The sequence below is a fragment of the Fundulus heteroclitus genome, chromosome 20 (assembly GCF_011125445.2).
Source record: "Fundulus heteroclitus isolate FHET01 chromosome 20, MU-UCD_Fhet_4.1, whole genome shotgun sequence".
Lineage (NCBI taxonomy): Eukaryota > Metazoa > Chordata > Actinopteri > Cyprinodontiformes > Fundulidae > Fundulus > Fundulus heteroclitus.
This window is the reverse complement of record NC_046380.1, coordinates 36,868,864-36,939,405: the sequence shown is the minus strand read 5'-3', so window position 1 is coordinate 36,939,405 and position 70,542 is coordinate 36,868,864. Positions and strand designations below refer to the sequence as shown.

At 41.1% G+C, this 70,542-nt stretch overlaps 5 protein-coding genes across 10 annotated transcripts in view; 3 read left to right on the top strand and 2 right to left on the bottom strand.

Moving 5' to 3' along the window:
- Positions 1-5,309, bottom strand: part of LOC105926002 — a 10,509-nt gene extending 5,200 nt beyond the window's left edge. Inside the window, exon 1 of the mRNA XM_012862138.3 lies at positions 4,900-5,309. The gene's annotated coding sequence lies outside the window, so the exon portion shown is untranslated. The remainder of the gene's footprint in view (positions 1-4,899) is intronic.
- A 6,168-nt stretch (positions 5,310-11,477) lies between these two features.
- On the top strand, positions 11,478-32,388 carry LOC105926042 (dysbindin). The gene is made up of 4 exons (XM_012862206.3): positions 11,478-11,773; positions 31,403-31,555; positions 31,625-31,768; positions 31,855-32,388. Exons 1-4 carry the CDS (start codon positions 11,731-11,733, stop codon positions 32,121-32,123), a joined length of 609 nt encoding a protein of 202 aa, XP_012717660.2. The 5' UTR covers positions 11,478-11,730; the 3' UTR covers positions 32,124-32,388.
- A 959-nt stretch (positions 32,389-33,347) lies between these two features.
- On the top strand, positions 33,348-46,576 carry cdh27 (cadherin 27). The gene is made up of 16 exons (XM_021316211.2): positions 33,348-33,646; positions 33,957-34,079; positions 34,797-34,946; positions 37,250-37,394; positions 37,471-37,634; positions 38,009-38,140; positions 39,567-39,749; positions 39,906-40,219; positions 41,857-41,999; positions 42,090-42,314; positions 42,417-42,635; positions 42,710-42,834; positions 42,911-43,078; positions 43,154-43,237; positions 46,157-46,231; positions 46,317-46,576. Exons 1-16 carry the CDS (start codon positions 33,626-33,628, stop codon positions 46,545-46,547), a joined length of 2,502 nt encoding a protein of 833 aa, XP_021171886.2. The 5' UTR covers positions 33,348-33,625; the 3' UTR covers positions 46,548-46,576.
- A 107-nt stretch (positions 46,577-46,683) lies between these two features.
- Positions 46,684-49,842, bottom strand: lsm14b (LSM family member 14B). 2 transcript variants are annotated; one of them, XM_021316212.2, is made up of 8 exons: positions 49,611-49,842; positions 49,359-49,522; positions 48,754-48,880; positions 48,473-48,667; positions 48,182-48,250; positions 47,324-47,464; positions 47,124-47,250; positions 46,684-47,043 (listed from the first exon to the last, which is right to left on the bottom strand). In XM_021316212.2, the coding sequence occupies exons 1-8, from the start codon at positions 49,735-49,737 to the stop codon at positions 46,887-46,889; spliced, it is 1,107 nt and encodes a 368-aa protein (XP_021171887.2). In that variant the 5' UTR covers positions 49,738-49,842; the 3' UTR covers positions 46,684-46,886. The 2 variants fall into 2 exon arrangements, with proteins under 2 accessions (XP_021171887.2, XP_012717658.2); XM_012862204.3 differs by having other exon boundaries at positions 47,124-47,247.
- A 1,993-nt stretch (positions 49,843-51,835) lies between these two features.
- LOC105926037 (transcription initiation factor TFIID subunit 4) lies at positions 51,836-68,285 on the top strand. 5 transcript variants are annotated; one of them, XM_036151969.1, is made up of 15 exons: positions 51,836-53,041; positions 53,304-53,437; positions 53,647-53,766; positions 54,642-54,731; positions 54,869-54,964; positions 55,327-55,416; positions 55,529-55,738; positions 57,348-57,477; positions 57,564-57,666; positions 59,259-59,431; positions 59,522-59,652; positions 59,745-59,873; positions 63,473-63,529; positions 63,620-63,742; positions 67,664-68,285. In XM_036151969.1, the coding sequence occupies exons 1-15, from the start codon at positions 52,291-52,293 to the stop codon at positions 67,826-67,828; spliced, it is 2,502 nt and encodes an 833-aa protein (XP_036007862.1). In that variant the 5' UTR covers positions 51,836-52,290; the 3' UTR covers positions 67,829-68,285. The 5 variants fall into 5 exon arrangements, with proteins under 5 accessions (XP_036007862.1, XP_012717650.2, XP_012717648.2 ...); XM_012862196.3 differs by having other exon boundaries at positions 54,869-54,991; positions 59,262-59,431; positions 59,748-59,873; XM_012862194.3 differs by having other exon boundaries at positions 54,869-54,991; positions 59,262-59,431.
- The last annotated feature ends 2,257 nt before the right edge of the window (positions 68,286-70,542 follow it).

Genomic DNA, 70,542 nt, shown 5'->3' with positions numbered 1-70,542 from the left:
CTAGCCCATTAACCTGTTTGTCATTCAACAAGAAAACAATTTTAGAACCATCAGCAATTCCCTCAAATTGAATATAATGCTGTAGTGGCTATTTGAGAGTGTTATGCATAAACAGAGAGTGACAAATCTCAGGAAATGGAAGTAATGGTGAGACATGTCTGCACAAGATGCACTTACTTTGGATTATTCTTCTAAATGTGTTTATAACAGTCTTTAAATCATTGGGTATATTTTTTTCAGTGCAGCTTCTGTATTTTGGCTTCATTTTAGTTAAGTAAATATTGCCAGTTTAAAATTGGCATTTGCTCACTTCCTTTTGATAAAGACCATTCAGCTTTATATAATCTCATCGCACGTCAAAATTTGCAGCTGAATGAGGACGTTCTTTTTTTCTTTTCTTCCTCTTGTTAAGATTGAGAAAACTTTTTTTTTTCCTCCCAACTAAAACTGCTCTGTGGTTAGATCGCTGCCTGTAAATATCCCCTTGACGTGTGAACAATAACTTCGCCATCAGCTTCAAATTACAGCTTTCCAACCACAATTTGCTGTTCTGAAAGTTGTTTTTTTGATGGACATCTACTGACTCCTTTACAAAGAAAGAAAAACTGAAGTTACTATGGTTACAAAGTGCTCCGCAGCGTGGTTGACGAAGGAACGAGTGCGGCGAGAACAAGGCAGAGTAAAATGTGGGTAGTGGGTGTGAAGCTAGAGGTCAGATTTGAATTTTTTTCATACCCCTTGAGGTTGCTGAAGTAACAATTTCCATTAGAAAAGTGGAAAAAAATGACCATTTAAATGTATTGTGTTAAACACAACCAACCCAGGCTGCACGTGAAAACTCCTATAGAAACCCTTTCATCTACCTCATGTGCGTGCACAGTGAGTCAATTCACTTTAGTGGGATGAATATAAGCACCTTGTGGCCAGTAACATGGTTAAAAACTATGCGTGGACTGTTTTTCTTTACACTTTTGCAAGAGGTTGATAGCTGCAGGCGGCTTTTACAGCCTGTCAATGCAAAGCTCGTCTCATTAAGCAATCATCGCAGCAGATCCACGGCTCTCTGAACCTCTGATCTTTTTCACTACCAGGGCAGGCCTGGTGGTGCGCTAACCTATACACGCCTCTTCACACAAGCGTCAATGTGCAAAAACCTCTTAGGATTTCAGGTGACATAATAGCATAACGTTGTGCATAATGGGGAAATGAATGAAAACGATTTACGGTTTTCTTAATATTTTATCAATTAAGACCTGAAAGCGTGCATTTCTGTTTAAGTCCCTTTATTCTGATACACATCAATAAAATCCCGTTCAGCCAGCTGCCTTCAGACATCATCTAACTAGTAAATGGAGCCAAACTGGAGCCTACCGGGTGAATTTCAATCTCTAGCTAAAAGCTAGCTGATCTGCTTGGGAACATTATTGAATAAACTGTGTCATGAGGAACGAGGAATAAAGCGATCAGGTCTGGAAGACGTTTAAAGCAGAGTTAGGTTACAAAACATTACCCAGAGCTTTGAATATCTCACAGAGCTCTGTTCAGTACCTTATCCGAAAAATGGAAAGAGTATGGCACAATTGCAAGCATACGAAGATATGGACATCCACCTAAACTGGCAAGGAAAGAGCATTAATCAGAAAAGAGACAGAATGGACTGCGGTAACTCTGGAGGAGCTGCAGCTCTGGTGGGAGAATCCGTCGACATGACAGTGTTGGGAAATCAGCCAAGAGAGAACGTAAAAATATCCGACTGTTGGCTGAAAGCCACAGGAAATGTGAGACTGTTTTGTTTCTGAGAACGCTTCCACATTCTCTGTGACTGCTCCAAACGTCACCATCAGCGGACGCTCTCCGTCGTACACGGTCAAACTACAGAACAAGTCTAATTTTCTGCTCCGTTCCGGTCCATCTGGCTCTGGCCGGGTCGAGCTCCACAATTGCAATCGCAGCAAACAGGAAAAAGGAACGTCAACAAGCTCCGGTTTGTCAAAGTTAAATGGTGTAAATAGACATCATTAAACCCAAATCGAATACATTTTTTAATATTCAACATAAAATTAACTGTTTTATTTAAATATCGGATGCAAACCACTCTTTTTGCACCAAATAAGGAAGCAGATTTGTCTTTTCAACATTTAATGTAATCTCCTCCAAATAGATTTGCATTCTGGTTGTAATGACGACGATCGCACCTGCTCTCCTCGGGCTCCATGAAACTTTGGAGCGGGAGTAGAAAGAGTAACCACGGATGTAGTAGGTTTGCTTTTCATGGACTCACGGAGGTGTCTGGAACGGAGCGGAGGATGTGGAAATACGGGGTTAAGAAACAGCCCCTCACAGCAGGATGCCTACTGCTATAAAGCCATGCTCCCGCTTCCATCTCTCTCTTTTCCGTTGGCCTTGTGAGGAGAAGGTCTGCACCGGAGAGATGAAGCGACCGGGATGAAGAAGCCACTTAAAATGGTTCACTTTTAATGTGTTTTCAAGGTTTGACTGAGGTTAAGACCTGGAGCTAACAGGCTAACAGTGACCTGCTAGCAAACTTTGAAACAAAGCTATGCTGATGTGTTTTGGGTGTGTTTTATGGTTATGACAAACTTTAACTCCATAAGGGTTTTTGGTACTGATGGGATATTAATGTTTGTGTTTTCTGGTCTGCTAATTATACCAAATATAGCGTAAAAGTACTTTTGAACGAGCTTGGAATGTCCACTAGCATTAGCCTCCCTTAAAAACGTACTATTAACCCTAGTAAACGTAACTTGTTTAAACGTAATGCCTGTTTTCGTTTTTCTTCACCATTGTCCAATAGTGCTATGAGCGTTAGTACAGCATTATCAGGGACATTGGTCTCGACTTAGTGGTGCTTTGTGTAACTTAAACTAGCAAATGGCAACATGGCCTGGATGTGCCCTGACTCTAGCTTCTTAAGTTACTAATTTGAGTCTTACTTATTTTCTGGAGAAATAACTACATTAATAAAAATCAAGTGTCCTATAGGTTATTGATTTTTAATTAGCAGATCATTCTTTAAAATGTTATTTCCTCAAATAACATTTTGTCTTACTTGGAGTAGCATTGTGAATGGGTTGAAACACATTTTCTAAATTAGTTAAGCTAATTTATCCTCATTCCATATTGTTTAAGATGAACTTTGGTTCTCCAACTCAGATCTTCAGTGAACTCTAAATTCACTGAATCATTCTTATGATGACGGTTTTCAACTTTTGTTATTTTTCCTTTTGTTCTTTTGTGTGTACATAGTTCCTTAGTTTCTTTAATCTTTAATTTTGCTTAATAGTTTAGTTAAGTTTCACTAGCCTAGCAGAGAGGATTTGTTCATTCAAACATGTGGTTAATTCAGGTAAACAACATTCTATAGTAATGTTTTCTGGGTGTTTATTTATTTCTGTTAATAAGTTCTTATACGTGCAGATAAGTTGTCAGTCATTTATTTTACATGTGTGCAGAGTTTGCCGTTAAATAACGCCAGTGCTCGAATAACCCTTTTAGCTATTGTCCTAATATCAGCTGATTGAGCCGATATTCACCGGACAATGCCTAACAGACAGAGAATTATTTAATAAATGTTAAATAACTTAAAAATGTGTGTAATTACACAACACCTATCAGCCATGAGCTCCACAAATCTGACCTTTATGGAAGAGCAGCAAGCCACGAGGGGACACAACAAAACATGTGGAAGAAGATGCTCTGGTCAAAAGAGACCAAAATAGGACTTTATGGCAAAAATTAACATTATAACATTGCACAACACTCTGGAAACATCATCTAATTCCATTCAATTTCAGTTCATTTATACAGTTCATTCATACGACACCAGTTCACAACACTATGTCTTCTCATGGGACTTCACAAATAAAAAAAGTAACTTTAATCCAATCCCAAGATTCCCTGTCAAAATGGTGTTTGCATCTGATCTGGCTGTACTTTAGCTATTTTGCACAGGAGAGTGGGCAAAATTTCTGTCCCTGCAAGCACAAAGCGGGCAGAGAGACCCCAACAGACCTGCTACTGTAATTTCAGTAAAAAAGTGGTTTTAAAATGTACAGAAAGACCAATTAAGTCTAATTAAAAAACAAACAAACTAGAAAACAAGGTCTTATTTCTCACCCAGTACGCACTGCTTTGTGTTGGTCCACCACATAGAATGCCGATAAAATACACTTTTAACCAGTTTTTATTTGCAACATAACAAACAGGAAAAAAAGTTCCCTGTGTGTGCCTGCACTCACCAAAGCCCTGTATGTTTCTGCTATGAACCCTGTATGGTGCGTGAGTGTGTGTGTGTGGGATGAGACTGCATCCTCACACAGATGCGTCTGTGTGAGCAATCTGTCTGACACACCGGCACGCTTACCGTGACAAGTATTTGTCAGCTAAATGCCTGCAATTCGAATGTAAATTAATTCAAATAGCATTGCTGTATGCGGGCTCCGCGCTCTCGCAGTGACCTGCAAAGGTATGGTCCGATCATGTGGAAAAAAAAAGAAACAACGCCTGTGATGTAAGGCTTTTGCAGCCTCCTTGCATCCATAAGAGGAGACGTCGATCACTACAGGCTGCTTTATCTAAGGAAATGACATGTAAACACAGCAGTGTTTAGTGTGTTTGCTGCCTTCACGATGAAGATAATCGGGGCTGTGGACGAATTTATTTGCATATCAGTAGTGACAGTGTTGCTCTTGGTCACTTCGATGGCTCTTTCTGTAAAGCTGCAATGTGAGATAACCCCAGGCTCAACCTCTGGCTCTGACTGCCAGACACAAGTCGTCTATTCAGACACACATTACAATGTTCCCTTTTTAGTCAAGAAGATGCCTCCATAAAACGCTATTACATGCAGAAATGGAGAATTCAACTAGTTTTACTTACATGTTGCTTCCCGAACACTTCGGTGGCTCTAGTCTTTGTGCTGCATGTCCACCAGTCACTCCCCACACACCTGTGTGGCCGATGTTCTGCTCGCAGACTCCAGGTGAGAAAGCAGAATGAGCAGAGGCATCCAGACGAGCTCACCAGACACTCCTTCTCTCCTCTCTTCTCTCTCTCTCTCTCTGTCTCTCTCTTCCCTCCTACTCACTTTTACATTTTTGCACTCCCACTCTGCTCACTCACTCACTCACTCACTCACACACTCAGTCATGTTAACCTTTCTCAGACAGCTTCGCCATCTCTGGCTCTCTTTCTCTCACAGCCTCTCATGTCTGAACTTGTTCACCCTGGTCTCTGCTGCTGCTGCGGCGGCGGCTCTCGAGCCCCTCCGCCGTTCGCAATCAGCCCTTCTGTTCCTCGCCGTTGCTGCACGCTCCACGGCTCTCTGTCGTCGGGTGTATAATTAGAGATGAGAGTGTTGTGCAACTCCTCAGCTGACGGTAGGCGTATGATTGCCTGGTGGCATTGGCGTTGCGCCCAGCTCCGCGAGCTGTTTCAGACCAGGATGGACACTACTAAGCACCACTTTGCCACGAGAACTCCCTTAAATCCTCATGGCATGGATGCAACAGGGTGTTGGGAACATTGTTTTTGTATCTATGTTGTCATGAAAGCATCTCTGCGCATCCAGGATGCAAATCTCCTGCTCCACCACACAACAAAGGTTCTCTACTGGATAAAGATCTGGTGATGGCGGGAGGCCACGGATGTAGAGTTTGATGTGAGCTTTGCGTCCTGAATCATCGTCCTGTTTGGAAATTGAAAATGAAAGCTGGTCAGCAACAATACTCAGGTAGCCTGGGGTGTTTTAATGAGGTTGGGACCTAAGGGACAAGACTGTGCCAAGAAAATATACCTCAAACCGTTACACCACCTCCACCAGTCTGAACCAAATGAGCTCTTCAGGTTGCCTGTGCAAAATTCTCAGCTACCCGGATCATCGCGACAGCAAACAGGCTTACATCGGAGGCAACCGGACTTTCGTTCAGTTCTTTCCGAAAACGTTTTCGACACCTAAGACTCCTGGGTAGGCGTGAAGACGTTTTCAGAAAGAACTGAAGAAAAGTCCGGGGTTGCCTCCGATGTTTGCTGTTCTTCAGGTTGTTACACCAAACTCTGACCCTGTCGTCTGAATGTGAAAGCTGAAAGAGACCCATTGGACCACTCAACCTTTTTTTCCAGCAATCTCCTTTTGTCCATTTTTATTAAGCCCGTGTGAACCTTAGCCTCAGTTTCTTCATTTCAGCTGAAAGGAGTCAGAGTTTGCCGTGTTGTGCTTTCAGAGACGATTTTCTGCACACCTGGGAAGCAAACAATGGTAACTTGAGTCAGTGTCGCCCTTCGCTCATGTCGGACAGGTCTGCTCATTCTCCTCAGACCCCTGCCATCCTCAGGCTTTGTAAACCAGAGAGATGGCTTTGCATTACTGAAAAGTTCAGAGCACTGGCACAAAGACGCTTAACTCTCCTTCCCTCTACATTCTGATGTTCAGCTTAGACTACAGTGCCTTCCTAATTAAGTTGGTGCAGCATGATTGTTGTTTGTCTTTTTAAAGGCTCCCCTAATGAACTGGGTGCATGAGAGCGTTGACCTGCTGATAATTTTCCCCTGCTGTTTCTCACTTCCTGTTTTTCTCTCTTTGGACTTATGTGAATTAATATTGTTTCGTAAGTGAGCAATAAGCGAGAAAGTATTTCAAACTGCTTTTTTTTTTGTCGAGCTTATTGAAAGGTCAGCGTCAACTAAAGATACCAAACGCGCAGCAAAAAAAAAAAAAAAAAGCGGGCCTCTCGCGGATCTTGCCGTTTGTTTCATCTCGTAGAAGAAAGAGGACATGCCTTTTGCTCCGGCAGCTTCTGTCTCAGCTATTGATTTTGCAGGGCCACAGCAGGTGAACCCCCAGTCATGAGAAAGCCCACGCACGATTTATTATGTGGTGAGGAGGATTTCTCACTTTGACTCACACCGTGCTTCCTCTGCCCACTCTCTCTTTCTGTCTCTCTCTTCAATTCTCTGTTTTTTTTTGTGTCTGCTGATAAACACACACTTGCTTGGCGGCGGTACATGGCAATGGTAAGAGGTTGCATTGCATGCCTTTGCCACGATTAGCATATTTAGGCTTAACCACATCAACCGGTGACATTTACAACCAGTGTGTTTTTATTGATAGAAATCGCCAGTCACTCCCACCACTTCCCAACTGCTGCACAACAGCTTGTATTTGCAGTTTCACATTGCAGCTTGGCACAGAGACGTTTCTCTAGTGAAATCTTTTTTTTTTTTTTTTTTTTTTTCACGCATGAGGTAGGAACAGTTTTGGGTGTTCTCACACCAGACAAATAAAGTTTGTTTACGGGTTGTTTAATTTATCAGTAACTACAACAAATACACGCGTCTTTTTAGGGATTTAAAAAGAGGTGCCCATAACCAGCATATGTTGCGTATATTCGTACTGATTCGTCTTCCTACTGTTTCCTGCAATGACTCACAATCACGATCTTTTCCTGCGTGTAACTGAAACAAGACAGCTCCTCTGAAATCTCAGTGCTGTGTTTTGGAAAAAAGAAAATAGAAGAAGAAAAAGGGGGGGGGGGGGGGAGAGAGAGAGAGAGAGAGAGAGAGAGAGAGAGAGAAGTGTGTTTTCAAATGTGGGGCTAGAAAAATCACAGTCTGGAATTGTCATGTTTTATCCACTAGGTGGCGACAAAGATGCATAAGTGAGCAGTTTGTTTCGTGGGTCAAGGAGCCAATTTCTGTTCCGGGCCAAAAGTAAAATAAAATAACATAAAATGCCGCATTTCAAAGCCTTTAGGTTGTTTGATTAGTGTTTCTATGTGATCACTTTATTTAAACTGGAAAGCAATACAGTGAATAGAGAAACAAATATGTCATCATGATGACATTATTTGTTAAATACATAATATTAACATGATAAGAATACTTTAACTACAAATTATTCAAGCATTTATGTTTAAATTATTTCAATTATTATTTAATCCAGAGTCCAGCAGAGCTGTCCTACTTGAACGATGATGTTTTGAAACCACAGTGTTTTAAAACTTTGGCATTTATTGATGCTGGGACAAGTCCATCTGACTAGTTTTAACATAAAAATGATCTAGTCTTCACCAGGTTCTAAATTACTTACAAAATAACCATGCATGTGCAAAACTACACACCAAGAAAAAAAAAAAAAAAAAATGGCAATGCTTGAAAAAAAAATAAAATAAAAATAGATATGAGGAAAACATGTAAAATTAAAATATTTAAAGGAAAACCTGCAGACCAGTGCTGAACAATGTTAAGAATTACATTTCTTAATATTCAAACTAACTGATTCGTTAGCACTCCTGCTTCTACATGCTAAAGAAGTTTCATGATGAAGGAAAGAACATTCAAAATGTTGTCTAAACTCACAAAAGACCATTTTGAGTAGTTCAGTCTGTTCGGAGCCTGAGGAATGGAGGCTTCTGGCTAAATAATGAGTTGAAATATTCAAGTTTCATCACAATCTGCTGGTGTTTTGTTTGGATATGTTTTCCTTTGAGTTCAGTTCCATTACTCTGCATGTTCCCCGCCCTGTTCTGAAGTAACTTTTTGGCTTGCTTCATTGAGGTATCCATCTCTTCTGGACTTCCGGTTCTAACTGCACTTTGGTCCTATAAAAATCCAAATTAGTTTACCCTATAAAAAGGGAAAAAAAGAGGAGAGTAAATAAAATATTTTGGATATATTTGGACCAGTAACCTTTCAGCACCAGAACCAGAAGGAACAAGCAGGAATTTGAGACTCGTTTTCTAAAATCTTTAGTGAAACTCTCACTTTGGTGTGTGTCAAGTGGTGCTTCCTATATCCCGTTTTGGATTAACTACCGGGAAACTCTTGGCTCAAACAGCCGCTGTTTTGGCCAGAGGTTAGTCTAAGAGTAGAAACCTGTTGGTTCTGGTCCAAGGGCCGTATTCACAAAGAATCCTGAGAGTAAAAGTCGATTTTAGTGGCGTCATTTACGGAAAGGTTTAAGGTTTTTCCAGTGGCGGACTTTGGGAAGGGGCTCTCTTCCAAATCTGCCGAGTGTGAAAGGTTCTTTAGGGCTTCATGCAGCAATAACGTGAACCAGACAGTAGCGCAAAGTTTTCCTGTAGTCCGTCCTCTGGCATCTGCAGAGATCTACAGAGAATGAGAGACATTAAATAATAACTGCATATTCGTCCAGAGTGAGCTGTCAATCAACAAGAAGGCTCGCCGGCTTTCACAATACAAAATGTTTGCTACACCTCAGTCAGAAATGTGGCTGCACTGCATAAGAGGCGTAGCTTTCAGCTCTTTCGAGGAAGGGGGCTAAAGTGGTTAAAACATCTCTCTATCGCTTCTTGTTTAAGAAAATATATAAACTGTAGCTTTTAATATGTTGATATAGGAAAAAAGAGTCATGGTACTACATTTTGTATCAGCCATATACACGTTGCAGTAGATGTTGCATTGTGTCGCCTTTTTTTGTCATTCATTTGATGGTAAATTGTAATTATTGTATTTCATATATACATGAATAATGCAGGGGGACTGTAGGGGGGCAAGCGATCAGCAGGCCCCTTGGTGACGGAGACCTTTATACTGGTAGGGGGAACAAGGTGATTGTCTGTTTGCCTCTAACGAAAGTCCACCTCTGGGTTTTCCTTAGAATTTTACCACGGTAAAATAAAAGCTATTCAAAGAGCATTTTAGTCCTTAAGAGAGCTCCTTAAAAAATGTTAGAGGTAGTGAGCAGGACTTTTAGCGAGCATAAAAGTGTCTTAAGCAGGGAAGATGGCGGAAACAGAGAGAGCTGATTGGCTGATCCACCACCTAAACACTGGAGCACACAAACAATCATATAATTATTAATACGTTGAAAAGATAACCTTTATCATTTCCAACAAGGGAAATGAATTAGTTTCAGCGACTGGATTGGTTAAAGGTGCAGATCGAGAAATGTAATTTTATTAAGAGACATATAAATAATAGGGAAATATTGGATCGTGGATAACAACCCAGTACAGAGGAATTTCAGTATTATTTACAGAATGTACTCAATAGTAAAGATTCCAAAAGAATTAGAAAAAGTCACAAAAAAAGCCTAGGGTGCTTTCTGAATAGCTTTTTATCTTTTTGAGGTAAAATTCTAAGTAAACATTTTGAATTCGGGAAACTGTATTAAGATTTTTCCTAAAATAACGTCACTAAGAGCTACTTCTTGTCTTAGGATTCTTAGGATACGGGCACTGATTATTTGACTCAGGTGTGTTGAAGCAGAATCGCATGTAAAAGCTGCAGGACAGCGGATCTCGAGGGCTGGAGTTGAAGAGCCCTAAAAATTACCCCACATATGTCAGCGGTCTACAGCTAGACATAATGTGGCCTGGTTAACATTGTTAGTTCTAAACATTTAATCCTACCATTGAATAAAAAAGACAACATTCTCATTCAATGTTTGACTAAAACCTTTGTAAAGGGAACCTTTCACATCTTTGACAGGTTTTATATAAACAATAGGTACGACCTAAATGACCATGTAGACTTCATATCTTGTAATACGCCCATGAGTGAATATCCAGTGAATTTATATTGCCACTAATCCATGAGCCATATAATTATGTACCACAGAGCGATACATGTATATATCCAAATTCCTTCCAATATTTTCTCGAGCAACTCTGTTTTTATGAATTTCCTCACACACTTGTTGAAAATATGGATATATTTAATCTACCTTCAAGCTTTTCATACACAAATCTAGTTTCACAAATCTTTTCAACTGTGCCCACAATTTATCTATGGGAATGAATTAGGGCATTGTGATGATCCCTATCATTTGGATCTTTGCACATTTGGAAAAGACAGTCCATTTGCAAACCTTGAAATGTTCTTTATGTAGGTGCTGGAGTAATGGCTTCTTCCTCGCATGTTGCTAAAAGATCCATTTTGTCTTACCAGCATCTCATCTGATCACTAGATGATATTAAATAGGAATCTCTTCACTAGACCTGACTGATCTCATCACCAGAAAAAAAAAAAGACTAGATAGATCTTTTAGGACTTAACTGCTGACATAAATGTATAATAACAAAATAATCTGGAGAGGAAAGCTTAAACATGCAACAGATTCATGCTGTGGTAAACAGCAGAATTTGTAGGAGTCCTTTATCGGGGTTTACTTCATTGTGAAAAATGTTACCTTTCCCACTTTTTAAAGAAAGCGCAAATAATATTGGTAATATGATTTTGAAATATGTTTCACTTACAGGCAGTTTAAATAAAAAAAAATACAAGAAAACAAGAAGAAAACAGGGCAAAAGACGTAAACGAGGAGGTAGGGAGGGAAAGGGGAGCGAGAAGATAAAAATATCAGAGGCGTGTGTCAGTTCCTCCTTGGTATTTTCCACTCTGTTGAATAAATCCCTTGCTCCCTCCTCTCCCTGTTTTCCCTGCTCTCTTCCAGCTCCTCCCTCCTCCCTGTCATTGGTCAGCCGGCCAAATCCATAGAGCCACAAAGTTGTTCTCGCTCTCATCCAAGTGGCTCATGCAGCCCTCTGGGAAGAAAAAGAGAAGCAGGGAAGAAGAACCAGCGGGGAGGACATCTATATCGGGATACTTTGGACCGGTTGGAGAGAGCAGAGGGAGTGTGAGATGCTTGTCAGGATTTGGGTTAAACTCTGACGAGACTGACTGGTGGCAGCATCTTTCCTTCTTTTACATCTGACTGATGGTGTTGTTTACAACAACTTCTTCGTCAGCATGAGCTCCTCATCAGCCAATATTCAGAGCAAACGTCTACCTTGTAAGTTATTTGAAAACTTTTAACTGAATTCTCTGTTTGATCAGGTAAAGATTTTGATGCACATTTTTATTATAACAAAGACATAGTACTACTGTGTGTGTGTCCTAGCATTTGTTTCAGTGTAGGGCCCATTTTCCAACAGATATGCGAAGACTGCTCTGTATGGGCCTCTAAGCCTGAGCCCCATAAGAAACTGTGCTGTTTTTTGGGTAGGGTAGGTGAATAGGTTTAGGACTAAGGTATGGTTTGAGTTGGGGTTAGGGTTACTTATGTACTGGCAGTGATAAGTGTTTAGGGTTAGGTTATAACAAAATTAATGGAAGTCAATGCAAAGTCCTCACAATGATAATAAGACCAACATATGTATGTCTTGATCTTACCGTTTGTCTTTACATTCTAAGGTGAGAATTGAAATGAAGTTATCCCAACTATCACCATTTAAGTGAAGCTGCACTTGCAACATTTTGTCAAGGCTTTTTAACATTAGTGATAGGTCAGTCTAAGAGCTGCTGGGTTAAGAAACAACAACCCTGCCTGGATTATTTTGCTAACCTAGTACTTTGCCAAATATGGAAGACTACAGACCTGTATTGCTTTATCATAATAGTGTTGGATTATTGGCCATGCTGGTTTAGCTTTGCAACCCAAAGTCTTGAGTAAAAAAAAGCACAAAGAAACAATAACAAAATAAGATTTTTATATAAGTAATGGTGAAGTTTAAATTAATTTTTATTTTTAGTTAAATTCTGCACAAAACATTATAACAACCTCACAAAAGACATTTATTAGCCAGTGATTTTATACAACAATGTACAGCAACAAAGTTCAACAAGGTAGCAAAAACAAATCATGTTTTTGCTACCTTCAGTGCATCTGTCATAATACCCCTATCACACTATTACATATCAGCCTTGTATTAAGAATGATACACTATTGTTTGCCCAGATATGTAACACAATAGCATACACTGTCATCACTAGATGAGCTACGCTGCTACATTTATCTTGGACTTGTCTAAAGTCTAAAAACTATGTAGCATTAGCATTGTAATCCTGAGATGCCACATATACTGCATATATGCTCCTCTCTTTCAAAATGTTAAAACACTATAGTGCTTGCCGGCAAACTGAATTCTGCTGGCATTTGTGCGTTTACAAACACATTAGAACCCATCTTGTCCTGATCCCATTACAAAGATTTGTGCCTGAACCAAAAATGGTTGGGGCCAATCATGTGTAGTATAGTTTAAGGTTGGACATACCAGCTGTGATGAAAGCAAGAGTTGAGGAGCCCACAGCCAAACATAAAATAAGGAAGGAAAACAGCAAGAAGTGCCTTGACTAGCTTACCTTCTTGTGGATTTGGATGTGTCTACTGCTTTTCATTATATACCATGGCTGGCTAAAACCAACCTTTGGTAGTCAGGCACTAATGTGTCACTTCCCCCAATCAGCTTGGAATGCCCTGCTAAATGTCCCTCCTTTCCCAAACGGATTCGAAGGGAGCAGTCCCAGATTGATAACGTGCAGAACGGAGAGTGCTACACATTACCAATATGGCTATGACATTACTTAACCTCATGTTCAAACATGCAAACTCTCTGTCTGCACTGAAGAAGATTAACTCACCTCTATATGTGTTAAACTCACTCAAAGAACCCGCTGAATTTTCTTTGACCGCTTAGTTGCACTCAGAGGGCTTTAATCTTTAAACAACAAAAGGTGAGATATTTTTAAAATTACGGTAAATATAAAAAATAAGGCAGTGAGATTTTGGCAAAAGTATAACACACCATCCTGATGTAGTACTAGACTGTGAATTCTACCCCATTCACATACTTTACGAAACAGCCATGTATCAATATGATACACAACATGACCACACAAAATTCACGTTACATCCTTACAGTATGAACTACATCAACACATCTTTACATCCTTCTGCTGTATTTAATTAATTATTAAATACAGCAGCTAAAAAAGAACATTTGTTGAAAGACATTTATGAAGAAGCATTAAGTAGAAATAAATATAGCTACTTTGCCTATCTATATTGATTTTATGATTAATTGTTTGATCAAATGTGACACATTGACTATAGCTAGCACTTAGTAGGTAAAAGCCTAACCTAATTTTAAATGAACTAACTGGTTCTCTGAAATAAACCAAAGCCATTAGGCCAGGCAAGTTTATTTATAAAGCACTTTTCAGTAACAAAACGATTCAAAACACGATTAACACAATCCACCGACACATTATTCTACAGCATAATTTTATCATCATATCACTTGATCAAGTTGTACATTTCAAAATAGATGCCTGTGAAGAACAATCAGGTTCATGTTTGTGTCCAACTCAATAATGTAAACTACATTTTTGACAGTAATTTTTAATTAAAACTTCCCAATGTCTGTCCATTAGAGTTAAATAAATAACTCACATTTTGTGTATCAAAAAAAGGAGAGCGATGACACATTTTCCCTTAATAAGGAGACCTGAAATTTATTTACAGAAGTATTAGTGTGAACAATATCCCCCACGTGCATAATATACACGTGGACGCTCTGTGAAAGCTCAGCCAGAGGTTTAATAGCTGCCTTTGTGTAGCTGCTATCTGCAGGGACTGAACAAAGTGTAACAAGTGCCAAAGAAATGTCAAAGGAATGTCGACTCATCACTCTAACTCACACTCTCTAGTCCCAGATGAACAGGTCATTCTCTGCACAGGAATGTGGAGCCACACACACACACATACACAAACGCACATATACATTCTCGTCTTGCTATATGTGGTGAGGACTGTGTGTTGACTCCCTTTGACTTCCATTGATTTTTGGTCATTTTCAAACCTTTCTATGCCCTAACCCTGACAATAACCCTAAACCTAACCAATTACCAGTGCGTGCCTAACCCCAAACCTAACCTAAACTCAATTCACACCTTAGTCCCAAACTATACCGTTGGCAAAAAAACAAAGTGAGGATCAGCAAAATATCCTTACTTTGGTACAAACAGCCCTCACTTGATGTTGAAATCAGAAAAATGGTCCTCATTTTGATGCCTAAACAGGAGCTCACACACACACACACAAACGTAAACTTGGAGTGGGTCCATAGCACAGCTACAGACAAAGATCTCTTCTTCCTAATGGGATTGCGGCTGCAGATCCCATCACGGTCGACTCATTGCAGTCTGTTCTCATAGACAAAGCGACCCAGATATGGCCTGAGACTTGAACTAGTCCCATTAAGTTCAGAGATTTCAGACTAAAACGGACCAGGACAGCAATTCAAAAGAAGGTGTCTCCCATCTGTTGCCGTACTGGCTTTCCCCTATAGTCTACTCTATCACGTTTTGATTTTTTGGGCGAATGAGCCAGAGGGATTCACTGTTTTTGGAGTGTTGGGAGGGAGGGAAAGTACAGTTGTTGTGTGCATGTTACAATGTAGAGAGGGAGGAGAATACATTTTTCTCAAATCAGGACATTTGCAAAGTTTAGAGTTGGCCCAGGCAATAAGGAGGAAGTTGATGCTGCCTAAAGAGACTGATATACAATATGAAAATGTTTAGCATGGGTTACAAGTATCTCTAACAGATGACTAAAATATCTTTATGCTTTTCTGTTCAGGCACTTTACAGCACACTTACGTACTACATTGAATCTGTATTACAAGTCAGCTAATAAAGACACTACAGACATGCCTATTTCTCCTCTCTTCTTCATATTCTTCTTTTTCTTGATGACTTCATAATATATTTTGAAGGTCAGCGTTATTTTGCTGATCTAACATGAATCAGCCAAATAACTTACACCGCACAAAGCTTTGTCATTCGTTTTTTTTTTTTTTTTTTAAATATACATCTGACCCAGCGTGTACGGCCACAGTCTTCATTAAATTCACGTCTTGCCCCTGCTGACAGTGCTTGTGTTTGGGGAGTTTGTTGATTCTCTAGGCTAAAGTTAGCAAGTGTGCCGTCTGTTTTGATCTGAGTCGTTAATGAGTTGGCACATAACCTGTTTCAGTGTGGTTCCAGTTAATTATGCGTGGGCAGGACTTGCAGAATATGCGGCTGTGATGCTTCAGAAACTAATCGCTACAACCAGAGCCACAAGACACATGCTGACAAGAAGTCGTTGCAACATCTCGCTCAGTGTAAACATCAAGATAAAAAGTAAAAAATGGCTTATATGCTAGCTAAAAGACCCTGATTTGATGACCAAAACAATGTGCAGTTACAATAATTAATTTCTTTCACAAGGAAATTGTGAAAGAAATGAATTGTGATTGGCCAAAGGTTCTTGTCAGGGATGTAACCGTTATATTTACAGATAGTTCACCAACAGTGGGTCTCAGGATTCCTGGTACGGATAATTTAGAAATGCTAGTAGTACAATAGATTTTAAGCATAAATATTGACAGTCACAAGCGAGCATCAAACGACACAGGCGGCATATTTTTTCCAATCTACCTACGACCTCTGTCCTCTTCACGGGCAATGCTACGTGTTTCATGTTCTTAAATCACTTAAAGCCTCTAAAGACCCGAGATTTTTAGTCCAAACCGGGAAAAGGGGGTGAAAAAGATCAGTTTCACTTCAAACGCAAAAGTCTGACCAACCGTCAGCCTCCTTTACAGATCTGTCAGGAGAAAGAAAACTCTATGTTTGAAGACACACTAATCCTTTTCAGGTATCAACAAGTTGAGACTAACATTCTCAGGTCTTTTAAAGCACAGCAGGATGTTTGGATTATCCAGATCACTGTGGGCACAATGTAAAATGTTTTATTTTAAGTCAACGGTAGTTGACTTATTTTCCTAACAAAGTCTCAAGACATATTTGTATTAATTAATACAAACAAAGATTACCTGGATCACTGCTTACATTCTACGGCTATCCTAATTGCTGTGTTGACAGCGATGCCTTGTGGCAACCACGTGCCTATTTAATTACTGTGTGTAATGCTGCTTAACAAGCATGACGGAACAACTTAATAAAAGGCGGATTAATTTAGGAGCGCTGCGTTTTGGATAGAGATCAGCTGCACCCATTTCTCAAGAAAGAGATGCGACCTAAAAAGAAATGCTTAGCTATAATGTTTGACCTTACTCTTCTGCCTTATCACAGCATTCTTTGCCTTTCAGAGTGCGCTGCACAAGGCCTTTTCAGCACATACCATAGATTCTCACTTTGTTTGATGTCTGGACTGTGAATAATTAAGACCGTATGCACGTTGGATCGTCTTGTTACTGAAAAGTAAATAAACTTGCCTTGCCTTGATAGGTTGATGAATGCAATTATGTAAATTAATACTCCTATGTTTACAACTTAGACATAGGAGTATTCATTCTAAACTTCATACTGTAATGTGTCAGAATGTAGGCATGATTACTTAATTTTAACAGAATGCTACCACCACACACCCCATACAGGACCAGTCCGAGGTTTAATGGGGTACAAAGAAGGATTTGATTGTGGGAACACAGCAGCCAGGTGGTTTTAGCATGGTGTGTTTAAGACAGCCTGATAATGACTGAATGGTGGTTTTTTATTTGCTTTATGTATTTAAAAAATAACATTTGGGATAAATTTATTGGAGAGTGGATCCTGTCAATATATTTGAGGTTGGGTTAATTCTGATTTATTTGCTTCTGGAGTTACGTCCAGTTTACAGTGTTTCGATAAAGACAAAGTAAAGTCTGTGTTTATTGGTAGAGTTTGTATTCATATACAAAAAAAAAATAACAATTATTTGTTAAGACTTTTGTTGATTTGCTATCGAAGTAAATATGACCCGAGCTCAGACACGGGTTACAGAAATGACCAACAGTGCAGAATACGTTATAACTCTACTAACATACAAATAAAACTTGTATGTGTTCATGTAGTGCAATTTTCATGCGTTTTAAATCTTAAATGAATTTCAATGTAATATTAATTTGAGTCAATAAAGTTTCTGATAATCTTTATATTCAGATATTACTCAAATAAATGTAATTGTTAATAAACTTGACTACAAACAACAACAAAACACAATGTGAGATCTAAAGCCCGGTTCACACTGTGCAAAGATTATCAATGTTCTGGTCGTGACTTTAAGTCGGTGGTCGCTGGTTATTTAGGCCACACAGATCCACGCGGAGACGTGATTAGGTGTAACTAAAATTTGTTGTTTAGGCTGTGCGTCCACAAGGATCCGGCAGTTTGGGAGATGGCAAACAAAGATTTTTGAAACCGGATCCCAGAGTGGATAAACTCTAAAATGGAGGTTACGTGTGCAGATGCGAGCTGCATCTTTTCTTAAATTATGACGTCATTTTTGCTCTCGCTGTAACCTGCATGTCCCTCAAATAACAACAAAAATGGTGCTGTCCGGTGTGGCAGTCATGCAGAGGCAAATATTGGCTTTGTCATGGGTGTTAGCAGCGTCGTCGGACTCTTCCTTTCTAACGAGCCCGAGCTGCATGGTGTGTCCCCTAACAACTAGTGTTGCGCCGATGCCATTTTTTGGCCCCAATACCGATACCCGATACCTGGCTGTGCAGTATCGGCCGATACCGATACCATTACTTTGAAAATTATGTGTGTGTATATATGAAGAACAGCATACTACTTGGATGTAAAATAATTGGTATCATGGCTTTGTCAAGCTGCTACCTTATTAAAGCAGGAAAAAGGCTAATACAAAGTGAATCCAGTACTAGTGAGTGTCGGGAGAGAGAAGGCTGCGTTCAAGTGACATACAAACATCAAAATGGTATCTGTGACCTATTTGTTGTTACTTGCCGATACCGATACCACCATTTTAGTGCGGTATCGGCACCCTGGCGGTATCGGTATCGGTGCAACACTACTAACAACCCACTTAAAGATCACGTTGAGCGTGCATCAATGCGTGTGTCTGATCCCCCGCCATGGTGCTGTGTTTGCTCTGCACATGCCTGCTGTTTTTTGCATGTTTTTTCAGCGCCATGCTTACTAAATCCTTTTCAGTTGTGCTGCGTCCTCTCGTGTGAACGCACATTTTTACCCGAAAATTTACCGTGCTCGTTTCCACGTGGGCGGGGGCTCGGTGTGATCGGACATGCTGACTGCTGATTCGGCGCTCTCCTGACCAAAAACCACCTGTGCGAAATATTAATAGCTTCTGTGAAAATCCTGCGGTGTGACTTGTGCTGATTTGTTTCTACCTTTGGCCAGCCATGAGCGCTCGTACCATTTTATCCTTTCTGTCATCATCCTCTCCCCCATTTCAGTATTTGACTATAACGCTCTCAGCCCAACCTGTCTGAGACAAAGGCAGGGTTTTCATAAAGTGTGAGAATATGCTCAATTGTTTCTTCAAGCACGTCAATGAGTGTGACACAGGAGCCGCTTTACTGTTGGTTTAGTCAAATTCCAGGTACTGCAGTGTTATTCTTCAACAACAACAACAACTCAAAACCTTCTAATGAGAAATGTCTAAGAAGTCTGATTTGGTTAAGTAAAACATTCTTCTCATTCTCTTTGGTTAAGTGAAAATAGCTTTGAGCTGTTCCAAAGGTACAAAAACAAACAGTAGGCAGAAAAGTGTGGCAGAGGTTACCATGAAAACACGACGGGGTAAAAATTTGAAAACATTACAGCATTTTGTACGTACATTGCTGTGAAAACCAATTGCCCCCTTACAATCCCCCCCCCCCCTTTTTTTTGGTCGTACTTAATTTTTCAGATCATCAGACATATTTCTATTTTAGACAAAGATGATCAAACTAAGACCCGAGAACATAAACGGAGCGTTTATTAAGGTAAGAATGGTACTCAAACCAACCAGGCCCTATAGTAATTGCCTCCTAAACCTATTAACCAGTTTTGCCACCTTTGCAGCCATCAAACATTTGTGATTACAGCCAATCTTTTTCTTTCCTGTTGCTTGCAGAACTGGTTTACTTCAGCCTCGTTGCAGGCTTTTTTTTTTTCTTAGCATGGTTTTCAGGAATTGCGAATTGCTTCATGAGATCTGTGACAGTGGCAAGCACACAGACAGGTACACACAACTATTGGCCATGAAAAGAAGAAGAAAAAAAGGACAAACCAGTCAAATCTAAAATTATCTCTAAAGAAACGCCAAGAGTAGAAGATAAAAATATGTACTGGAGTAAATATTGCACAGTGGAAAATATTTAACTGTAAAAAAAAAAAAACTCCAGTCTATTTGCACAACGCACGATAATAGAATATGCAATATGCATGATAGTGCAGCAGCACTCAGCTATTAATTCATCCAACAATTAATGGTTGGAATAATTGTTGCACACAAGTCTCCAAAAAATTTAAATAAGTCACAGTTAATCAATGAATTAAAGAGATGGATGATTACTTTTCAGATAGGGCCAGGGTGGTTTGGATAGCTTTTTTCCCTCAAGAAATGAGGAATTTTAAAAATCCCTCTTTTCTTTTTGTATTTACTCGCATCATCTTTGTCTGATATTAAAATGTATTTGATGATTTAAAAAAATTACAGAATAATTCTGCAAGGTGACAACAATTGCTTTTCTTTTACATACCTGTTTTGAATAAACCTCCTCTGGGTTTGAATAACGGAACAATTTTGTTTCCATGTTCATTAAACGTCATGAATCAACTGTGCCGGCCCACAGACCCCATGCACTTTGATTTGAACACGTGGCAAGTGGAGCAAAATACCATCACTCTGCAGTTTGGGGGGGTAACCATTCTGCAGAGGATTTGGCAGCGCAGGAAACAAACATGGATTAGTGCTTTGTCATTGTGTTAATCAGAACTCATGACAGTTCTGGACGTGCGGAGAGCAGTGGGACAGGACAACGACCTATAAACACCCCTATTGTCAGCCATGGCGTAATGAGGGACAGGCTTCACAGTGATGATGTCAGTACGGATGGGCATGGCTGGACACAACCTAAACTGAAATGCCAGTGGAAAGACACGCAACCAAGCATGAGCAGCTGTCATTAATAATTTACAATCCCTGCAACCGGATTCTTGTACGCAGGAGTTTGTTTTTGGAAGGGGAAGAAATAAATGATCCAACCAAAAATTGAGAGCGAAAACATTGTATCGAAGGGTCTGACTGCTCCGGTATATTTTAGGAAACGATGGAAATAGAAGCACGCATGCCGTGCAGTGGGATTATGCCCTTAGACACTGCCTGGAGGCCAGCCTCTCTACCGTCTCTTGTCGCAGTCGGGCAAGTATCCATGAGGGATCGGATCTTTTGCCTTTTGTAAAGGACGCCCAGTCCAATCACAGCCAGGTTTCACCTCGGGTAGGCTTCTGAGTTCAGAAGTCAGCAGTGCAGTCTGGCCGAGGAGCCGTGGAAAAGATAATCGATTCATCCGTTTCATATCTCAGATGAATGTAAGAGACAGAAAAGTATAAGGGATGTGTAAAAAGCCTCAGTCCTCTATTGCAATACCATTTCCCACTAAAACATTTGAAAATGATTCCTTTAATTTTGATACAATTCAATAAAAATATTCCTTTGATCAAATAACATTTTAATTTTGCTTTATTATGCCTTTAACATACTTTCTTATGCTTTACCTTTCGAATAACTAATAATCTTGTAGAAAACTGATGGGACTCTTCAAAGTGGGAATCATGCGTAGGATGGAAAAGCTGGTACAAAGTCTCCCAAAGCTCAGTGTGAGTCTTTGGGTCACCAGGTCCTGACAACAATCATGAGACACTGGCAAAAAAAACTAAAAACTTTTGCACCCAGAAATGTAAACATGTAGAGTTTCCTAAACACCACTGAAACCTTAACCGGACCCATTCGCTTTGATCAGATGAGAGTTTGATCGAGCATCTCAGAAGGTGGAGAAAGAGGGATGCCGTGGGCTGATTTTTTTTTATTTAAAGGACCTGGGAATGTTTTTCGAGCGCAGGACATCAGCAACTCTTTGAAATACAAGGACAATGGTGATATCTACCAGTAAACTAAAAATGGGTCATCATCGGGTCTTTCAGCAGGATACTAAACATATGGTCAAATCAACAGACAAATGGTTTAGAAACAGAACCAGCGCTCCTCTACAGCCATCCCAGTCCCCATTTCCAAAAAGTGACAGAGACAGAGGTCCAAATATTTTCTTTTCGATCCGCTCTTTATATGGGTAACGTTTGAGGCAGGACTCGGTCGGTATGCGCTGACACAGGAGCTATTTAAACAGAGATGACATCATCCACTTGGGAAGGAAAACCACCTCCCAGGAAATGTCTCAGCTCGGGCCGAACCAAAGTAAGCGTTTGACAAACCCCTCTGTAATTAAAGTGGAGAAGAAAGTATGCCGGTTCCCACGGGAGTTTTTGTTTTAAGTTTTCACCAGAGTTTGAATTCCCTCCTGACAATCCAAAACAACAGAAATGTGTTTCCTAAACTTTCTCTCCGAAGCGGTTTTTGTTTCCACCGTGTGCCGCCTTGACCTTCCTTTTCTCCGCCACAGGGGAGCTTCTTGTGAGCTCACATTTTCTTTCAGCTCACTGATGGGCCTAATGGCAGCCTGTGGGCGACACCGAGCCCTCCCATCCCTTCATTTAGCCCTGGGATCAATGCTTTACTGCTGCTGTTGGTGCAGCCACTGCTTCTAAACCGGGATCTCAGCGGGCGGTTCCTCAAAAACGTGACGGGGGGAGAAAAACATGTGACATCCAGATATTAAACAGACACAAAGAGTGACCTGATTTTTTTTTTCTTTTTCATTTATGAACGTGTACTCGAAACTGTGTTGTGAGGAGATGACAAGATTTAGTAGAGCGCTGAAGGATGGGGCAGCATGAAGGGATGAGGGATTTTCGTGCTGAGGCCTTTCATGTGGTCAACCACATCATGACACAGTTTTTTTGTGAAAATGTAACAGCATAATTCGTGCTGTTCATACTAATCCCAACAGAAGTGTGTTGACGCTGCCTCTCAGACATATTCACACCGGTTCAATTCAAATTTTGTCACGCTACTACAACAAACTGGAATGTATTTTACTTTGATTTTGTGTGATGGCTCGACACAAAACAGTGTAAACAACATTCTGTGTGGTAACATACTGACAGTGTAGGATGCATTTAGCTTCCATTATTCTAGTGCCTATTAATTCGAATCCAACATAATGAAGTGCATTCAGTGGTCACAAACCTTGTAAAGCAGGGGTGTCAAACTCATTTTGGTTGAGGGGCCGCATTAAGCTTAATCTGATCCCAAGAGGGCCACACGAGTTAACTCATTGCAAGATTAAATAGAACTAATAAATGTGGACTTGTTGTTGATTTTTATATTAAATTAATTTCACTTTTACACAATATATTATGAATAACCTCAGCGTTTTTAAGAAAAGTATGTGCAATTTCAACAATACTTTTACTCAGTTAAACATTTACTTGTGCATTATGCATAAGAACTGATCACAGTGATTATACAATGTTGAAAAACATTTATTCACATTTTTTGGAACTTAAAAACACTGTCCTACATGACAAAATATATCAAACAGATAAAAATTTAGAAATTATTTAAATTTTTCCACACTTTAAACTTAATCTGCTAATTAAAACACAGGGCCCCTCGTGGACAATATAGGAACTGCATATTTTCAATTAAACAAAGTACATGTTTTTTTCAATAATTGTTCTATCATTCTCTTCCTTTTATCTCCTCTTTCTTTCACCTTTTGTTTTTTTCTTCTTGTTCTTCCTTTCCTCTCCTACTTTCCCATTGTAGTGTCCATATCATTTGAGATATTCCCCGCATGAATCATAATAAAACTATTCACATTCATAAATCAAGCGGAGCACTATGGCAAAAGCCGTACTGCTCCACTTGTGAAAGTCAAATCTGATGAGCTCTTTTTGGCATTAAGACAACAATTCTTATTGCCACATTGCCAGACAGGACACTGGAAAAAAAAAACAAAAAAAAAAAAAAACTGTGGCATTTAGCCACAGGGCCGTATGTTTGACACCCCTGTTGTAAAGAGTCCACTTGTGTGGACCTACATGAAAAAAATCATATTTAAAAGTTTGCTACAAGGCAGTAAACATGTGGGAGAAAGGACCCAGGTCAAATGAGACCGATTAAACGTTTTGGCTTACATTAAAAACATTACATGTGGCATGTTATCAACGCAGTGAAATAAAGTGTTGGCAGCGTCATACTGTGGGCAGGGACAGAGAAGGTGCTCAGAGGGGGTGGGAAGGTGGAGGGAACTAAATACTAAATCCTGGAAGAAAACCGGTCAGAGCTGTCAGAGCTGCACAAGACTTCGGAGGATCACATTCAAGCACGGCAACCATCCTGAACACACAGCAAGAGTTACAATGAAAGGAATTTGTTTAAAATGCACATATATGCATTGGTGCAGTCAAAGTTCAGACCTAAATCCGACTGAGAATCTATTTAAAAATTGCTATTAAATGATGATGATGTCCTTAACACAATCTGACTGGGCTTGAGATATTTTGCAAATAAAAAGGAGCAAAAGCCTCAGTCTAGATGTAAGAAACACAGACCTCAAAGACTTTCAGTTAACGCTGCAATCGCTGCAGCAAAACAGTGGTTCTAAATAGTATTGACCAAGGGGGAGGAAATTGAAAAGCACTCCACACTTTTCAGATCTATCTATCTATCTATCTATCTATCTATCTATCTATCTATCTATCTATCTATCTATCTATCTATCTATCTATCTATCTATCTATCTATCTATCTATCTATCTATCTATCTATCTATCTATCTATCTATCTATCTATTTATATCTCAAATCAAATCTGGCATACAATTGAAATAAAGCACACTAAGTGTTGTACTTCAAACTTGACATAATAGTTTAAAGGGTACTACGTACTACTTTTGCTTGGCACTGCACCTTTGGCTGGTCGATCTGCTTGAGATGTTAGTGAATATTTAGAGCTGACTCCTTATTTAACAGCGCTAGTGACTAAAACCCACATCACCCGCTCTTGGAACTTGCATTATCTTTAAGCAGAGCGGCCATTCCCATTTTGTGACATCTCTGCCTTTGTGCTAGTCCTGAAAGGGCCCTTTATTTGCCCGCTGAGCCGAGGAGCTGGGGTTGTCGTTATGGCAGTGTGGCATGCAGACACATCCGGCCCGCTCTGTCTGTAGCTGAAACTTTCCTGTCTGTTCCGCTCGTTCTCCGTGTCCAGCTGGTCATATGGACTTTGGCTTGTCAAGTCCCAGGGTGAGAGAGACGGAAAGAGGGGGAGATTTGGAGGGAATGAGAATGAGTGAATGAAATCTTTCACCGTCTTCCCTCCTTCTACCATGATTCTGTTGTTCTTCTGTTGTCATGTGGAGCTGCTGTACAATAGACACATGATCCCATCAGCTGTGGACACTGCAACCAAGCTTTGTCTTTGACGGAAGACTTTCCCACCTGAGTTCCCATGCTACTCCGAGGTCGTTGGGGTCGTCTGTGGCCAGTGATTCAAATGATCTGGGAGGGGGGTGGGGGGGGGGGCATTTATAGGGAAGCAAAATCAATGGGAGGACATAAATCTGTAGCTAACGTTTAGCTGCCCAGGAGCATCGTGTTTTAAGTGGACAAAATCAATGGTGTGATCAATCAGTGTTTAACTGGATGGGAAAAAACACTCCAGGATAAGCAGCTATATTTAAACATGCAGCCTTAAAGGGAATCAATTTAATCCAGCTCAGGTTAGCTGCTGTCCACAACGAAGCCCTTTTTTCTCTGGCACGATACTGTCGGCTGGACACGGCAAACATTTAGACTCTCGTGTCAAGCAGGCCCGTTCTCATCGCGTCAGACATCTTGCTTCGTCAACGCTGCTCCCATCACATCCTGTAAAGGCGCGGAGGCAGACTGCCTTTGTGATTGCGTAACAATTAGAGATGTCCCCCAAAAAGAGTTCTTAACACAAGGCGATACCAGGTCACAGTCAACAAAAAAATGTCTTTCTTTAAAAAGGGCCATTGGACCAAGGTAAAGCATCAATTAAGATCAGTGATCTAAAAAAAGTAAAAGACGAGATTAGCCAGAAAACGTCATCCGCTGGAGAGTTCCAATGAAAAAAAAAACACTGTTGACTTTTTGGAGGCAATGCGTCACGTTTAATCTGCCATACAACTTTTACAGAATTTCAGATGAATCTCATTCTGTCAATCATTGTAGCAAGAGTATGAAGGTCTCGGTCTGTTTTGCTGCTTCAGGACCTGCCATAATGCCATAACGAGATTCCTGCTCATAAAACGCTCTAAGTGTACTAAGTTCAAACACTCCTGCGAAGAAAAGTGGGTCTGGATTCCTTAAAAGTGATTTTTAAGGAATGCCAATGAGTGACAGACTCTTTGGCATTTATTACAAACGCTTGAAGGTTGCACAGCCAGTTATCAGGCCTAGGGAGCAACCTACTTTTTCCACATGCGGTCGGGTTGGTTTGGATAGCTTTTTTAGCCTTTTAAAAAAAAAATGTTTTTTGAAAACTGCATTTAGAACAAGAAAAGTTAAAATAAGATAAGCACAGGATCCGTTTTTTTTTTTTGGTCTGAACATCCTGCTCCATCTTGTAAAAAAAGTAAACGTTTTAGGTCAACCCCTAACTGCCTAATAAAGGAATTCCTCAGTTGGTCTGATGCCACGTCAGTCTTCATTAAACCAGTTTGAACCTGCAGCTTTCAACATTTGTGTAGGTGTAGATGATCTGACAAGAATGATGAATTTTTATTTTTTTTGCATTTTATTACTATTTGTTTAATTAAGCAGAAGACAGGCTCAGATGGTGTTGTTCGCAAAGACACTGGGGTCCTGAAACGTCCTCAGTCTTCCTTCCTTCCTCTTTCTAATCGGCGTCCCTGTCAACAAGCTGTCAGCGCAGACTCAAGCTGCTGCGACAGGCCCTTGTCATGCCACCGTTGCAGATGTGTGCGTGGTCATGAGTCATGGGGAACACTGTGCTGATGCAGCACACCCGACACAAAGCAACCTGTTGCTCTTTTCTCAGATCCATTTTGCTGCCCTAGCATTTTCAGACACGGAGGTTTTTTGCGGCACTTTCCGTGCTCCTCTACTTAATAACGGATCTCTCACAGCAAGCCTGCTGTGAGCACCAGCTTCATCATATCGTCATAATCAACGACACCGTTGACCTAAAACTGCACCAGTGGGTGCATTTTTAGAAAGGTGCAGATTGCCGGGCCCTAGGCTGACTAAATAAGCTCGACTTTACTCCCAGTTTAGACGTGACTCAGACGGCTGATCCAATTAGTTCAATCCCCGTTTGCAGGTCGTAATCGCTGCTCGGAACTCAAACGCTGCTGCGATGGTCAGCTGGACAGATAATAATAGTTGTCAGTACATCCACAGTTAAATATATCTCCATCCAAGTTTCCACTTAAGCTGTTGGCCTGCATGTTTTTTTATTTTATTTATTTATTTATTTTTACAGCTTTTCTTTATATTATTTGAAAATATGCGACCTGAAAAGGAGAACCCTAGCTTGTCTTACTGCTCTGTTGCAGCTCATGTCTCCGCTTGGTTCCTTTGGAGTTGCAAGTCAGGTTGTATCACAGTGATGCTGATGAAGATGAAAATGGGAACACATGGTTTCTCAAACAGGATTAACTTAGCGTGAGGACTCACACTTCCCCTCTGAATCTCAAGAGCAGGACAGAAAACGTGTGGGCGAGCAAAGTGTGGCTGTCTTTAATTTCAACCGATGAGCCTGGAGCTTTAATTTTCATACAGATAATAAACGTGGATTTAAGAAATCTCCAACCACAAAGAAGTGGGCTTACAGAGTAGTGGTAAAATGGGACATTTCCAGCAGATACATCACTTTATGACAGTCGTGATGTTAATTGCTTTATTTCTATATGAAAGGAAATCCTTCTCTTTTTAGGCTCACTTGTGTCTCAATGTCGCCCTCTTCTGGCTTACAGAGCTACTGAGAGCCTTGAAATTAGTTTAGTGCACATAAAGAACAGCTTTCCTTATCAGAACACGTGATGTAGTAAGTATGCATCAGGCCATACACAAAGGCCATACACAAAGAAGATGAAAGTGTTCTGGCTAAAATGCATAAATCAATCCTAGAACAAAAGCAAAAGACCTTGTTAAAATGTTTACTGCATGCAGCGAAGCATGTCCTGTACTGCGATACGGGCAAGCTGCACGTCAAGCCAAATTCCAAAAGTAAAAGTACTCAGGGACAACACGTTTTTGTTGACAAGTTCAGTGGTCTGATGAATCTGAAACTGAAATGTTTGGTCATAATCACCAGTGCTAGATTTGCTGCAGGAGCAGCTGGTGCACATGACAAAACAGATGGCATCACGAGGAAATAACTTTAGGTGAAAATATTGAGGCGACATCTCAAGACATCGGCCAGAGAATTAAAGCCCGGGCAGCAATGGGTCTTCCACATAAAAAAAAGTCTCAAATCAGAGCACCAAGTTAGTTACAAAGTGGCCTAAAGACAACAATGTCAGTGTTTTAGAGTGACTGTTATGCCCACACTTGGCTGCAAGAACGGGGTAACATAAAATTAAAGAGTCTAGTTGGTATACTTTATTAAAAGTCTATTTATAATTTTTTTTAACAAAAAGAGACAATATTCTACATGTTGTTAAACTAGACGAAAACAACAACAAAAAACAGGAAATAACCATCTTATAATAAATAAAATAGCTTCTCAGCAAAACAAACCCAACAAGAAAACACAAGAAGGGGAGAAGCACTAAACTCAACGAGTTCAGGTTTCCAGAAAATAACCTAACTAGAACCAATATCTAAGTAGAGTCTTTCGAGGTTAACGAGCTGAAAACTAACAAGCAGTCAAATGGCAGAAGTTAGAGCATTCACAAGGTTCCCAAACCAATAGTGATTCACGAAACGAGCAAACAGCACACGGGCGCAAACAGTGTTGACTGTCCAAATGCAGGTCCATTCAATGTGGCTTTCAGAGTCTTTCAAAGGGTTGAGGAAGGTCTTGATTGGACCATGGCTTCTGGAAATGGTCCACACAGGAGCTCAGTATGTTGGAGGCGAGTCCAGTGTCCTTAAAGGAGAAGTCCGGTCAAAATCAGAATTCAAACTGCTGAAAGTACTTTAAATATAAAGTTATTACATACTGTTCAATAAATGATAAGCTTTTTTAATTAAGAGTAATTTTGATTTGAAGTTCCTTCTATGGGGGCAGCCATCTTGGTGAAGAACAGTACTGCCACCTCCCAGTTTGTGACGTCAGGTCGCGGTATCGGCTGTAGAGCAAGTCCCAATGCCCTATCTGTCCCCTTGTAAATAAATATCTGTTTTCATGCCGAAATATTTTTTAACCCCTTAAACAAAAATAGACATGGTATTATGCATTTCTATTTAAAGTAATACTAATTTTACATTTTAGGGACATCAAAAGACAACAAATAAGCATTACAGTACGGTTTGTGGGTTGGGTTCTGCAATGTTATAAGATTGTAAGAGTATAAAACACATCTTTAGAACCAATCTCTGCGTCACTTAATTTAGAGCCCAAAACAAGCGACTTCACTTTCAGAAACAAGCCCAAAAAAAAACTGCAACCCGCAACTCATGAAATTTACAAGCGACTTTAGAAAAAAGAAGACCAAAGTCGCATAAAATAAGTGGGCTTCACAACAATGAGCATGCTCTCTAAGTGTGTCGTATCACTCCGCCCCTCTGGTCGGTAAACAAACGTTCCAGCAAATTCTACATTATAAAAAAGAAAAACCAACCGAAAATCCTCGCTCTCATGTCATCTTGAAGACATTCTTCTTCTAAATATTGGCTACAGACGACGTTTTTTCTCTCTGGCCAGAAGTTCGATGGCAAATCCTCTCTCTTCAAGTAGGTGTTCCAGCAAAATAACCAGTTGTGGATCATGAATCGGAAAGGTGAAAAAACTAATGTTTTTCCACTTTTACCTGATGTATTGTCATCAAACTGCCATGCACGTGTGCATTGTTGCTTTAACAATCGCTCCTGTGAATTTCAATGGTGAAGTCCTCTGGAAATCGGAAATAATTGCTGTTGATCGCAGCTGTGTACAACAGCTCCTATTGAATTAGCTTGTAGAGCGCAGTGCCTCACCGCGACATTATGTCACAGGATGTGAGGTCGGGCGGCCATTTTTGCCCATATTTGGGCAATAATGGCCGCCCCCATACACAGTAATCCAGACGACAATTGAAACTTTTATTTTCTTATTGATTAACGCTAAATTCATTAAATAACAACGAACGTATTAGTTTTAGGTATAGCTAATGATCCACTGATTTTTCCTTGTTGACCGGACTTCTCCTTTAAAGCCAAACCCAGGAACATGTTGCTACAGTCATTTTTGCATGATTAAAGTAGAGCCCAGTCTGCACTACTGGGTGAAAAGCTACAGCCGTAACAGTTACCATCATAAAGGCCTGATCTCAAGAGCATAGGGAATTTATAGGCAGAGCAGAAAAAGAATCACATTGGTTCTGTCAGGAGTAAAGTCCAGCATACTATTGTGAGAAGCGTCGTGGAAGCAGGCAACCAAAATGTTTGAACCAAGTCACACAGGTTAAAAAGAAACATGGCAATCATTCTGATGCACTCAGCGCAGTGTGCGTGCTCGTTGTTTGTTAGTTTCCTCTTGCTGGCTGCGTGTGCGCACGTCTAGTGTTTATGTGTCCGGTTAGCTTAGCGGTTAGCTTTGGTGTTAGCCATTCTCACCGTAGACTTTGAACATGGCTGAGAGTCACAAGAAGCAAACTGTGTACAAGTTTATGAGAAGAAGATGAAGGCCTGAGTAGAAAGAAATAAGACCAGAGTGGATTTGGGAGATTTTTTACACACGATCCCCCTATAGAGTGCAAGAGTAGGTAAGACGGTCTTGCGCATGCATAGTTATTAAATAAAGGACCTGTGGAAACTTCACCGTTCCTAGCTTTAAATCCTTCCTTTTCCAATCTAAATCATCCAGTTGTGGTCTATTTGAAGTGGAAAAGCAACGCTTTGGTCTGAATTCCTTGTTATAGTTGCCCCACAACCCTTCTGTTTGTTCGTTCTACTCGTTTTGGTGCTGTCTCTTTAAATGCAAAGGAGGCACTTGACATCCCGCCCTTCCTGCAGGTCTCAGAGCGTTCCACTCCATCCTGTTCAGCCATTTTGATCTACCTATGTACTTGTAGCTTCAGGATCCTACAGCTTGGACTAGTAAATTCCTGCGAGAAATTGGTTGGTTAGCCAGAAGTCCTTGACCTTGTTGAGCACCTCCGCAGCAAATACTGCATGTATGATGTAACTGTTAAAAAAGTAAAAAATAAAAAACAAAAAAAAAAGTATCCAGGTTAGCCCTGGCCTTGAATCATCCCTAACATCAGTGTCATTAGCCTGCTCTAGTATTTCCTGACATGGGGACAACTAATCATCACTCACAGAGAGACGACTAGCATCAGAAAACAGGTCAGAGTGCAATTTACAGATTGTTGTTGTTTGTACCATCCCCCTGAAGTATTGTGCTCTGGGCAATGAACCATATAATTTTCAGTAGTATGCAAAGCAGTCTGAAGTTAAAACTGTAATTAGCAGTATCAAATGTGCGGAAGTGATGTCTACCTTCATGTCCTGCCATTGCGATTCCCAGCAGAGACAGAGCACGCCCCGAGGCGTCCCGACATGGAATCAACGCAGCAGCTCAAGCTGAGAGAGAGACAGCGTTTCTTTGAAGAGGTCTTCCAGCATGAAGTAGACGTCTACTTGTCTTCGGCGCACCTCTGCATCAAAGACTACAGGCGACGTAAGTTGGAATTTGGAGGGTCTGCACGAACCCCTGAAAAACTTTTTAATTGATGTTCTGAACTTGCAGCTCCCATTGGCAGCGTCTCCTCCATGGAGGTGAACGTGGACCTCCTGGACCAGATGGAGCTAATCGACCTCTCTGACCAAGACCCTGTGGATGTGTTCTTCAGCTCTGTAGGGGAAGAAGGGGTGCTGTCCTCCCCACTGCCAGGTATGGGATACTGGATCACAGTTCAAGCCAAATAAAGAAACTTCGAACTGCTAATACACATTTTACTTTCTAACTCCGAATGTAAGCAAGCAACGAGGCGGCCATGAGGAATGGACGGTTTCGGCACGTCCACGAGAGCCTAGAAAGCAAGTCCCGCAAGTCCTCCACATCTTCAGAATGCTCCTCTGACAGCCAGGCCGCAAACGTCCACGGAGGAGACACTCCTTTGGTCGGCTCGGACAACGAGGAGACACAAAACAGCGCAGTGAACAAGAAAGGCGTGTCAGCGGAGGGAGGAGGGCAACAAACTCAGAATGCACAGTCCTATTGTAAAGAAACCTCTCGCACTGAATAACGCCGTACCTACAGCATGGCGGAGAACGCCTCAACCACAGGAGGAAAAGACTATTTAAACGAGGCTTCGCCTACAACTGCTGGGCTCTTATAAAGCTTTCCAGGTTCTCTGCTAATCGACGTGTACCAGTGTGGATCATCGACTGTTAAACATGCTGAATAGATTGGTCTTTGTGTCATATGCTTTCATTTTAGTGTGGAAAAAAAAAGAACGATTTTTGTACAGTATTAATAAAACCTTGAAACAAAAGATGACGTAAAAAAAATGATTGAGTGGGTTGTTTTTAATAGTTTCTAAATAATTGGATTGCTACATCAAGAAAACGTCACACCAAGGTGCCACAAGAGAAACAAGGACTTGTTGAAACAGGGCTGTGTGTCTTGTGTTGTTGTTTTTTTTCCCAAGCCTCTTGGATGAATGTCAGAATAATCAGCAGCAGACCGCAATCAACGAACGTGGCAAAACAGCCAGACTCACACACATATAGTAAGGATTAACGACACCTTTTTTTTCCTTCACGATAGAGCTTATCTCAGGCTATCATCTGAGCATACATCAACATCAAAGAGGGGAAAAAAATCAAGAGATAGTTTAGGTCTGACTGAGTAATGTGAGACCTGAAAAAACCTTTACGAGTTCTGTCAAAATAAAACTACAAACGTCATACATTTTTTGGGGATGGGGGGTGGGTTCATGTGATAGAGCAACACAATGTAACTCCTTACTGGGAAGTAGCTGGAAATAATGCACGATAATACAAATAATTTTTTTTTCTACAAACGACAATAAAAAAAAGTCTTGCATGCAATTGTATTTACACTATTTACTTTAGTACTGCTCATCCCTTCATGCAGAAAGGGAAAGATTACGGCACAAATGCAAAAACCACCAAGACCTGCTGTACTGAACAGGGGAAACACTGATCAGAGAAGCAGCCACCAGGCGACTGATAGCTTTGGAGGAGCCGCTAAGATCCACAGCTCAGGTGGGAGAACGTGCGATCAGGACAGCTGATAGTTGTGCACGCCACAGAAAAGAGAAAGCATTTGCTGGAAGGAAGCCACGAGAAGTCCTGTTTGAAGTACAAGACACACAGCAGGTGTCCTGGTCAGATGAGACCTGTGTGGAGCTACTTGGTCCACATGAAAAAAATGAAAAAACACACACACACACAACACACAATGACCTTAGAAATACACCCAGAGCCTCTGTCAAATAGTAAAATGTGGGAAAAGTTGAGCTAATCTTTGTGTGCGCATGTTTTGCAATCTCCCCGCAGTGTGTGTGAGAAACCAGATCCTCTGCTCAGAGATCGGAGCAGATTCCCTCACAGTGACGTGTTGAAAGCCGTGAAAAAAAAAAGCGCAAAAACTCAGCTGCAGAGGCACTTGTCACCTGTAATTGTTACATTCATTTATAGCATGTGGGAGTGGAAAGCTTGATGTTTGTCCAAGACGTCTGTCTGTACACACACTCTGCGCTGCAGGCACTGAACAAGAATCATGCTCCTCTTAACTCTGCTGGTAAGTAGCACCTGATTTCTTTTTTTTTTTTTTTACTAGGTTTTTGCTTTACCTTAGATTTTCTTGGATTTCTATCTTAAGTTTTAGCCTTGATATTTACCTTAATGTTTTTTTCCTGAAACTGAAAACCCGTATTGTATTTCAATTTCGTCAAGCTGATGTTCAGTTTCTGGTTACATTTAACTAAAGTTTTTTCTTCAAACTATTTTTCTCCATACTCTTCTGCACTTGGATGGAATCTATCAGCAAAATGATCAGTGTAGACGCCTTTCGCTGCCCGTCAGCTTTAGTTGGCTGTTTTATATTTCAGATTATTTTCGTGTCAAGTTCAACATGCTCGGAGGTGCGTGTCCGTCAGAAAAGAGCCTGGATCATCGATTCCTACTCGATAGACGAGGAACACCCGGGGCCGTTTCCTTATCTGCTGGGCAAGGTAAGAAAATCTGAAAAAACTGGTCTGGCTTTGTGCAAAGAAAAATGCAAATGCTCCACTCAGACTCAATTTGAGAACCCCTCAAATACACAGGACCCAAGAACACCACAAAAAGTTATTTTCACTGCAAAACATGAAACTATGGAAGTATAATTTAACTCCTCCTCACCAATTTCTTCTTCTATCTCGGTGTGATTTCGACAGGTATGAAGAATATTTTATATGTTTTTAAATGTTTGAACAACCTTGCTCCATACTTATATTTATATATCCATGTTTATGTGAGCTAATTCAGCCTTTCTGCCCACCCCGATCCCTTAGACCAGCGGCTGCTGAGAGTCCCTAAAACTAGACCGAAGCTCAGAGGTGACAGAGCATTTGCTGTTGCTGCTTCTAAGTTATGGAACAACTTACCAATGAGTATCAGACAGGCCTCCTCTTTTCCTGTTTTTTTTTTTAAATACCTTTTAAAAACGTACTTTTATATCCTGGCTTTTAATTCACTGTGATGTTGTTGCGAATGCCATTTTGAAATGCTCTCGTCTTGAACCTGGTTTTTAGATTTTGATGTGTTTTTAACTTGTTTTTTTTTTTAACCTTTTCTTGTTTTAATGTACAGCACTTTGGTCATCCGTGTGGTTTTTAAACTGTGCTTTAGAAAAAAATCGGATTGATTGATGCTCTTAAAAGCAGATTGTTAAAAGAGCTGTGTTGCAGGTAAACATCGACCGCGCTTATCGGGTTTACTTTGAACTGCACGGCCAAGGAGTGGACCTGGAGCCGAAGAATGTACTTCAAATTAATAAGGAGACGGGCGAAATTTTTGTCCTTCGGCCTGTGGATTACGAGAAGCATCAAATGCTAAAGGTTTGTCTTGACAAATGTTACACATAACATCTTGGACAGTCGATTACTTTTTAAAAGCTTAAGATGGTTTGTTTTAATTAGCTTTTTCTTGTCGACAAGAATTTTGAGCATTCTTAAAAAGCATCAGACTTTACACTTTAGAGCAGTGGTCCTCACTCATTTGTAATATGGTTTTAGTTTGATTTAAATAGGATCTCAAGACTCAACAAAACCTTCTTGGAAACCTCTGCTTCACCATGTACATTAAAATTCACTTCATGACCATAGCCTGCGCATATATGCCAACAATTTTATCATTATTTTAAATATACCTTCTATGCATTTTATTGTTTCTAAATATCTAAACTAAACTGGGATTTATTTGAAATAAAAGTAAAATCCTCCCAAAATAAATATTTTGGGAGGATTTTTGTTTTTCTTATTAAAAAAAACAAACTTCTAGGAGACACGTTACCACACTGTTTGAAAACCTGTTGAGCTACAGGGGTGTAAAATCTTTGATTACTGGATGCTCTCTTTAGAAAGTAAAGAAATGAAAACCAAACACAAAAAAGAAAGTTGTTTTCTAATTATTATTATTATTATTATTTAGATAAAATAATATGTGATCAGAAATTAAGAGCAGTTGGTGCAGTTGGTTCCAATCCCAGCTTTTAGGGTCTTTCTGCATGGATGCTGGTGAAGATTCTCAGTCATCCAGGTCATGGTCATTCCAAAAAAAAAAAGTAAAAATCAAAGCAACTGGACTTGTTTTTCGTAATTGAAGACGTTTCGCTTCCTCTCCAGAAATTGAGAAAGCTTCCTGGGGAGGAAGCGAAACGTCTTCAACTACGAAAAACAAGTCCAATTGCTTTGTTTGTTACTTTTATTTTTGGAATGACTTCTGCATGGAGTTTCCACATTGTTCCTGTGAACGTGTTGGTTCCTTTTGGATATTTTGGTCCCAAAAAACATGTATTTTGATTGTGAAAATCAAATGAAGACTTGCTCAACTGCATTCATAGAGAAATGGTTTAAATTTAATGTTTTCTATTTTTAAAGAGAAACTGTCTGTTGTTCAACATTTGTACTTTCTAATGAGAAAGTACAATTACTGCAACATGTATGGATCAAACAGGACTGGGCAGGCGCTGATGTGCAACTTTATCTCCTCGATGGCTTTGAGTCAGTGTCTCACTTTCCTGTTTATTGTTTCAAAAGCGATGAAGAGAGACAAAGACACATAATCAAATCTTTGTATTACTCTCTACCCCCATTTGTCATGGTTCTTATCTGGCTTTGGATCAACTCGTTTCTTCACCAGTTCGTACTCGTGTGTTGTCATTTCCTCCCCTGCTACTTTTATTTCACAGCTGGACCAAACATTTCAAACCTATTTACTTTAACTCCTTTAAATCCTATGATTTCAGTTTTATTCTAGTTAAGTAATTTCATGAGTTATGGAGATAAACAGTGGTAAAATTGATAAGATTTGATCCAAGTTAAATATTTTCATCTCAGGATTTCGTATTTCCCTTTGCTATAATTCCCCGTTTTACCAGCTGACTCTTATAAAATGTGACACATTCACACATCTGATTCTAATGGATTTCCTGCCGATAGATATTATTTGTTGAAGTTATAGAACTTAATACAGACTTACAGCAGACCATAAACAGAAATACACAATAACTTTAAACAGACTGCAGTAAAAGCGGGAAATGACCAGCATCCATTTTGCAAGTTGGCTCTTATTCAATTCAAGATGGTATAAAAATATTTAACAAGAACCAAAAATAAACAGATACGCCACAGTTTAAGTACATAGTGTGATATGGTAACAGGAAGGGATAAAATCGGCATGGATCCAAACAAAATCTGAATGAAGTAAAAGTGATGATGTGGTCTTGTGCCTGTCAGAGGTGGGTCATTTCTCTGTTATGAGGACGAGTTATAAACCAGCCTCGAGGTACAGAGGTGCTGCCACTGTATGGACCAGCTGATATTTTGATTTGGGAAAAAAACAACAAAAAAAAAACAATATGCAGCACAAGACTCAACCTGATATTGATAACTTATATGGGAAAAATCTTTTCAATTTAAAAAAAAAATAAATCTCTGTTTGGTGTAGAGAAAACCAAAAATAAATAACCTGTTTACCCCATACTGTTTTTTCAAACAGTATGGGGTAAACAGGTGAATATTTAGGGGCAAACCTGTATGGTTTACATGTGGTCTTAACATAGCAACATCTTCATTTAAATTGTTTGTTATAAATCAACGTGGTGCTCAAAAGGTAACTTGACCTATCTCTGGATCTCTAGCTAAGTTTCGAAGCCAAGAAGACGGAAAACTTTTTGATTGACACTCGACTAGGAGTTGAGATTTTAGTCAATGACATCAACGACAACCCCCCACTCTTTGAGAGACCTCTATATGAAGTCACGGTCGAAGAGGATAGAAAACAAGGTAAGACCGTTGAGCAGGCCTCCTCTTCTTGACTCTGTTCTAAATCGTTTTGTTTTCTCCCATTAACCCTTGACAGGCTCCCATCTCACCACTGTGCTAGCGTACGACGAGGACAAGAGAGACACCCTCAACTCAACTTTCCACTACCACATCAAATCGGTGTCCCCAAAGACTCCCAACATTGAATTCACCGTCAAAGAGACCGGAGCCCTGTCATTTAAAGGCTGTTTCGATCATGAGGCAAGACACTCCCTTGTTCTACACTGTTAAGAGATAGTTTCATTTAAAAGGAAAACTACGTAGCATTTCCTGCTCAGCTAGATCTGCACCTGACAAGAAAAGAATTACCTCGATGCAGTGTGTGTGTGTGCACTGCAGGCGTTTAGGGTGTGCTCACTCTGAGTGCCGTTTGACAACACCGAAAGTGCATTAAGAAAACTTATGCGGAACAAGAACAAAGATGAGCTGCAGGGCAATTTTTCCACAATTGTCACTTGCACCTTATCTATATCTCTGGGAGGGGCACGTTATTCCAGTGAAAAACACACGTCATTTTATTTTAGCCTCCGCACCCATTCCACCAAAGTAATACACTATCCTTGGGTACGTCTTAGGTGGCAAGCAAGTACACGTTGCTGGTAGAGGCCATAGACCAAGGCGAGGTCGTCAAGTTGTCCAGTTCAACCACAGTCGTCATCAATGTGGAGGACGGCAACAACCACCTGCCAGTCATCACGGGTCAAACGGTAGGCAGCCATTCTCGTCCAACTGATGAGCTCACAGTGAACCATTGCCTTTGTCCAACCTGTGTGAGATCGAGCCTGGCTTTCCTCGAGACGTGCATGAGTGCTCAACCAAGTTTCAGAAATCTTTTTGTGTTTTTGTATATAACAAAGAAGTCTGACTCATGCTGCTTCCAGTGAATCTGTTGGAGATAATACATTATTTAATTACTGTGTCATCGTACAGTGTAATTTTAACAATAACATGCTTGTGCAAATTCTCAGTTATGCGGGTCATTCGCAACGGCAACCAGACTTGCACTCAGTTCTCTCCGAAAACATTTTGACACCTAACTAAGGGTGTCATAATGTCTTCTACAACTTTGGATAGGCGTCAACTCTCCCACGTGCAAGCCACCAATTATGCGCCTCAAGTGAGACCCCAGAATTGACAAAGACTCCTGGATTTAAGGCTGTTTGCTGTATCAACAACAACTACTGATGCTCTCCACATGCCAGCTGGTGGTTTGGTAGTGACGCTGGCAAAATCAATGTTCCGTCCTGCCATCCCATGTCAACAAAACGTATCAAGTTTCCTAAACATTACCAGGACTTCTACTGAGGTCCTGTGCTTCGGTCGGATGAGGCTAATACGCATTCTTCTCCCTTGAATCTGCAGTACGTGGCTGCTTGGGCACACTCGCAGAGCTTTGACATTTCATTGTCAGTTGCTTTGTTTATCCTCATATGAAAACTAAAAACAAGGCAGTTTTAAACATTGAATCCTAAATATGAAGGGCACCAACGCATAGACCTCAAACACACGATAGGAATTGATGTGTCACAAAATGTGATTTGTTTCCTCACAGTGAGACCAGTGTAGCACATGTTTTTCAAAGTGCCCACATGCGGGGAAAGACAGGAAACAGTGGTATAGCGGATTCAGACCGAGCCTTTTGGGAACTAAATTCTTGGAAGGTTTGCGGCAAAAGAACAAATGAAGATTTGGAAAAACTCCCTAATGTCCAGTGTCAAGCATGGTGAGGGTTTCTCTGCCAATAAATGCGGCCAGCGCTGTAACTTACAGCTATGTGACATTTCCTTACTTTAAGGTCATTCTGGAACTTCACATTAGTGGAAAAAACCCACCTTTTTAGTTTTTAGTTGTCTTTTATCTACGCACACCAAACACACAAATTGGAGATGCATCAAAACTTTAACACTAGAGTCAGATAAATGAGAAGTCACCATGTGTCATGTGCTATAAACATGAGACCTCAAAAAATAAACAGATGTAGATTGTAAAAAATATGTAACTTCAAACAAAAGCTAGATATAAAAAAATACACAAACAGTTAAACGTAGCAATTGTTGCGGCACTGCAAATGCTGTGATTATTTATGCCTGTGAATACTTATTATCACCCTAACACGTTGGATTTAAACAACAGGGCTCTGGCAAAGTGAACGAAAACGAGTTTGGGGTCTCTCCTCTGCGCCTCCATGCAAAGGACAGTGACATGTTTCAGACCAAAGCCTGGAGAGTGCGATACACCATTCTAGGAGACAAGGAAGGACAGTTCAAGATAGAGACGGACACAGAGACCAATGATGGGATTCTGACTGTTGTAAAAGTAAGGAGTGATCGGTTCATGCTATGCATTACACCTACATCTACTCTGACACGCAGTCTCAACAAATCTGACATGTACCTCAAGCCACTGCGTAAAACTCTAGTATTTGGCTTAAATGTGTTTGTAGGATGCAATCAAACGACATTTTCTTTTCAGCCATTAGACTTTGAAGAGGGAGCAACGAGAGAGCTGAAGATCTCGTTTGAAAACGAAGCGCCATATCACTCCTGCAAAGTGAAGAGCCGTCCGTTCTATGGCCTCTGGGACGTTGACATCACTAATGAGGAAAGTGGTGGCATCATTAGCAAAGATACCACAACAGTTGTCATCGAGGTAGTGGACGTGAACGACCCGCCGGTGTTCACCGTGACTGTCAAAGAGGCCAAGCTGCAGGAGGACGCGGCCATCGGAACCTGGGTGGAGAAAGTGACAGCTGTGGACCGAGACTCCAGTTCTGCAAGCGAGTTCATGTAATGTGGCTTTTTGTTGTACATATGGGCAACAATGGTTCATTTCCCAGGGGTCATAGTCTTCCGGGCGCTTTTCGGCATGCTGTAAAAGAAAAAAATGAAACCGTCACCTGCTCCACAAACATGTCCAATCAGGTTTGCATGTCCAATCACTGTGGCATGGGTGCCCCCTTGTGTTCAGTACACAGCTTATGCGTAAGATTTGGTAACCTCAGAAGATAGAAAAAGAGGGGAATGAGTGTCATTAAGTGCCTGAATGATACCTTCTAATTAAGCTCTAAATCGAACAGCATTTTTGGTGTTTTTTTTTAAAGAAATACAGATCTGACAAAACGTTTTACAAAGCATAGCACTGACATCTAAAATAATATTACTGTAGTTTTTAATGTTTCACATAAGGTACATAATAAATGTACCTTATGTCCCTGCCTGGATACTCCCCAACACGGCTCTGATCAAACTCGTCCTGGTCATTGGTTTTTATTTCACATCTGGTGCCAAACCTGCTTCTTGTTTCTCAGTTAATGTGGAAAACTGAAAAATCCTAACCAGCTTTCCAGTCTACCGTTGCTCAGCACTTACTCAGAGATACCCTCGAAGGAAAATTCAGTGGCTCTTTTCTGGATGAATGTGAGGGACCAGACTCAACAAGGACAAAAAAAAAATGTTCAAAGTAGAAAAGAATGAAATTTAATTCTTTCAAAAATAGTAAACTAAACAAAGATGTAATGTAAAAATAAATCAAAGGATAAATAACAAATTTGGGCTTGATTTAACTGAGGTCAAGTGAACTCTAACTCAACACAAACAAAACTGACCTGCAAACAAAGAACAAAAAAGGCCGCTTAAATAGGGATGGAGTAACCCAAGTCTACCACACGAGGGAGGCACGAGAAAACAAAAGAACCAATAAATACAAAAATAACTAAAGCATTCTATGAAAAAAAATAAAGCAAAACTAACTTTTACTTAGCAGAAACAATAATAAGTGAGTATTTAAGTGACAAAATTAACCAATTAAAAACAACTTAAAAACAAGTCTCCCCCGTCAGTCTTTCAAAAAAAACAAATGGTATGCTCCAGGTATCCTCCTCCAGCTGCTGGTTTGTATCAGCAGCACCTCAAACAAAAAAACAAGTGTAAATAAACCATTTAGACAGACATTAACTAAAGTGTGCACCCATTAGAAAATACCTGTCTAAATGAAATAACTAACTTAAACATAAACTGTAATATAATATAAAGAAAGTAAAAAAAATACTAACATGATGTGGTGGTGGGAGGATAGTCCACCACAATGAATTGTATAAGTTTGTGACCAAAAACCCAGTGCAAAACTAAACCTGCACCCCCTTTTAAGAAGTTTTTAAATTATATCAGTTTTGAGATGCACTCACTTCAGTGCTCAAGAACGTGAGTTGCATTCGTGAACACGGATATGCAGAAAACTGGGCCCCACGGTGAGAGGTAGCTGTGGTGTTATGGGGTCTCTGGGGTGCAACAGTTGACGTTTGCTCAGAGCATCATTTATGCCACAACTGCAACTGTTGAATTATAGGAATTGTTCGAAACATTTTCATTTGTTGAAGCTCCGTTTAAGTCCTTTCTGTGTTAAGGTGATTTGCATTTGTCAACAGTTACAAAGTGGGACATGATCCTGCAGGCTGGATGAAGATCGACCCAAACACTGGGGACATTACTACCATAAAGAGGGTGGACAGAGAATCCATCCATGTTGTCAACAACACTTACACCCTGATACTGCATGCAGTGGATAAAGGTAAACGCAAGCTGTTATCACTATTATTATTATTAATAATATAAAGTTACACATCTCCTTTATGAAAGCCCCATTGTCAACCTTGAACAGGTCAGCCATCGATGACAGGCACGGCTACACTGCAGATCTACCTTATAGACGTGAATGACAATTTGCCACAACTGACTGTGAATGATGTGGACGTCTGCTTGTCTGACGGCCCCATCCCCACCAACATCTCAGCCACTGACCAAGATGGGATGCCCTTTGGCGGGCCTTTCATCTTTGAGCTGCTTGGGGACGTCAAAGGAAAATGGAAACTGGATCCATCTTTTGGTAAAAACTGTGATCAAAACGTAAAGCGATGTCCCAGTAGCACAACCCCAAACACCAAAAGAAGTTTCTTTTTTTTTTTCTTTTTTTTTTTTTTTTTTGTAGGTTTTAATGCTGGCCTGGTGAGGGAATCCGGTGCGTATGCTGGTTATTACACTCTTAAAGTGAAGGTTTCAGACCTGCAGGGGGAGTATAGCGTCTGTCGCCTGAACGTGACCGTGTGCTCTTGCTCTGTGGCACACAACTGCCGCAGTCGGAACGGCAAAACGCATGACGTCGGCGGCGTCGTGGGCATCGCACTGGCCTCGTTGGTTCTAACGTTCTGTAAGGAATGAAAGCACTTATCTTTAGACAAACCTGAAATGTCGCAGCTCTTTTAACACTATTTATGTTTGCAGTGGTGCTGCTGGCAGCAATTAAGTGCACCTGCAAAGAGGATTTTTCCCCATTACAGACAGATTATTCTGGGTGTACAGGACACCTGAAAGATTTTCACACTGAAATACCAGGGACGGACTGCAAGGTTAGATATAGAAACACTCAAAATGATGACCTATTTTAGTGCCAATACCACTGACTGTTACCCATATCTTGTAAAGGTGCTGCTACACGCTCACATGAAAGATGGTGATAAGGACAAAAATTCACCTAGTCAAGTTCCAAAGGGTCTCCCTACTGAAGATGCTACCCCCGCGACCCGACCCCGGATAATCGGAAGAAGACGGACGGACAGACGGACGGAAGTTACAAAGGACTGGGAATGGACGGTGCGTACAGAGAAACAGAATTGATTTTACAGGTAAATCTAGAAATCGGCTGATGTTTGTCTCTCACTTCAACAGGGTACGGATAAACGCATCGACAAATATCACTGGGAGGGTCACATGGAGAGAGACAGGTCCTCGGTCTATAGAAGCTGGAGCAAGGTAATAGGAACCCTGTGATTTTTACTTGAAACAAATTAGAAAAATTCGGTGGTCTTCTCCCTTGAATCTGCAGATCGGAACTTCTCAGGGCCAGTGGATACAATTTTTTTTTTTTTGATAAAGTCCTACTACTGGTTTAAAGGATGCTGTATTTCTGGACTTTTCAAAAAAAAAAAAAAAAAAAAAAAAAAAACTCTTTTTGCAGGTTGAAATAAATATCTCACTTGACATCTTTCTGAGCGACAGTTGCTAAAGCTAAACAGTCAGGACAATAAAGCACATTATCATTTTATGGCAAATCCACTCTGAAAAACTATTGATAATTTTAATGCGGTTTTGTGAACCCTTAGCGTTAAACCTTGAACATCAGCATTTTAATAAGGTGTTTATTTTCAGCTCTACTGCACTAGGATTGATCTTAACAGGATTCAGCTTCTCTTTTTCTAGGGGGGGGGTCCTCCTGACCAAGATAACAGGATAAAATTATTCCTGCTCCTGACAGATTTAGATTCAAAATCTTCTTCAACAAACCGAGAAGCAAACTTCTTGGTTGCGTGAAAAGGCACGAGACGGATATTTCCCAGAATTTCAAAACTATTAAAAAAAGAATCCCAATTTTGAAATGTATTAGTAGTTTAACACTTTATAAATGGCGTGTCAAACATTCAGTCAAAAATCTTCATTGCCAATCAAACCCTTATAATTACTAACAGCTTTTTCCATGTTTTCCTTGATGTTTTGATAATTAGTCTTTGGCGACGAGCTCTGTCTCTGTGATGTTGTAGTGTCTCTCTAATCTTTAGTCAGAGTCAAAGTATCTTTATTTGTCACCCTTGGGAAAAATTAGCTTTGGACAGAAAGGTTTTACTGCACCGACACACACGACTTATTCAGACTTCACACCGATAAATGTAGAAAACCATTCTTCACCAAAAGAAGCAACAATTCATAAACAAACACTTCACTAAAAACAGTTGGTTAAATAACTTAATTAAAAACAATAAAAATAGTGCCAAGTTTAGTACACTCATTTAAAGAGAAAGCCTCTTCTGCCTTCTGCTCAAGAGTTGTGTGAAACCTTGCGAAAGAGGCAGGCCACCCACAAGGTCCGCATGAACCAGGACCAGGACTGAGAAACGGTTCAAGAGGGGCTTTTGTGTGTCTGAACGTTCTTGCATTGGCAAGGGATGCATGTGGCACCCCAGTCCCAAACAGTTTTGCATAGGTCAGGCCAAACAAACAGAACTGACCAGTTTTACTGAGGCCCGCTCACCTGAATGTAAGAGGGATTGTCTTGAGCCCCAAAAACACGCTGCTGCCACAACACAGGAAACACACGGCAACCAGTAGAAAGGTCAGAGCAGGAGGGGACCACCTTCCTGCACCTCCAACTTGAGACCTGTGGGCACAGCTTGGAGTGTTAGGTTAGCATCGTTACACTGGTCTGCAGCCATAGACTCAATGGCAACCTAAACTGGAGAGACCGGCACGTGTGACAGGCAGTCAGCCAAGTTGGACTTGTTGCCTGGCCGCAGGCTGAATGTCTGATGTGAACTCAGACACGGCGTCAATGTGATCTTACTGTTGTGCGGACCATGGGTCAGACACCCATCTTTGGACATGACAAATGTAAATTGGCGAGCAACAAAAAAACAAACGTTGAGTCACTAAATAGGGAGCTAACAACTCCCTGTCAAAAACGCTGTATTTACATTCATTTTTATACACTCAATGGTTGCTCTGTTGAACAAAAAAATATCTTTACAAACTAAACACTCCTGAATTGGTGGAGGAACTGCAGTTCACCTCCACAAATTCCCTTTCAGATTCAGACACTGGCTCAGCTACTCGCAAAGGTTATTTCTCCCAGCCTGAAACATAGTGAAATACACTTTAAATGCAAATATGCCCAGCGTATGAATAGTTTTATGCTTATGTTATAGTTCTACATTACCATAATCTAACAATTCAACAAAACTGATTTACATCAATTAACCGCTTACAGTAACAGGACGTGTACATTCAGTACCCAGATCCATCAAGAGCAAGTACTAAAGTATTTAAAGGCAATTTTGCAAAATATATAAAAAAAATGGATTTAAGGAATGACATTTGTCCCTCTCACCAAATATGGTAGCAACTGGAGAGTACAAGAATCAAAAGGGAACATGAATGAGGATGACAACCAGAAAAATTGTACTCATCTACCATTGTTCAAATAAGGCCAACCAACACTTTCAAATGTTCTGCAGTTAACTTCAAACACAAATTAGTACAGAGTTAAGTATTGATGTTGCTTTTGTCTTCTCTTCAAAAGAGAAACTTTTGTTTAAAAACTAAGTTTTACAATACCCTAAGGTGACGTGTAAAAGATTTCCAAACAATATCCAAGATATTCATAAACTTGAGTTGTAGTATGACAGTGTTCTGTACTTAAAAGATTCTAATTTTATCAGAACAGATATTTAAACTATACAATCTGCACAGAAACTGATACATTGAAAGTAGAGGTAGGAGGTATTACACCAGTGAAACAAAGGTAACTGCCTCTGACATCCACAATGTTGACTCCCTCCCCCTATTTTTAAAGCCACCTAATTGTATTCGTTTTAGCCAATTGATTCGTTGTTATTGCCATTTACTCGGTTTTAATTTTGTACAGTGTCTTTGAATGTTATGAAAGGTGCTTTTCAAATAAAATGCATTATGTTTTCAGGGCTTGCGTGCAGGTTTAAAGACTGAACAAGCCATTAGTTTCAGTTTACAGGGCAAACTATTCAGGATCAACACAAAATTGGGAAAAGTTTGTCTGCTTGCAAGAAGCGTTTTTATGTCCTTAAAACCTCCCATTCACAAATCTAGGTCCATTCCATTTTTTTTGCCACCATTTAAAGTAACTTTCCACTCTTCTATTTACAGTGTGAAAAAAGCTACAAATATCATGAAATCAGATTCCATTCAGAAGAGGGAGCGCTGGTTGCCACGCGGAACTTGGTTAGTATTGCACTCTCCTAAACTTAAACCATGAGTGGAACACCCTTTAACCTTTCCTTCTCTGCAAAAACTCCTTCCCCCCCAGCTAACTGTGGACAACCTACCCGATTATGAGCCTCATGTCTACGCAGAGGAGGGGGACCAAGACGCGGTATCAGATCTGGATTACAAATGTGATGAAAAAGAACCTTCACTTGCTAGTGTGCTCGAGGATTTAGGCCCAGCTTTTGAGGACCTGGCTTCCGTCTGTATTTCACCACAATTACAAATCAAAAGCACAAAGACTAAAACCATATTTGTGCAACATGACATTTAATGGCAAATGTTGCACATTTCTCCCTTTTTTTTTTATCTTACAAGGAGCAGGAAAAAAAAAAACAAAAAAAAAAAGCATCCAGGGCTTAGAAAAAAAAAAATTTCAAGACCATTTAAGTGTTACACAAGTATGCAAGTCTACACTTAAATGAACAGAAAGCCTCTCCTGAGCATTCATCGTTACAGGATCACAGCTGCTGGATTAAAAATAAATCCCTCTCCCATTGTCATGCAAATGATTCAAAACACATTAAATTAATGAAAAAGGAGGTAAAGTTAGGGAGATACATTTAAAGTAGAAAACAGCAATATTTACAATAGCATTAACAAAAGAAAGTCTTCACACCCTCCCACTGCCAGTCTTTGGGAGGGTTGGCTGCTCTGTGGTGCTCTCCGCTCTGCGCCCACGTCCCCTGAATCCTCTGCTTCTCAGAAAGCGGCCGGGCACTCCGAATGTTTCCATGTTTAGCTTTTTCTCCTCCGCCCAGGTAGTTCTCCTAGGAAGGTCACATTGAGCAGTGAATAATAAGAAAAACATTTGTAGAGCACTACAACTATAGAATGACAGCTAAATTACCTGGATTTGGGGTCTGATGAGATGTTGTCGAAGAAGCATTTAGCTTTGTTGTAGTACTTTGCTAGAGTTTCCTCCTCTTTCCCATTCTTTGTGTCCTGGGCCTCCTCAGAGTCCAGCTTCTCGTCTACTTAAAAACAACAAAAAAAAAAACAAATTATGTAACCGTTACCAGTCACATTAGTCTGACGGAGTTGACTTACCTGTAGTCTCCTTGGTCAGATGATCTCGAAACTCAGCATTTGCCATTTCAAAGTCAAAATCTGCCTCAAACACCAGAGCTCCAACTTGGGAGTTTTTTGCCAACAATTGGCCTCGAGTTCTGGTCCTGGACCTGCGGCTGCCTGTAAATGTGCATCAGAACCAATTAAAAAGTTGACACCAGTGGACAATTTATGGCTGCCAGAGTAGCCATAAATTTCAGCCTGCCCCCCCCCCCTCTCCACCAGTTCATTTCATAAAAGGAAACGAGCAACATTTACATTTAGTCGTCTACCTGCCACTGATTTTAACAAGGGCTTACTAAAGCAGTAGCCCTGATGTTTAGAGGGCCACAAGTCATGGGGTTTCTAGTTTTTAAATGGATTGTTCAACTGCTTCAATTTATTTTCAGTCCAGGTCCATATCACCGCAAGGCATTTTAATTTGCTGGATTTTTTTTATGCGGATAACTGTTAGCTAATTCTTCAACGTCAAGCACGTCAGACCTAACAGCAAGCTTTACCCAAATGCTCTTAGTATATTTCAATATGCATGTATATTCCCACAAACAAGCCTAATATCACTACTGTAACATTTTGGGGCATATTTTTAAATGGAAAGTATTTGTGTATGATTTTTTTTTTTTTTTCTTACACCATTTAAAAAAAAGGGTTTGAGAACATCTATATGGAAAAGCCCTGAAAACATGCACTTCTATAATGTGTATTAAAAAAAAAAAAAAAAAGGGGGCTCCAACCCAGGGAGCCACATCCTATGTCAAACCTTAGCCTTTGCAGAATATGTTAACACTGTTACACCTTCAGTGATTTTTTTCCCCCCTCTTTTAAAGTATTTGATACCTTGTTTTTGTCTTGTTTTCTGGCTGTCAGGACCTTGTGCTTTAGTTACAGCCGATTGTGATGGTTGATCTGGAAAAAAAAAAGGGGGTTGGGGGGACAACAATAAAGCAATAACGGTGTCCAACTCCAAATCAAACAATTTTGACTCGTTTTAAAATCAGTATTTGGGTGGTTTATAAGTGATCTGAACCTAAACCATTTAGTTTCTCTCCCCCCCCCCGTGTCGGATGTTTAGATGACATGTGCCATACAAATAAAAGTTTACTTTGATGTAATAAAGATGTCACTGACTCTGTTTGCCGGTGGGCAAATTCTCTTTCTGAACCCGAGAAACATCTTGTGAGGAGCCTGTTGGACGAACAGGCAGCCTGTCCTGCGGCTGGGATGAAGTCTTTCCCTTCCTCTGTGCGGCTGCGGCCAAAGGCATGGTTTGGACAGCCTGCTCCACCATAGGTGCCCTTCTGGCTGCACCATGAAGCCCTGGCACTAAGGGATAAAAAGTTATGCGAATCAACTATAGGAACATATTAACCAATGGTGGTGTTGCAGCTTAAATGGAGGATGTTCAGTACTTAGGCCAAGTGCTGCATTGTACTGCTGACTCAGCAGATTACTTGCAGCCAGCTGGTTAAAGGTGGGCATCATTTCTCTGTATGGACTCCAGCATGGGTGATATCCAGAGGAAGGGTCCATGGATGACTGAAATAATGGTTTCTACAATTTAGTATAATTTTTATGGATATGATGATTTAAATAAAACTGAAAATGCAGATGTTAAGCTTTAAAAATTTAATAAAATATAGTTAACTCAAATATTAAATGCTAAAAATACCTAGTAGCACTTTCCTGTTTAACAATTTCATAGCCATCTGCTGCAAGATAAAGCTATTTTCTAAAGATATCTCAAAGCAAGCAGGAAGAGATAAAAAAAAAAAAAAACTGTTAAACAAGGGGAAGTTATTAAACCCACATGTCTGGGTCCATTTGATGAGTAATATAAAGTTTAAAATTACTTCACAATAAATGGTGGCACAGAAAATATAAAATTGGTGTTAAACAGAAATTTTGAAATAGCCGTCAAAAAAAAAAAAAAAATGTGCCGTGTATAAACTGAAATTAGAATGTGGCACTACTGGTCTTCCATACACTTGAGCATTTAGCTAACAGCTTACCATACCTGAACAATGGCAGGGTCTCGAGGAAGCCCATGGTGTGGCTTTGGGGGTTCAGATACAGTGATATCTTTAATGTCACTTCCTCTGAATATTATATATTCATATATCTCATCTTTTGGCGGCACTGGTCGCTCCGTGCTCCGGTCTTCTGTACCATAGGATTTAACTGATTAAAAAAAAAAAAAAAAAAAGCTACTTTAATTACCAAATAACTTACAACTTGACAAATAGGAGTGAAAAAGAAATAACTTTACCTTTGGCCAAAGCAACTGTGGACCTCTCCGTGTCCACAGAAGACAATATTCCTTCATATCGAATCTGAGCCTTGGAAATCAAACTTATTTTACTGCCAATATAAGGGGTTCCACCTCTGGCGCTCATGTTTGTGGTAACAGATCCTTCTGCTAAATAAAATAAGAGACGAATCAAGAAACGGCAAATTAAATTAGGAGCAACACTCAGACATGAACTAATTTAAGCGCAATTACCATGCACCTGTGGGCTTTATAGGGTTGGATCTGCGCACCTTTTTGCTGATGAACGAGCCATCTGTGCGCAAACCATGGTGAGTTTGTTTAAATCGTCAGCGTACACCGAAATGGACGAAAACAACAGTTTTCTTAGCATTGCTGGCGGTTTGCCTGTTATTAAATCGGTGGCGAACATAATGCTGTGGTACAACAGCGATTTCTGAACACGTTCCTTCATGTTTGAACTGAGTTGAGCTGTTTTCTACATGTACTGCTATACCCAACTTGCATTTTTTTATTTATTTATTGAACAAAACAAGATATTATACCAACTTGCAATAAGAACATGCGTAACGTGAACGTGGACGTGGCGTCATTCCGAATTTAGCGTTGCAACTTCCGAGACAAACAACAGTGTATGCACAAAACGGTTACTGCACCGTCTTGATGTAGCTAATCACCATGCAGCACTAAAATGCTGGTGACATATTGTGTCTACTGAACAAGATTAGAACTAGACAATAGTTTTTGCCTACACAGAAAATATCTCAAGGTAAAAATAAACAAGTAAACGGAATCACTGCAGTTATGAGGCCAGGTTAGAAAGGTTTAATATTCTTAATTCAATATTATATGTGACACACAGCCGGTAACAACTTTTGTAAAAAAATTAAATAAAAATTGCAGCTTGGGTAAAACAAACATAAATGTATCAATTTGATGTATTTTTCTAATCAGATCCGGCCTTCTAACATCTGGACATCCGTGGCTGGAGCCCTTGACGTGTATGCTCCCTGATCCTATACGATGGACTATTATAATCAGGATTAACCCTTTAAAATGCTATTATAAGTTTGTTTTATGTTTAATTAAAACTCAACTAGATCAGTGTCTTTCACGGCACAATAGTGTACGGTCATATTCTAAGAGGCTTATCAGATTAAAATAAAATGTACCTCTGGGTATATTTTACACAATTAAAAAAGTATATATTTTGATAGGAAAATATTTTCAAAACCAGGTAATGATTTACTTTAGTTTAAAGTCTCTTATGTAAAGTTACATTTACAAAGTATCACTGCTGTTTCTTTTTTCTTTGCCTGCGCAGTGAGCCCAGTGGAGAAAAAGATGTGTTCTAGCTGTATTACCAGAATATTTAAGCTACTTCCTCATAATCATCAGATTTATTCTATTCAACTCATCACATTAAGAGGATGTGAAATATTCCCTTTATTCATTAAAAAAGAAACTGCCCAGTTCCAGTGGAACACCAAAAAAGGCAAGCGAAATAAAACACCTGATTTTCTCAGAGTATTGTACCCAAGCTACAATGAATAGTAGATTTCATTACGCTCAAAAATTAAATAAATAAAAAAATAAAAAATATTATTGAAAATGTCATAGTAAAATCAGTTATTTCCGGGCTCGGCTATAAGCCCACAAAAACTGGATCCCCTAAACACCCTTGTTACTGTTGAAAACGCAAAGAAGGGAGTCAGCATTAATGCTTAAACCCAAATAGATATAAATAAAATAATAATTTCCTGCTGCTTCGATAAAAGTGAGCACAGAGATGTTTAGCTGCAACACTCAGGACTTAACAGTCAATTTATTTTTTTTAAAGGGTGGGGCGTCTTTAAACGTCTCTGGTATAACCGAAACCTCATTTCGATGCAGCCATCTTGCCCGGTGCAGCCACAGTGAATAAACTCTGAAATTTGAGTATTAAGCTTGTCGCAAACCAAAGTCTTTATCCAACAAAGATCACAGGGTTCAATTCTGAAGAGAATTATTTGCAATTTAGGACCAACAACGCTTCCTAGTAAGAAAGATTCGATGAAAACAAATCGCTCCGGCGAGGTGTTGCACCCTCTTCTACTTCTTCTGGAATGACAGCTGAAGCCATTGGTACCGCCTTATACCAGACCGAGCAGCCAATCACAGCTCGGAGAGCTCCCCGGTCGGTGGACTTTTGGCTGTTGTGCGCAGGCGCACGTCAGTTAGTAAGTACCTCACTTTTCAGAAGCTCGCAGGAGTGCGAAGATGGCGGTTGGCCCCAGTCTGCTGGATGAACTCTTTTCACAGACCGGGCTGAATAAAACGATAGTTTGCCATCAACCACGGTCTGTACAGTCACAGCTGTCCTTGTCTAACAGCAACCATTTAGGTAGGCGCGAGGCAGCCATTAATTACATGGTTAAAGTTCCGGGACGGGGGGGTAGCTCGAGCTAATGTCCAGCTGGGACTTGGTCAAGACGGTTGCTAAAGCAGGTACGCTGTAACTACTAATGTTGTTTTCCTTATTTGTTCTCTGCGAACAAACGAGAAGTAAGCGCCGGAGTTGGCAGGGGGGGGAAGCAGCAGACGTGCAGTAGTCTACCCCATCACATTTGAGCGTGTGTTGCTCCCTGTTAAAACTAGTTGAAGTGCAGAGGAGGAGGGGGGGTCTCCCAATGTTTCAGCTATGGACGCATCGACGGCCAGCACCGACACCAAAACGGGACAAAAGCCGGGAAAACCACCTGTTGTCGGTGACGGTGTAAGTTTCCCCCTTAATTACCCGGGGAAAGTGGGCACGTACTCGGCGCAGACTTTTAATGGGAGCCAAACTATGAACGCTCACAATTCAGGAAGCGTTGCCCCTCTGGAGGGGGCGACGGCGACAAGTGTCACTGGTAACAACAGCAGCGGCAGCACGGTGATAGCAGCCGCGGCTCTAGGCACCGGAACAGCGCTGTCGTCAAAACGACCGAGCGGCTCCTCGTTGCCCCCCTCGTCAAACAGCGTCATTCAGACGCCACCCGTGAACGCAGACGGTGGTCCTGGCGCGAGCCAGGCAGCGGGACCCACCGTGACCCTTGTCAGGCCGCCTATGCGAACGGCGGGCTCGGGCACAACTTTGAACGGGAGCAATACCGCGAGCCCCGTCGTGGCGGCTAACGCAACAAACCAGACGGGCGCCGGTACGCAGAATCCGCCGGTGAACCACGGTCCGCCCGGCACCTGTGCGCCCCTCAGCGCAGGTCCGCACATCATTAAAGCAGAGCCACCCGCAGCCATCATCCCGCCAGCTCCGCAGCCTGCCGCCAGCCCCGGCTTCATCAACGCCCCCAGACCCCCTGGTGCGCCCGGGATGGCGCCCCAGATGCTGGCTCCGAGGCTCCCGCAGACCTCTCCGGGACAGCCCAGCGTGCACAACATCCAGCTTCCCCCCGGTGAGTGGGGCCCAAACTCATTTTGTGGCGGAGACAGTTAACTTACTGAGCATTTGTTGAAAATCTTGTTCATGTAAATTCCCTCCTTTTAATATAAAAGCGCAGCCCTGGTGTCTTAGTTGTAGAAAATGTCCTGCCTTAATGGATGAATTCAAACACACACACAAAAAAAACAACACCTTTTTAACTTTTTGTCATCACTCAGTGCTGTTGGTTGATTGTTTTTGTCGATCCAAGCTTGTTGCTTTCTGACTTGCTTCAGGTATGGTGCTTGTGCGCAGCGAGAGCGGGCAGCTGTTGATGATTCCTCAGCAGGCTCTGGCCCAGATGCAGGCACAGGCACAGGGAGGCATGGCCCCTCGGACAGCCATGCCGGCGAGCGTGTCTGCAGGCCAGGTAACTCTGGTTTTTAGGGAATCGGCCTGGTAGACTTCAGGAAACAGGCTGTAGGGTGGATTATTAATTATTGATATGTAAGTAAACTGGTAGAACAGTGTAGTTGCAAACCTGAAAACACTTGCTGTGAATTTTTTTTACATTACAGTGTTTTTTTTGTTATTGTTGTCTCACAATGGTGGTTATTTGATGTGTGTCCTTGTTTTTAGGCACCTGGGACCACAATTGTCAGCAGACAAGTATCTCAGAGCACCATCATCCGACCAGGCTGTCCGGCCCCGGCGTCCCTCGCTGCGACCACTGCTCTTCACAGACCTTCTATCCTGCCGGTGTGTAGATGTTAAACGTACCGTACGCTGCAAAAGCGTCCTCCTATGATGTTTGATTCACATTGTATGCCGACAAACCTCTCATTTGCAGTAAGGATGTAACATTTTCTTAATGTTTAATGCCATAAAAACAGCTAAAGTAATTATGCACTTTGTCCTTTTTAAATACCCTGCGATTGATGCACGCTTTTCAACATTTTCACTCACAAACTGCTACGTGGTTTGGTTTTTACCAGCGTTGCACATCCAGGGAGGGAATATTTTGCTCGTCTTTTCTTAGCACTGTGGCTCACGCTGCGTCTGTTTAGACGCAAAGAGCCTCTCCGAACATCGAGACCCCACTTTAGATTTTTATCTGGAAACGCGTTTATTATTTTCTTTCGACTTCACAATAAGGCGGTGCTTTGTGTTGGTATGTGGCGTGGAATCCTTTGAAAATGCGTACCGGTAATTAAAGATTGTGTAATGTGACAAAAGGTTCAGGCGACCTTACTTTTGCTGTATTTAATAAGGCATCAGACACTCGCTGAAGAAAACAAGTTCTTAACACGACTTATACAAAAATACATGTTTATGGTGCGTTTGATATTTACCCACTACGCCGCTCAGTAGAAATTATTGTTGCAATTAGCAGGTAATTCTGCTATGTGCACTGCATGGTTCGAAACTGCTGAAACTTATTCTGTAGGTCTGGTTTGCACCGTGAAGCCATTTACCTTCTGCGCTGCAGGTACATGTATTTCTAGTCGATTGGGCCGTCAAAGTTCTCAGGTTCTCGTCTATTGACTTGAAGTCTGTTTTGTTTCTGAAGACACGCCTCCATGTCATGTTTTGTTGTTGTTGTTTTTATTTATTTGTTTTTTGTCCCTTCCCAGACCTCCGTTGGGACCACAGTACCAGGAATGGCCCCTAGAACGTTTACTCCCACAGCGGGGACCACAGTTACCTCAGTAACCGTGAGCAAAGTAAGATGTGCTCACTTCTGCCCTTTGCTGCGTACAGGAGGTCATGACACACTATTGCATTGGTTTTTCTTTAAAATGTGACTAGCTTTTTTTTTTTTTTTTTTTCTTTAAACGTTGATGGTCTCTGTTTGCGACAGGAGACGATGGAGAATGTAAAGAAATGCAAGAACTTCCTGTCTACACTGATCAAGCTGGCATCCAGTGGGAAACAGTCCACAGAGACTGCAGCCACTGTGAGTAACCTGGTCAAAGAGCTGCTGGTGAGTCTGCTTCACAGTGAGGACACGCTTTTAACTTTAGATCTAAGATGTAAAGTTTTCTATAATTTACCGAGACACTGATGAAAAATGTAAATCCATGTAAATAACACACACACACATATATATATATATATATATATATATATATATATATATATATATATATATATATATATATATATATATATATATATATATATATATATATATATATATATAATATATATATATATATAATATATATATATATATATCTATATATATATATATATATAGCTATATCTAATATATATATTTAATTTATTATTTATATATGTTTTATTTTTTTTTTCCAGGAAGGCACACTGGAGGCTGAAGAATTCACCAGCAGACTGTACAAAGAGCTAAATTCATCCCCCCAACCATACCTTGTGCCTTTTCTCAAGGTGTGAACCCCTGTGCACTGCATACAGCTTGAAACCTTTAGCTTTCAGCCAGCAGCACACTTTAGGGTTGGATGTGCCTGAAATCGTTTCTCATCTTGTATTCATTTTGCAGAGAAGCCTCCCAGCCTTGAGGCAGCTCACCCCAGACTCAGCCGCTTTCATCCAGCAGAGTCAGCTTCCTCAGCCAGCCTCCGTTGCCGTCTCCTCCGCCTCTGCCACCTCCACCACAGTGGTTCTGGCCAGCCCGGCTCCCCGTCTCACTGCTCCAGGCAGCAGGCCCCAACTTCAGCCAACAGTTACCCAAGGACACACAACGTCACTGGTAACGATGCGGAGTCGCCTTTCTGCAATGTTTCAGTTGTTCCAGCTAAATATTGTTAAGATTCTGGGAAATTCAGACAAATATCTTCACTAATAAGTCAAAGTCATAGTAATATCTTGTTAACAACTAATTTAATTCATAAGTTTTAGAAGTGTTCAGTGCTAACGCTTGGGTAAGGTAATTTGTGAATGTATATAGGGACGTGACTACGATAGCTGCATTTCCACTGTGCGCTCCTAAACCTTTTTTCCTCAGAACCAAATATCCTGGAACCTTCTGCTTAGTCCTGGCTGTCAGCCTTGAATCTGTGGGGTAAAAAAGGGCTGTTTATGTTATTACATGTCAGCTGCATGAACATTACTAACACGTCTGATTAGGGCCAGACAATAATTCAATAACAATATATATCCACCGTTAGGCGTTTGTTGCGATAGGAAAAAAGGGTGAATAAAAAGTCCAGTAGAATAAATTTTTTTATTTCTTTTTGCATTCTAGCCTGTCATATTACAGTCGTTACAGCCTCCCAGCCAATCACAAACGCAGACCCAGGACGCTCTGTCACCAAGCTCCGCCCCCTTCAAAGAGTTCAGAGAGCATGCTTTGTTAAAAACTTGCAGTTTTGGTAAAAAGTTGGTTGAATTAAAGGGTTGATTTTGAATTCAGTGTTCCTGAGTTCTTTATCTACAAATAGGTTGTTAAGCAACATCATAAAATGGACAGGGTTTAGAATTTTTCTGATAATGATCGATATCGATCAACATGATTTTCTATTTTATCGCCAATCTTTTTTTCTACATCGTCCATGTTTAGCCCCCCTATCAGCACAAAATTCAACCCTTGATTCAGGGTAAATGTAAGTGTACTACCTCCCTGTGCTGGCAATCACACCGTGGTGCTTGCAGCAGAAACTACATATAAAAGAAAAAAGGGCAAAGAAAACTACCCTGTCTGTGTCAAATTAAAATAAATTTAAACTTCAAGCAGAAAAGAAGGATGCCAAAGGGCCCGATTAATTTAACCAAGGCTTTTTATGATATTTGAATATTTTGCACCATCTAAATATAGACAAATATTAAATTCAGTCTCCATATTTGCCGTTGGTGCACAGAACAGTTTTGGGCAACAGTGATGCAACAGTTATTTAACACTATTTGCATCTTCACAAACACGATGCATGTAAAGTTCCTTAATAAATATAACTTGAGCTCGTGCTTGTCTTTAACTGTTGGACCTGAATGAAACGGGTTTATCCTGAAGCTGTTTTTTGTCCATCATCTTGATTAAAGCGGAGTTAAACATGCCGAGCAAAACGCAGGGAGCGAGGATAGTTTTGTTATTTAATGGAGAGTAAGAAGGTGCACTGCTGAGAAAGAAAGAAGTGCCTTCGAATTACAAGACAATACGAAGTGAATGAATATGAACGAAATGCAGCACAATAAAATGGCGTTTTTTTCCCCCCTCCAGATTATTAGTAAAATGGTTTTGAAATGAAAAATTCAATTTAAGTAGTTGTCCTTCAGTACCTTTTATTTGGTATGCGTTGTATGGAAACAATCCCTGCGATTTGATCTGGTTGCGATTTCTGAGTATTGAACCTTTTGCTCCTCAGGTTCTTCAGCCTCAGCAGCAAAGAGCAATTTTGAGACCTCAGGTAACTTTACCCGCCGCCACGGGCCTGATGGCTCTGCGGAATCAAGCCCCGGGTCGCATCGTGGTGGGACAACATCAGCTGCAACCAGGTGCGACGTCATCCTCACAACCCCGTTGTCTGTCTGTACGTGTTTGTCCGGGTTTTATTCTGACGTTTTTCTTCTGCTTCTGGCAGTTCCACTGAGACCTGAGGGGACACTCGTTTCTAAACCAGTCTCCGCTGTCGCCTTGACGCAGGCACAGAAGAATAAGCTAAAAGAGGCGGGGGGCAACTTCAAGTAAGATTCCTAACCTCCTTTTGTGAAAGTATTCACACTGGTAACATTTTCAAAATTTGTCACATTAGCAGCGCAAATTAGTATTTGGGATGTTATGTGACCAAGACAAAGTTTGGTTCTAAACAGGAAAAACTCAGACAATCGGCTGATTTGCTGCTCCCTTCTTCAGGCACAATAATAAAAAAAAAAAAAGTTTTGTCTCAACACAAACGTTGTTTTAGTTTTGTTGTACAAGTTTAAAAGCGCTCTTACATAAAATTTGCTATGTGTTACTACAACACTGTAGAAATACTTCCCACTGCAGTTAAAGCTACAGGCCATTTTTTTGGGTACTGGGCTCGACACCCTAGAGGCGACGTCGCTCCTCATCCTTTCATTTCCTCTGGGACCTGTGATGAGGCGACAGTCGCCTGTCCGTCTCCAGCCAAGCCATTAGCCACATTCCTCCTTGTGAATTTTCGAGCTCGTACACGTAGACGTGCACACGCTGGCTCGCGACTCGACGCTGTCAATTCTCTTCTTACGCTTCATCCTTGTCTGTCACAGACTGCTTTGAAAATGTCAAAGTCCCTCCAGTTTTATAACCAGTAACATTTCTGGGAGATAAACGACCAGAGTGCGTGATTTTGAAAAGCTGCTGTCGCGTCCCGTGTGTTGGGTTTCACCGCGGTGGCCATGACGGCCATCTGTCGCCGTCGTCAGCCGCTCCCCGTGTGTCGAGCCCATTAGTCCCAGCAGCTGTACTCATCTAGGGACCGAAACGTTGGTCCGTCTTCATTGCACAATAGTTCACTCAATGAGATTGGATGCCACAGACGGCCTAGGATTTAGGTCTGGACTTTGATTTATGGTTTTGCTGCTGGATGTGCACGCATGTTTAGGGCTGTTGTCCTGCTGGAAGAGGAAGCTCCGCCTCAGTCTCTGTTCTTTTTGAAGCCTTTAACAGCTTTTCTTCCATGATTGCTTTGTGTTTTGCTCCATTCCTGTTATCAATTCTGACCAGTTTCCCCTGTCCCCGCTTCAGAAAAGCATTCCCCCAGCATGATGCTGCCACCACCGTGTTTTACCATGGGGATGGTGTGTTCAGGGTGATGTGTGGTGTTGGGCGTTCCTCCCACCACCCCTCCATAGAGATCAGATCCATGCGCCGCAGGACTAAAGTTGTCCCATATTGACTCCTCTAGTTACCCAGAAAGTCTTAGCTGGAGCATTAGATTTTATTTCAGGATGTCAGAGGTAAAGGGCCTGAATTTAAACAAAAGTCAAATTCAGTATATAATGTAATTATTTATAAATGTCCTTCTGTTTCCAGATGATTGTTGGTCTGTCACATTAAATCCACATAAAACACTTAGTTTGAGGTCGGGACATGATAAAATGTGGAACGTTTCATAAAGTATGACTAGTTTTGCAAAGCATTGTTAATTTGCGTGGAGAGATGAACGAAAACGGTTTTCAGAAAAAGTAAGTCTGCGTTTCTGCTGTCAGATACCGTAATTAGCTCAGAAGAACTGAAGACTTCAGTCCGGCCCGCTGTCCGCCACTGACTATCAGTGTAACCGCGGCTCTTGTCCTTTCTGCCCCCCTGTCAGCAGAGATGACGACGACATCAACGACGTGGCCTCCATGGCGGGAGTAAACCTGTCAGAGGAGAGCGCCAACATCCTCGCCACTAACTCTGGACTCGTGGGCGCCGTGACGCATTCCTGTAAGGACGAGGCTTTTCTCTCCTGCGCCGCGCTGCAGAGGAGAGCGCTGGAGATAGGTGAGACTCCGTCCCTGCGTCCAAAAAAAAAAGGACCCGGCCTCTGCTCCGACTCTCTCTCACCACCGCCGCCTCTCGTCTCTGCTGCAGGCGCGAGGCACGGCGTGACGGAGCTGGGCGCGGAGGTGGTGAATTACATCTCCCATGCCACGCAGCAGCGACTTCTCAACTTACTTGAAAAGGTCTCCCTAGTAGCCCAGCAGAAGAACGTCAACTTCAAGGTTTGTTCACCAAGTGCGCCGGATTTCTTAAAGGCTCATATTTAACGTGTATCCTTCTGAACGTACTGTCTGGGGTGGAAACGGTCCGTTAGCAGGAGGATGACGGCTACGAGCAGAGCAGCGACGTTCGAGCCCAGCTGAGGTTCTTCGAGCAGCTCGACCAGTTGGAGAAACAGCGGAAAGAAGAGCAGGAGAGGGAGATCCTGCTGAAGGCAGCTAAGGTGCGCCGCCGTGGCTCCAGCCGCTCACTCTCCATTCAGCGCACACAGGATGTGTTTTATGCTGCCCGTTACTTTTTTTTTTTGTGTTGAACATAAACGACCGACTTTGACGGCTGTCGCGCCCACATCTGGAGTTTAGTCACTCGCCGGCTTTTCAGTTCATTTGGGCGTTCTGTGCCATTTGAGCCGAGGTCGGCGTGAATCGATTTTTGCCTCGGTGTCGGGGAGCCCGCAGCCAGCAAGCGTCCCAAATGACGCGTGATTCATCAAATGGTGTTTGGGTTGAATTTCTAACCGCAGATTTAACCACATGGCATTAAGTAGATAATGATTCATAGAGTTTAGTTTGTTGAGGCTCGGAGATAAATAGCGTTGCTTTAAAAACGCGTCTCGTGCCTTTTTTAAAAGCTGCCAGCTTTATACAGTCATCTTAAGAAAATGAATCCTTTGTGTTTTTAAAGCTTAAATTTCAAGACGCTAGACTGTTATTAAGATGAGAAAGTAATACGTCCCAGTAGAATAAAATATCATCGAACGGTTAATTTATTTGAGTCGTTCAGTTTAAAAAGTGAAACTCCTACTCCTTAGATTCATTATACGAACAGTAATGTGTTTCAAGTGTTTAATTTCCGTTCATTTTGATTATTGTGGCTTACAGCTAAAGACACATCTGTTCTTATAGTCGGCCAAGTACGCTCATGTACTGTAGAGTATATGAGCTTAAAGTTATTCATTCCCCTGGCAGCAGGCCAGCTCACAGCCTTCTCTGGATGGTCTTAGACGGGCCACGGCATTCAGTAACCAGCAGAAAACGTGTTATTTACTATTTAAAGAGACAATTAGTCTTCTCCTTCACTCCTCTTCCCTTCTTCCACTACTATCTGCTTCATACTTTGGTTTTAAATTATATTTCTACTGTAGAAACCAAATAGTGGTGCACATCCTAAAAGTTATTAAATCCATGGTTATATATGATAATATCAATAAAAATGGGAAGCTATTATGTACTCAAAAAAAATAATAATGAAAGGAACACTTTGAAAACACATCAGATCTTAACCCGTATTTCCACATCCTCCGCTCCGTTCCAGACGCCTCCATGAGTCCATGAAAAACAAACCTACTACATCATACAAACTAATCATCTAAAACACTTTGCATTGTCTCTGTACTGAATTGTGCTATATAAATAAATTTGCCTTGCCTTGCATCCGCGGTTACTCCATCTGCTCCCGCTTCAAAGTTTCATGGAGCCCAAGGAGAGCATGTGCGTCATCGCAAGCAGAATGCAAATCTATTTGGAGGAGATTACCACGTTTCAAAATAAATGTTGAGACAAATTTCCTTCCTTATTTGTATCCGATATTTGCACAAAACGGTTACGTTTATTGTGAATATCTACATTTTTTTAAATATAATTTGTGGTTAATTATCTCTATTTAAACCATTTAACTTTGACAGACCGGAGGTTGTTGACGTTCCTTTTTCTGATTTGCGATTGGTGGTGGCCTAGTGGTTAGAGCATTGCGCTTGTGTCCCGGAGGTTCTGGGTTCAACTCCCTCAGACTGCCACTCTGGGTCCCTGAGCAAGACCCTTAACCCCAGATTGCTCCCTGGGCGCTGCACAGTGGCAGCCCACTGCTCCCCAGGGGCATGGGTTAAAATGCAGAGAACTAATTTCATTGTAATGTATGTTGCAATGACAATAAACACGATTATTATAAAATTATTATTATTATTATTATGATTGCAATTGTAGAGCTTGACCCGGCCAGAGCCCAACAGACCAGAACAGGGCAGAAAATTAGACTTGTTCTGTAGTTTGACGGTGACGTTTGGAGTAGTTACAGAAAATGTGGAAGCGTTCTCATGAATTAACACAACAACGTAGTTTCTCCGTCCCTCAGACGTGAACGGAGCGGAGCGATTACAGAGGATGTGGAATCTGGGGGTTAGTTGGAAAATAAATCCTCCTGGATATCCATTCTGATATGGAATAGGTAAGGTGTCAGGAACAGAAGGAAGCAACATCATTTGTTGAAAATGAAAAGGATCGACCCACGGAGGGCTTTACCCAAAGTCGCAGAGAAAGTGAAAGAAAAACTGGAGCACTTTGAAACTTTGCCCTGCTCGCTTCACCACGCCATCAAACAGGAGGAACGTTAATCCTCTTGCTGGTTCTTCTTGTCTGTAACACTATATATATATATATATATATATATATATATATATATATATATATATATATATATATATATATATATATATATATATATATATATATATATATATATATATATATATATATATATATATATATATATATATATATATATATATAAAAGCCATTTCTGATTTTCTTCCATTTCTATTTTCTGGGCGAGTCACAGTGCTGTATCTAATGTGGAAAGCTGAACAACAGCGCCGGCGTCCGGCGTCGATGTGTCCATCACATCTTCAGCAGTAGATGACGGTCTCTCCCAGCGGTACTTCGTCTAGGACACCCCCTACAGGCGCTCCATCGCCACTGCAGAGCGCCTGTCCATCTGTCTTCAGGCAGTAAAACAATCTGTGCTCAATAGAAATGTACCTTTAATTTTGAGGGGGAAACAGCTTCTGCTCCTTCACCACACGTCACCAGATCCAGTCCCTGATTGGTTAATGTGACGCAAATTGACATAAGACTTCAGGTTGTTGACCTTGCGCAAAATTTCCCATCGCTCTAGTCGTGCGTCCATCACGCCTATTTGCACTTTGGTTTCGCTCTATTCGTCCAGTTCGCGCCATTCACTTCACTCGAAACTCGTCATCCGCGTCGCTGACCGTTAATTAGCTCCTGATCGTGGCTTTAGATACGGATAAAATGCGACTCACTCGCTGCGTTCGCCTTGTTCACGTTCGTTGGTAAGGAGACCTACATTTAATGGCAGTCAGGGTGTCATCGTTTATCCTGTACAGGCCTCCCCAGACCAACACTGACCCAGCACCAAACCCATCGTGCTGAACCGTGTTGCAGGCAGTGTGAGGTTCACTGCAGCTCCTCCAGACCCCGTCATGTCTGTCACATGAGCTCAGAGGGAACCTGCTCTCGTTTGTTGTCAGAGAACGTACCTGTGGAGGCCATTTCTGATTTTCTTCCAGAAACCTTAAACATTTGGCAAGCAAACTGTGGCCTGTCGAGGCTGGGTTAGATGTTTTATGTAGTGAAAGTCTTCAAAAGATTTCTGGAAACGATGGCAACATTATTTAACATTATTTTCTAGTGTGAATAGACCTTCTCAGTGTTGAACCATGCACTTCAAACTGTGTAGACACGACCTTATCATGCTTTTCAATCGGATGGGCTGAAACTATTTATTCTTATCTTTCCTCTTTGGCTTTGTACTATTTAATTGACATTACTTGTCTACTAATTATCTTGATTTGTCTAAAATGAAGGGATTCTTATTTTTTTTTTAATAAAAAAAAAAGTTTTCTTTTTGGCTTAGTTTAGTTTCGGCTTAGAATAAGTAGTGTTTGCATTCTTTATGTCTTGCTGTACTGTATTCCACACAGAGTGAACATCAGATAAATTACAGTTCCTCGTGTTTGCCTTTCAGTCTCGAGCTCGGCAGGAGGATCCAGAGCAGCTGCGTCTGAAACAGAAGGCAAAAGAGGTACGAGGAGAGGATGAGCGCAGTCCGCGGGTCTCTCCATCACATTTGCGCTCTGGCTGAGTCCCTCTCTGGTATGTGCGTGTTGTCCAGATGCAGCAGCAGGAGCTGGCTCAGATGAGACAGAGGGAGGCCAACCTGACCGCTTTGGCAGCCATTGGCCCCAGGAAAAAAAGGAAGAACCTGGACTCTCCATCCTCATCTGCTTCTGCTGAGGTAACAAAGACGGCCGTAATTAATGTTTGGACGGGTCGAGCCGCTGCACCTGCCGCAGCCGTGGCCAGATCCATTGTTTCTGGGTCATCTTTCTGTTCCGCTGTAGACTTTTGTCCATCCGTCTTCCATCCGTAGCATAAAACCAGCAGAGGATTAGTCTGATAATATTCTGTAAATACATTTTCTTAATCATTTCACAGAGATGATTAAGAGACGTTAGAGACAGGGGAGCTTGTGCCCATAGTTTTACACACAGCGTCTCTCTTTTTTTTCAATACTACCACAAACTTTACTCTTTTATTTATATTGTGTGTGATAAATGAACAAAAAGTAACATGATTGATGCATGGTTTTCAGCGTTGTCCATATCTACAATCTGAAGTGTGAGGTGTGTGTGTGTGTATATTCATACTTTGTAAAACCAGGTTTCCCTGCAGTAGCAGCTCCAAGAGCTCTGCAGAAGATCTCTCTTCTAGTGTTTTACATCTGGACACATATTTCTGCCAATTCCTCTACTCAGTGTGGGGTCTTACAACAGATTCTCAATTGGACACAGGGTTGGACTTTGACTGGACCTAAACCATTTTAGAGGACTTGTAGGTCGGGGTGGATGTTTAGGGCTTTTGTCCTGCTGGAACTTCTGCCCCAGTCACACGGCGGTCTCCAACTCCAGTCATGGAGTCCTTTAACTTCTAGATGCGTCTCTGCTTCAACACACCTGACTCCACTATGAGCTCATTGGCAGAGCTCTGCAGCGCTTGATTGTGCGCTGGTGAGGTAGTTTAGCCATCCGATTCAGGTGTGGAGGATAATGGAAGCATCTAAACGTTGCTGGCTTGAGTCAAACTACACACATGACCTTTAATAGGCTTTGTCTTGTCCTCCTCCAAACAGTCTTTTACCCTAATTATGGATCTCTGTAGCTCCTCCAGAGTTACCATGGGGCATCTTAGTGCTTCTCTGATTAATACTCTGCTTGCCCAGTCAGTCATTTTAGGTGAACAACCAGGCTTTGATACATTTTCAGCTGTACCAAATGCTTTTATGTTCGGACGATGGATTTAAACATTTTATATTACCCTTTCCTCTCTGATCCGTCTGCTGTGTTGCTCAGTCTGCATGATGTAGCTTGTTCTCTGATGCTTTTACAGAAATCACACATATTGGACTCTAATCACCAATTAGGTGACATCAGAAGGCAATTGCTTATTGTGGATTTTATGCAGGGGTATCATACTAAAAGGGACTAAATACACAGAGCACACTTTTATTAAATAAACTTGAAAACAGTCTATTATTTCCCTTACCATTTAAAAGTATGGCCAATTTTTTGTTGGTCTTTCACATAAAATACGTTGAAATTTATAGATATAATGTGATAAAATGTGATGAGGGTACAAATACTTCTGCAATGGACTGTGCAGTATTTTATATGAATGTATCTTTTCACAGCGTGAATGAAAAGGTACTTTGTGTCGACGGGTATAATTGTTAGCAGAAAGAGTCAGGCCTGCTTCCTGGTGACTGTATTAGTGATAGAAGGCTGGATTTGTCACCAGCGGCTCTCAGTCAAGCACGCGATGCCTAGAAACGTGCAGAGCGACGCTTCTGATTAGGTCGAGCAGAACTGCAACTGTCAGCTGACTCCTGTAAGCACCGATCACATTAAAACAAGTCGGACTCACATTCATCCAGTGAAATCACACATTCATCTCAGAATTTCACCCTTGATTCTCCTTTCTGTTGTGAAGGAAAACTTCATCATACACAGGGCTAGATCTTAGAGGAAAAAAAGGATTTAGATAAAATGGAAATCATATTGATCGATATCAATAATGATAAAAAAAATTCAAAACATGTATTTTAGGTGCAGCCCTGGCCATTTTATGCTGTTGCTTAATGGCCAATTTTTAAACAAAGTGCTCTGAATTCAACCAGCTTTTTTACCAAAACTGTAAGTCTTAAAAAAAAGAAAGGCGGAAAAAGAAGATGTGCTGTCTGCTCTCTTTGAAGCTTGGTGACAGATCGTTCCTGGGTCTGTTTGTGATTGGTTGGGAGGATGTAATGATTAGCATTAACCCACATGAAAGGCTAGAATGCAAAAGGAAGAAAAACTGCTCCTCTATTGAACTTTTTATTCACCCTTTTGTTCTTTTTTTTTTTTTTAACCACACGTCTATCAATTGATTTATATATTATTTAATTATCGTCCTGCCTTCGTCATACATTATTTCGGTGAAGCTTTTGCTTGGCCTTTCAGATTTCCCACTGCTTTAGTGCAGATTAGTGCTAAACCATGCCACACTTGGAAAGGTGTCACATTTTTAAAAGTGCAAAATATTCACGTTGACTTCTCACCCGATACCGAAAAGGCATTTAAGCGTAGCTTTTTATTCTGCTACCTGCTGTCTTGCTTCTATGTGTGCCAATATCATTACTCATTTTGGTTGCGCTAACCACAGACTTTATGAACTCCCCTGCTCGTCTCTGATCGGTGTAATCTGCTCGTCTTTGGACCGTGGGTGGAATCTGGAGGAGGAGCGTGTTCAGAAGAACATGCAGGCTCTAACCCAAGGAAAGCCCCGGCCATATGCTGCTTTCTGTGCAACCACGCATCTTGCTCTATGACGCTCAATAGGATTCGTTTACTGCAAAATATGAAGGACTATTAATAAAGGCGCACACATGGACATGCATCAATCTACAGTGCCTTGCAAATGCATTTTTTCTGCTTTAATGTTTTCTTATTTTGTCACTTTACGAAACTTGAGGGCACTGGTGGGGTTTTATGCGATAGACCAACACCAGTGGTGCAAAATTGGAAAATGAAAGAAAAATTATAATGATTTGATTGTAAAATTGTGGTTAAAAATCTATAAAGTATGGAATGGGGCCGTAAATAAAATCCAGTGCAACCAACTACCTTTAGATGTCGCCTAATTAGTAAATCCAGTCCCACTGTGCGTAATTTAATCTCAGCATGAATCCAGCTGTTCTGTGAAGGCCTCAGAGGAGCCTTAGAGAACATTAGTGACCAAACAGCATCATGAAGGCCACGGTGCACAGCAGACGGGTCTCGGACAAAGTTGTGGAGAGGTTTTAAAGTAGGGTTGGGTTATAAAACAATTTCCCAAGCTTTGAAAATGTCATGTTCAAAGGGGAAATGGACACTAAATGGCAAAGCTGTAAACCCACCGAGACCTGGCCGTCCAACCGGGCTGACATCCAGGTTAGGAGATCATTGATCCGGGAAGCAGCAACGAGGTCAGCGGTTAGTCTGGAGAAGCTGCAGAGATCTGCAGGTCAGGTGGGAAAACCTGTCAACTGCAGTCCACAGATATCTCCATGTAGGAAGAGTGGCAAGCAGATAGCCATTGCTCAAAGAAAAACAAGTCATGTTTGCAGTTATCCAGAAGTTATTTGGGGGGGGAGGGGGGGACACAGTAAACAGGTCATGGAAGGGGCTCTGATTATATGAGACAACTTTTTGGTCTACAGGGAAACTGCTAATCCAGAACGTCACCCTGGACAAACATTTTGGTGGCAGCGTCACTCATCTCTTCAGGGCAATCATGGAAGGAAATCTAAGATTTGTTAGAGACTGCAAAAAACAAACAAACATGAGGCTGGGCGGGAGGTTTATTTTGCTGCAGGTAAACATGGTGGCATGGTTTAGATCAAAGCATGTGGTCGAGTCTTTCGCGAAAAGACTTTCAGCTGCAGTGAAAGATGGCTGCTATCAGATAGGATGGACTCAGAGGGGTCTGAACACGTTCCCGCCACACTTTTCAGAAGCAAAAATCACACATCCTTCTTCCTTCCACTGCAGAGTTTTACTTGACAAAATGTGGTTGATGTGTGTTTCCGCGCAGCCGGTTTGCTCACCGTCTCCTTCTGCCTCACCTTTTCCACGTCCTCCAGGGATCCGGAACGGGCTCCTCTCTGCCCGGCGCCGCTGGTCCATCGGGCTCCAGACCCACGCGGCAGCGCATCACACGCGTCAATCTCAGGGACCTGCTGTTCTGCCTGGAGAATGAGAGATTCACCAGTCACTCTCATTTCCTCTACAAGGGCTTTCTCAAATAGGCTTGATGTTGGGGAGAGAGAGAGAGAGGAGAAAAGAGAGCAACGTACGTGGAGAGACCAGACGCTCCCACTGGAAAGGACTTTTTTTTTTTTTTTTTTTTTTTAGGTAAAAAGGAGGAGATAAAGGCTCTTTAAATCCACCTGCTATTATAAAATACAATCGTAGCCATACTGGAAGGCCTCTCTACCTCCCTCCTCTTCTCCTTTCAGCGCAGTCATCGACTAATGCCCCTTTATTCACCCCGCAAAACCTCTTTTTCAAGATGGTGCAACAATGAATCCCGTTGTATGAAGAAGTTCTTATTTTGTGTGAACAAAATATATAATGTACACTTGTGCACTGTATGATAGTTTGGTTGGTTTTCTGAATAGTTGTATGCAATTTAGGCTTTAAAACTATGGAAATCCCTTGTTTTATTAGACATTAGTTTTATTGTTGATTTTTTTTTTTTTTTTTTTTTCCATAAAGCTGTTGATTTAGTTTGAACTTCAAACTGTGTAACCTGCTGAGTTGCCTTCCTAACGATGGATAAGCCATACCCTTCTCACACAGTTAACCCTGCTGTAAGACATGAAGTCATCTCCTTTACCTGGCTGCATATTTAATATTGTCATATTTATTTACTAAAAATCACTTTTTAAATTGATGTTTAGCTATTTATTTATTACTTGACGCTGCAAGAGTGTCGTTGTGCTTAAAGCTGAAAGGAAATGCATTTTATTTACAATAAGATATCTCTGAAATGACCTTTTTTAGATTTCAGTGGCTTAGAGGCGGATTGTTCTTTATTTTGATCTATCCTTTAAAATGGATTTAAATATACTTGTTTCTAAAACTAGTTGTTTTTTTACAAGGTTTTTAACCTCTGTTGCTGTACCAAACTAGCGTCTACATAAAACTCTATTTTTGTAGCCTCCCTTAACACATTTTTACTCCTCGGGTAGTGACTGACAGCGTTAATGTCCTGTTGTTTGGTGTGCCACTGGACAGCCCTTTAGGTCTTGATTGTGTCTGACCTAAGAAACTAGAGTTTCTTTCTGTATATTTGTAAATGTTTCAGCTAAAGTTTTACATGCGGTTTTATAAAGAATTGAAAATTTACGCATCCAGAATCCAGAAAATTGAAATTTCTCTATTGAAAAGTTTGAATAAATAATGATTTTACATATTTCAGTTCTCCTGTTCATGTTTCAGTGGTGTGTTTAAGATGCGTCTTGGTGGTGTTTTTTCCCCCTCCACCACCAGGGGGCAGCATTTAAACGTGTGCTGTTGGTTTCTGCAGGGCTTTTAAGGCTTTGTACATAAAGGAACTGAATTCAAGAGTTTCTGCCTGTTCACACATACTTTGACCTAAACCCCTAACATCTGTAAAGCCACCTGCAGCACCCGCTACGTGTCCCCCGAGTCCCTGAAGCACAGCCCAATCACTGCTCGGAGTGAAATCGCACACGCAGCCTGCTAGCAGTCTGTCCCACTCTTTGTTGAGTCGTCTTGTTTAAGTCTGTCCCCATTATCAGGCCCAGCACAGTGCACTGGCAACAGCTGTCACATCAGCTGCTAACATTCGCCATGATAAACCATTTGCTGGAAATGATTAGGCCCATTCTTCCGCTGGGAAAGCAGCCTGATGGTTTAATGATTGGGAGCAGCTTCTATTTTGCGTGTGTATGTGTGTGTGTGTGTGTGTGTGTGTGTGTGTGTGTGTGTGTGTGTTTGTCCGTAAAAAGGAACGCCACACAGCTCGCAAATGGATTCGCACCCCTTTGTCTTCTCACGTGTTGTCGCGTTACCACAGGCCTTGCCTGTACAGCCTGTTACTGGGATTTGGTTTTGATGGACCAAAACAAAGAGCTTCATTGTGAAATGGAAGGGAAACGATTCAGGGTGTTTTCTTTATTTTTATTTTAGATTAAAAGTGTGATAAGTGTGCTGTACAACTGTGCTCAGCCCGCTTGAGTGGACCGCTTCTATTTCTGCGATTAAGGTTGCAAGCTGTATTGATGTGCATCTGCCAGCTTTGCGTGTCTGAAAGCCTCGATTTTTTTCCAAGTTTTTCCACAGATCCGAGATCGCGGATTTAGATCTGGACTTTGACTGGACCGCTCTGACACATGAATGCACTTTAATCCATCAACCATCTGACGGGTTTGTCTTCGAGGAGTGATGTTAATTTTATTTTGACAGACCGAAGCAGAAGTGCTTGAATGTCAAGTGGAAGGACAAGGAATGCTCCTCTGTCCATCTTTCCATCAGCTCTGGCCGTTCCTCCTTGCTTAGAAAAAGCATTCCCACAGTACGCCACAGCCACCTTTCACTGCAGGGATGCTGTGTTCAGGTGAGGCTTGTGTTTCAGTGTGTGTGTGAGGTCAAATTAGAATAATGTCCCATACGGCCACTCATATTAAAGCATGGTGTTTTGCCTGTAGGTCCAAATGTGTCAAATTCTCTCCTAACTAGACCATTTTCTTGCACGTATCTGCTGCGTTGCTACTATCAGGAGAATTAATAGTTTTCTCTCTGCTGGCTTTATTCTTTCTGCTCTTCCATAAAGGCTGAGCTGTGGATCTCTGCTGATTAATGCAGACGGTCATGTTCATGTTAGCTCTCACAGTTGTGCCACTCTTTTTTTTCCATTTTCAGATGGACTGAGCAATGCTCAGAGATGGTCAAACCTTGGGATAGGATTTTAAGACCCATAAACTTCCCCAAAACT

What these genes read in the sequence shown, in the direction of transcription:
- cdh27 (XM_021316211.2), top strand. Translation starts at nt 33,626, where the DNA reads ATGCTCCTCTTAACTCTGCTG. An exon ending in GGATTCTGACTGTTGTAAAA is followed by an intron (nt 39,750 to 39,905) that starts GTAAGGAGTGAT and finishes TTTTCTTTTCAG; the next exon opens with CCATTAGACTTTGAAGAGGG. An exon ending in ACTGCATGCAGTGGATAAAG is followed by an intron (nt 42,000 to 42,089) that starts GTAAACGCAAGC and finishes AACCTTGAACAG; the next exon opens with GTCAGCCATCGATGACAGGC.
- lsm14b (XM_021316212.2), bottom strand. Translation starts at nt 49,737, where the DNA reads ATGAGCGCCAGAGGTGGAACCCCTTATATTGGCAGTAAAATAAGTTTG. An exon ending in GAGACCCTGCCATTGTTCAG is followed by an intron (nt 48,881 to 49,358) that starts GTATGGTAAGCT and finishes CCATTATTTCAG; the next exon opens with TCATCCATGGACCCTTCCTC. An exon ending in TCATCAGACCCCAAATCCAG is followed by an intron (nt 47,044 to 47,123) that starts GTAATTTAGCTG and finishes TGACCTTCCTAG; the next exon opens with GAGAACTACCTGGGCGGAGG.
- LOC105926042 (XM_012862206.3), top strand. Translation starts at nt 11,731, where the DNA reads ATGAGCTCCTCATCAGCCAATATTCAGAGCAAACGTCTACCTT. An exon ending in TCAGAGCAAACGTCTACCTT is followed by an intron (nt 11,774 to 31,402) that starts GTAAGTTATTTG and finishes TGCGATTCCCAG; the next exon opens with CAGAGACAGAGCACGCCCCG. An exon ending in GCTGTCCTCCCCACTGCCAG is followed by an intron (nt 31,769 to 31,854) that starts GTATGGGATACT and finishes TCCGAATGTAAG; the next exon opens with CAAGCAACGAGGCGGCCATG.
- LOC105926037 (XM_012862192.3), top strand. Translation starts at nt 52,291, where the DNA reads ATGGACGCATCGACGGCCAGCACCGACACCAAAACGGGACAAAAGCCG. An exon ending in CGAGCGTGTCTGCAGGCCAG is followed by an intron (nt 53,438 to 53,646) that starts GTAACTCTGGTT and finishes CCTTGTTTTTAG; the next exon opens with GCACCTGGGACCACAATTGT. An exon ending in CCTCAGTAACCGTGAGCAAA is followed by an intron (nt 54,732 to 54,868) that starts GTAAGATGTGCT and finishes TGTTTGCGACAG; the next exon opens with GAGACGATGGAGAATGTAAA.